The following is a 70,850-nucleotide window of genomic DNA, read 5'->3' as shown; positions in this document are numbered from 1 at the left end:
TAGGTCCAGAGGCTAATCTTCAGTTCTATTCAATATCGGCGAGCCATTTATCAAAATTGTCGGGTCGCCGTTTAGGTCCAGAGGCTAATCTTCAGTTATGTTCGATATCGGCGAACCGTTATCAAGATTGTCGGATTGCCGTTTAGGTTCAGAGGCTAATCTTTAGTTTTGTTCGATATCGGCGAGCCGTTATCAAGCTTTGTCGGTTCACCGTTTTCCACAGTAACTGCTGTAGTGAACTATTTTGCAAAATAACAGTTTGTTCCCAACACTTTATAAAACTTTTCAAAATAGATCCATTTATAGGATTTGAAACAATATTTGTTATTATCAAAATTCTCAAAGCTTTTTCAATTGAAAACTATTAACATGAAAATAACAAAAAAAAAACATTTTCATAGAATAAAAGTGAGAATGATGATTTAAAAAGTATATGAAAATTATTTTGAGCTTTTAAAAGATTAATCAACCTTAATCAAGTGTGTTATCATCAAAATCAATAATAAAGAAATATTTATGTTAACAATCTCCCCCTTTTTAATGATGACAAACTGTTCAAAAATATATTTGTGCAATTTTGCTTCCCCTAAGTATGTGCTCCCCCCAAGTATAATTTTTAAGGAATTTAACTTCCCTTAAATATGTGCCCATCAATTTTTAATCTCATAAAATAATTTTAAACAGAATAGATTGAATTGATAAATTATCTCCCCCTTCATCATAAAAAAGAAATGAGCGCAAAAGGATTAAAAAAAAATGAAGTTCAAAGTTTAACCATGTTGGAAAAATTTCGGCAGAATCTCCCCTTAAAAATCCATTCCAACAGTCAAACATATCATCAATATAAACAAGATATCATCAAAATCAACTCAAGCATAAATAAAGTCCACATATCCAACATAATCATCATAAAAGCATCACAAGCATAAACAAAAGACAAATAGCATCATAATAACTACATGAAATGAGTGATGTCTGTGCGAAAATCAGAGGGGCAGAAAACTAAGACGGGGGCTGTGAAGAAGAACTGCCTGGGTCATAACCAAAGTAACCAAGAATGCGGTGCTGGCTAGCAATTAACTCCATCTGCTAATGTAACATTTGTTGCCGAAAGGTCGCAAAGTCATATTGAAGCTGCTGCTGCTGCTGGGACAGGACATCCACTTTGTCAAAAAGTTGCTGAAAGTGATCCGCAAGAATGGTCGATGCTGCAAGAGGGACGGCGGGCTCATCATCCTGAGAAGAAGCTGCTGCTGATGCTGCTACTGGTGCTGCTACTGATGCTGCTGCTAGTGCTGCTGCTGATGCTGCTGCTAGTGCTGCTGCTGATGCTGCTGCTAGTGCTGCGAGGGACACGTGGTCTAGTCCCAAGGCGGAAATTGGGTAACTCATCCTCGGAATAGACGTCATTTAACATACGATCATCCGCTGGTGCAAGCAGAGTATCTTCATTCTTAGACGATGTTGTCTTTTCCCACTTCCCACGCTTCTTAAAAAGTCCGATTGCAGAAATAATCTCTCGACCGAGCTTACGGGTCTTGAGATAAACAGGCTCAGTGATAGGTACTCTAAAGAATTTCAAGATCCTAATAATCATGCTTCCATATGGAATGGATCGGTTGGAGACTCTAGGTGTGGACAACATATGACAAAGGATAGTGTAGGATAAACTTACATGCCGTCTACGAAAGAGGGAATCTAATAAACCAACATCAAGTCGAGTTACCTCATCAGTGTGACCCTGTCTAGGGGTGACCATGTGTTGGAGAATGATATGAAGTATTCGAACCTGGAAAGGGAGGAGTTGAGACCTAAAGGACAGAGAACAAACGTCATCGGAAAGATCCCGATGCCTACAAATGTTCCGTACACCATCCTAAATTCAAGTTCTTTCCTAGCAGTGTAAATGTCTAAGCCTCCATAAGAAATTCCAAGAAAACTACATAATTCTGACTCATCAAACGCAATACAAATTCCTCTTACGTAAGTATAAAGTTCAATTCGACGGGAAGAGGAGAGTTCCATATTAGAATAAAAGACACGGACTATATTTTCATAGATGGGCTCTTCTATACTTAAGGCTTCATTCCAATGGCTAAGCAATTGAGTAATAGTACGACCACAAATGGTAATATCCGAAAACTCCGTAATGTTAAGAGAAAATGAGGGAGTTACCAGTTTGCCCATGAATTTGTCCCGAAATCGCTAAGCAGAGGTGTCATTGGAAAAATAGAGGCTCTCGAAGTCTTGAGAGGGAGGCATGGAGGGACTAGAACGACGCGGAGCAGTGTGCTTGGTTCGAGCATGCCTCTATGGTCGTTCTGCCATTGATGAGTTTGGAGAAATTTGAATTGGGAGAAATAAAGTTTGAGTGATAAGAGAGTAATGTCAAGTTGAAATGTGATTGAAATTGGAAGAAATTTGGCTCAATTTTGGCGAGAGAAGTGCGGCTCATTCTAGGGTTTGAAACTTGGGATTTTTCAAATTTTGAATCAAAAATGAGTTTTGATCGGTTAAAAAGGTTCTAAACAAGATGAGAAAGGTTTCGAATGGTTCAATTTGGTGAGAAAGAGCAAGAAAAATGGCGGATTTGAGAGAGAGACAAAGTGACAGTCGCGGGTTGAAGAGAGAGAAAGAGAAAGAGAGCAAGAAGGAAATGAAGAAGGAGACGAAGGACTGTTCACTTATCGTACGATAACGACGAGTCGTTATAGAGATATCGGCGAGCCAACAGAGTCCAGAGAGCTCCCTAAAATTTTTTTCATCAGGACAGCGAGCCATTTATAGAGATATCGGCGAGCCGACAGAGTCCAGAGAACTCCCCAAAATTTTTCATTAGGACGGCGAGCCATTTATGTGTTATCGGCGAACCAATAGCTTTCAGAAGGCTTCCCATTGTTTCTGCCCTAAAACGGTTAATCGTTTATTGAAATAACGGCAATCCGTTTTCTACAATGTATGATTTCGCACATTTATTTTAGTATTTGGCCAACAATTAATGCATTTCAAGATTATTTCATTGATCCAAAACGATTTAAGTGCCAGTTCAATGCATAATTCATGAACTTGTATATATTTCAACAATTTATTCATACATTTTTCAAAAATACACACACTTCACATGTATATTGAGCATTCCATAGATATTAAAACATCAAATCATAAATCAATCAATTTTAATAGACTCAATAACATGAATCAAGATGTTAATGTGAAAATTTCATCATCCCAAGTTCATGCCGAATTTTTGAAAATTGTTCTTTGCAAAGTGGTTTTGTAAAAATATCGGCAAGTTGTTTTTCCGTATAAATAAACTCTAATGCAATATCTCTCTTTTGAACATGATCTCTCAAGAAATGATGTCTAATTTCTATATGCTTGGTTCTAGAGTGTTGAATGGGATTCTTTGAAAGATTTATAGCACTAGTATTATCACACTTAATAGGAATTTGTTCAAGATTAATGCCATAATCTCTAAGTGTTTGTTTCATCTAAAGTGCTTGTGCACAACAACTCCCGCCGGCGATATATTCGGCCTCGGTGGTTGAAAGTGCAACCGAATTTTGTTTCTTACTAAACCATGAAACAAGTGAGTGACCTAGAATATAGCAAGTTCCACAAGTGCTTTTCCTATCAACTTTATAACCGGCAAAGTCTGCATCTGAATAGCATGTTAAATCTATATGAGTTCCCCTAGGATACCAAAGGCCAATATCTATAGTTCGACTCAAATAACGTAAAATTCTTTTAACAACAAGCAAATGCGATTCCTTGGGACATGATTGAAATCTTGTGCACAAACATACACTAAACATGATATCGGGTCTACTTGCAGTTAAATAAAGTAAAGATCCGATCATACCTTGATACATTTTAATATACACTTCTTTGCCTTTTTCATCTTTGTCGAGCTTGGTTGTTGTGCTCATTGGAGTATTTTTGGTCTTTGAGTCATCAACGCCGAATCGTTTGAGTAGATATCTTACGTACTTGGCTTGATATCGGCGAGCCGTTTATCAAAATTGTCGGATCGCCGTTTAGGTCCAGAAGCTAATTTTCAGTTCTGTTCGATATCGGCGAGCCGTTATCAAGATTGTCGGATCGCCGTTTAGGTCCAGAGGCTAATTTTCAGTTCTGTTCGATATCGGCGAGCCGTTATCAAGCTTTGTCGGATCGTCGTTTTCCACAGTAACTGCTGTAGTGAACTATTTTGCAAAATAACAGTTTGTTCCCAACACTTTATAAAACTTGTCAAAATAGATCCATTTACAGGATTTGAAACAATATTTGTTATTATCAAAATTCTCAAAGCTTTTTCAATTGAAAACTATTAACATGAAAATAACAAAAAAAAAACATTTTCATAGAATAAAAGTGAGAATGATGATTTAAAAAGTATATGAAAATTATTTTGAGCTTTTAAAAGATTAATCAATCTTAATCAAGTTTGTTATCATCAAAATCAATAATAAAGAAATATTTATGTTAACACTATGGAAAGAAGAGCTATATGGCAAAAGATTGTTGGCCTAAAAAAAGACTGAGGGGAGTAATGCTACTACATACAATTAAAAGAAAAATAATGAAGAAGACTGGAAAGTTGAAACATCGATTGCTATTGAGGAAGAAAAGCTAACCCTTGCAATTACAATACTTAGTCGAATTAACTATGAGAGTGATTGGATCGTTGACTCAGGGTGCTCAAATCACATGACTAGTGATAAAGAGAAGTTGCAAGACTTGACTAAGTACAATGGAGGTCGCGTGGTAGTAACTGTAAATAATTCGCGACTGCCAATTTCTCACGTTGGCACTACAATTTTTACACCTTGATATGGTCCACACAAAGTGCTTCAAGATGCGTATTATCCTAGATATGAAGAAAAACTTACTCTCGATGTTTCAACTAACATCATCAAACAAGTATGTCTTGTTCAATCCTCAAGATGTCAAGGTGGGTCAAGACTTAAAGATCTTAGAGACACCTATTATGGAAGGACAAAGGTTAAAGTCAATCTATGGATAGTTAGTCGAGATTGCTTATGTAGATAAGACTCGAAAGAATAAGACAATAGATTTATGACATGCTCAATTAGGACATGTCAGCTATCATAAGTTGAAGGTTATGATGAACAAGTCAATGCTTAGAGGTCTGCCTCAACTTAATGTGAGAATAGACATGGTGTGTGCAAGGTGTCAATATGGCAAGGGTCACCAACTTCTATATGGGAGTCGAAATTCATAGCAAAAGAACTATTAGAGTTGGTACACTCTGACATGTTTAGGCATGTCAAGCAACATTCTATCAGTGGAATACGATACATGGTCGCATTTATTGATGACTATTCTAGGTATTTCTAGGTCTTCTTTATGAAAGAAAAATATGATACTTTTTCAAAGTTAAAAGAATTCAGAGACATTGCCAAAGGAAAAGTAGAAAATAAGGCTTGCTGCCTATGAATAGATAACAGAGGAGAATATATATCACGTGAGTTCTCCCAGTATCTTTGAGACTATAAGATTTTCCATCAGTTCACTTATGCCAATACACTACAACAAAATGGCATAGCAGAAAAAAAAAATTGGCATCTAGTTGAGATATGTCAAAGTATAAAACATGCAAAGAATGTACCAGGGAGGCTTTCAGTTAAAGTTATGAAGATGATGGCTCATGTGATAAACAGACTTTCTCAAGGAAAAATAGGATTCATATCACCATACGGAAAGCTATGGAATGTGAAGCCTACAGTTAGTTACTTTTCTATATTCGGCTGTGTGCACTATGTCTTTGTGCCAAACCATTTGCGAAGCAAATTTGATAAGAAGGTGATTCGTTGTATCTTATCTGGTAAGACAACCAGAGAAAATGATGGAGGTGTTATGATCCTACCAATAGACGATGCTACACAACATGAAACATAGTGTTTAAAGAAGCAATTTCGTGGTGGTCTTTAGAAAAAGAAAAGCCACCATATTCAAAAGAAATTAAAGATCAAATGAAGGAATGAATTGTCGAAATTTGCCCGAGCGAGAAAGAATCCAAAGATTCTGATGATCCAAGGGATGATTAAAGATGAAGAATCAAGTAAACTAAACCTAAGAACTCCTGATTCTCAACCTAGAAAATCCAAAAGAATGAGAAAACTAAATCTCAAGTACGCTAATGTAGTGGTTGCAAAAAAAGAAAAAAAACTAAGATGTTTGAAAAAGCAGCTCAGAATTGTCATTGCTAAATGAAAGCGATGAAAGAAAAAATTACCTCACTGAAGTAGAATCAAACTTGGGATCTAATTTCGAAACCATAAAGTGCAAAACCAATAATTTACAAATGGGTGTACAAGATTAAAAAGTGCTCAGATGGTTCGGTTGAAAGGTACAAAGCTTGGTTGATAGCTCGAAGATTCTCACAAAAATATAGACTAAACTATGACGAAGCGTTTTAGTCGGATGGCAAAACACATAACAATAAGAGTTCTACTTGCACTCATAGCTAGTAAGGAATGAAAATTGTGGTAGATAGATGTAAAAAATACCTTTTTAGACGGAGAAATTGATCAAAAGATTTACATGAACCAACTGAAAAGATTTCAAAATAAAGCTCATCCAGAGTATGTATGCAAACTGAGAAAGGCACTATACAGTTTAAAGTGTTTGCCTAAAGGGCTACACATAATGTAATTTTGATAATAACAAATATGTGTCTTAAGTGATTTAATAAATATTGTATTTCACATTTTCACTAGTTTTTTAAGGATAATATTTATGCAAGTGAAATCAAGTTCAAGACATTCAATGGACAACGGTGAAATCAAGAATAAAGTTTAGAGCTCAACAGATAAATTATTATGACAAATTCTTATAAAGTCGGTATGATTTAATTGATGCATGATTTAGCATTTGAGAAGCTAAATAGTTTTTTTTTAAATAATTATTTTTCATAAACTAAAAGGTTTTATATTTATATTTTGTGGATTTGAGTAATTTGGATTAAAATGAAAAGTTTTGTAATCTTTGAATTTAATAAGTATTATTTTGAATTTTGGAGTTGGACCTATTTGTAAACATTTGAAACATCTTGGGTCGTACTATAATTTATGAAAGTTTTAAGGACCCGAATGTAATCCAAACATTTGAAATCCAAATTTGGACAGAGAGTGAGCGGCTAACTGCCTGAGGGCTAGCAGCTAGCCGCTTGAGGAAAATCTCATATTTTCAATTTCTGAACTAAATTGAAAAGATTTGAGAACTGTGAAATTCATAGGTAGTATGTTAAATTTTGAAAAGGACCTCTTTGAAAAATATTATTATATATTGGGTCATAATAATTACAGAAAGTTTTGGGCACAAATGTAATTTCATGAACAGTTGTACTGTAGTAGAATTCAAATTTAACGGTAACATCATTGTTATAGAGCGGCTAGCCAGATAAATCAAGTGGCTAACTGCTTGAGCGCTGAAATTTGCCTATAATGGCTAGTTTTCGGATTTTAGCTATAAAAATTTAACTCCAACTTCATTTTAAAGACTAATGCAAGCATAAATAAGATCATATAACACATATTGAGCTTCCATTTCACAAATCATCATTTATTGAATCATTATTGTGCTATTATTTGCATATCCACTATTAAAGAGAGTTTTTGTTGTAATTTTCATTTCTTATCAAATTGTGAGTGTACAAATGTGAGAAACACTTGGGGTGAAGAGATTGGGGAGATAATCTTTTGATTGTAAAGGTTCATTGACATCGAGTTTTGTTGGCTTGGAGGCATAGACGTAGGCAGGGATTGCCGAACCACGTAAAAATCCTTATGTTTGTTTTCTTTTCCCTTACTTTTTTATTATTGTGCTATATTGAATTTATCTTTTTCAATTCTATTAAGGCATTAGATTGAATTGTTGCGCGAATTGTTTAGCATAAAATTTAAAATTCCAATTCACCCCCCTCTTGGGTTGCATAACTTGAATTTCATAAAACAAGCTTCAAAGGCTTGGTATGGTAGGATTGCTGAATTTCTAATTCAGAGTAGTTATTCAGTAGCACATGCAGACCCTAGCTTGTTCATAAAAGCTAGTCAAGGAAAGTTAACAATTATACTAGCGTACGTGGATTATTTGATTCTTACTGGTGATGAAGAAGAGATTCAACAAACCAAAGATAACTTATCAATTTGTTTTCATATGAAAGAGCTTAGTTAACTTAAGCACTTTTGGTCTAGAGGTTGATCGAGCAGAAGAAAAGATATTTCTTTGCCAATAGAAATATGTCAAAAACTTACTGAAGAAGTTTGGAATGTTAGAATGCAAGCCAATCTCAACTCTAATGGAAGTCAATGCAAAATAGTGCATACATGAAGGTAAAGATTTACAAGATGGAATAATGTATCGATAATTGGTAGGTAGTTTAAACTAACGTTAACTTGACTAGATATTTCATTTACAGTACCTGTAATGAGTTGGTACATGCAAAATTCGAAGGAGCCTTACTTGGAACTGGTTCGAAGAATACCAAGATATGTGAAAAGTACAATTGACTAGGGTCTATTGTACAAGAAAGGTGAAAGTTTCAAGCTGATTGACTATTGTAACGCTGACTATGCCGGAGATCTTGAGACAACCAACTATATCACTATCGACCACAGAAGCATAGTACAGAGCAGCAACGATGGCAGCTCAAGAACGCAATTGGTTGATGCAGTACTTGATGAAGGATTTACACCAACTAGTAGATTATGCAATACCATTATATTACGATAATTAATCGGCAATCAATTTGGCAGAAAATTTAGTTTTCTATGCAAGAACTAATGATGTAGAGGTCCATTATCACTTCATCAGGGAAAAGGTCCTACATGATGAAGTTGAGATGCAGTACATCAAGACAAACAATTAAGTTGCATATTTGTTTATAAAAAGTCATAGCATTAGAAAGTTTGAAAAGTTCTGCTAGCAGCTCAATATGAATCGAAGGATGAAAGTTGGTGTCGAGGGGGAGTGTTAAAAGTCCAACACTAATTTCATGTTCTAATCCAATTATGGGTGCGTTTGGGATTGAGGTTGGGCAGCTGTAGCTTAAAAGCTACAGCACTAAAGTGTTTGGTAAACACTAGCTGTTGTAGCTTTTAAGATATGTTGATATGATTTTTCACTTGTATAATATAAAATTTATTATATCTTTAATAATTTTATCAAAATTATTATTTAAAATTTATATTTACTATATATTATTAACTTTTGTTTTATAATTACAGTTTTTTTTTCACAGCACCTCAATCCCAAACACACCATATATTTGTCCAAGCCCAAGTTCAAAGTTTGATCCATGGAAGATTCAAGAATTTAGTAGAGAATGAGAGATATTTCTAAAACTAAAATATTTAAATCTAGATATTTCTTGAATATTTGGAGATATTTGTAAAATGTGGTTGTTAAATTTTTATAATTTAATATTTATATAGTTTGTATTAGTTCTAGGATTCTATAAATATCCCTAAGCTCCTTTTTGTAGACATCAAATGAGTAGTGAAAAATTAGAAGATAAACAGAAGAGTGAGTCGTGAATGTTGGGAGTGTTTTTCTTGTAAAATATCAATAGACTTCTTCAATTTAGTAAAATTCTACTATTGTCTAAATAATTTTAGTTTTTTGCAACTTAATCCTTCTTTTTTTCAACAATGGATCCATGCGATAAAAAACTGGTATCATAATCTATCCATAATTGTGCTTGCATTCGAGGATCTTTAAAAGTTCAAAGAGACACCATCCTGAAAAAGCATATCTTTTTGAGGAAATGATAATTGAAATGCCTAATGCTTCAATTGTATTAAGAAGAGACTGTGAAATTTCATTTTCTCTGATAATTTGGTCATCAATGAATGTTTCAATACTTTTTTGGCACAAAGCAAAATGAAGATGGCTAGTAAAGTTGTCACGGCTGTCTACTCATCTAAAACTAAGAAGAACATCATACTTATTTTGAGGATTAATCAAATCAGTAGATGGTTTAGAAGAAGAAGAAGAAGAAGCCATATCAGTTCAATTGAGGATAGATTTCAATGAATCAGAAAATTTGGCATGTGAATATAATTGAATCTGACTACAGAGCACATAGATTACTTATAGCTACTTCCTTGAAACCTTCACGGTCGTTGATAATTTCATCTCATTTTTTTACCATTTACTGGATAATAATTGAATTGTATGGCTTACAACTTATATATGATGTTGAACTGAGTTTTGTTTCGTACAAATACTATTGTGCAGGTACATATATAAATTAAATTTTAACTATATGCTGTTATAAATGTATGAGTGAGAGAAGATTATGAAAAAATTCAACATTGAATCCAAAAACATACATATATTATAATCAAAAGTCTACCAACACTGGGTTGTAAACCTCCTCTTACTAATATATGTGTAGGGTTATATGCCATCTAAAAATTGTTCTGAACACTTTATTACTCTGTTTACTCGTATGCTAAATTAAAAAGTTATGTTTTACTTTCTACACTATTTGAAATGCCAAAAAAGAACTCACTTAAATTAGTTAAATTAATTAACTCAAAACACTAATCAAACTATTTACCACATCCAAAATAAGTTAATAACAATTTAATATATGCAACAGTGGAATCAAATTATATTCTAAAAGAATTCTTTAACATAAGTTTTATTTATTAGTTTTTGTATGTTAAAGAATATGGTCAATCCTAGTTTTTACACCCAAAATTTTTAGCTTATTAATTAAAAAAAGATGGCCATTTGGCAATAATAAAAATAATAAAAGAAGAAAACGTCTTTTTTTTTAACATTGATATTATAATCAGACTATAACTTATATTACATGAGACAACTACTGATTTATTTACAATTAAATTATTATTGAGACTAATTTACATTAAATTTTATGATAGCACTACCTAGATTATTACCCTTATCAATATTCAAGGGATGTTTATTCCACTCACATTTCGTAAGAAAGAATAAATAAGAAAGAAGACTGCCTCCAATCAATTATTTTTGTTAATTAAAGAAGGAATTAACCCCTCTCCCCCAACGCTTTTATAAGTTGTGAGGACAGCAACCCTGACCGCTTGGCTAAAAGCTAAGTGCCAAAAAGACGACTTAAAAGGAAGAAGAAGAAGACAAAGAAGAAGGAGAAGACAACAAAAAAAACTTGTTTAAAAAAATCAAAAATAAAATTATGTTCAAAATATATTAAAAGTATCGATTCACTCCTTATTTAACTAAATACTTTTAAGAGGTTGGAAATAAAATTTCTAGGGTTCGTGGGAAGAGAATTATATATTGAATAGTGAGTGTGCTAGTACTATACAAGTGTTCATAATAATGATATTATGTTAGTTCATTAAAAAAAATGTCAGTTTATAAAAGAGAGTCATATAATGAGTATTTTGTAATAAAATAATCTATTAAAATAAAATTATTCAAAATCAAAGTAATTTTTAAAGTGCAAATAACCTTATTCCCAATATATTTTGATAAATATCCACTTCACCACATTTATGCAAAAATTCGAACTTTTTACCTTCAACTGACCGGTCGCCACTCACCACCGGCAAAGCGCCCAATGGTCCCAAGAAAAAAAACAATGGATGACAGCAGTTAAATTTTAATTCCCAAAGGGGAAAAAAGAAGAAGAAGAAGAAGAAGAAGAATTGATACCACGTCAAGATTAATTCTTACTTTTGTGCTGGATTTTTGCCGTGTTGGAATTTTTGCCGTGATTTTTAGGTTAACAATATCATGAATACGATAGTCCGAAGAAAAGAAATTCACTGTGTATATGATTTGGCTACTTCACGGATCCTTCCAAGAAGTTTTAAGCTGACTTCTATCTCTTGTGCTATATATTTCTAGGCAAAAGGATGCCGACATTCACGTGGTTTGGTGTTATAAATGATGGAACAGATTTTTTGGACACACAAACTCTTTTTTTAGACAAAATCTGAGGGTTTATTTGAGTCTGATAATTTCTTAACACAAAAAGTGGTTTATTATTTTTGAAAGGGTTGTATTCCTATTTTTAAACATAAAAATTGTCCTATGGATCTTAAAAAGAGTACGTGTAACAATTTTTGAAAATAAATGAGTCTCTACGATCATTTCCTAAGATTTTGGTATTGTTTTCTCTAACTTGTATGAAAATTTCTTTTCCTATTTTGAAGTCCATCGAATCATTTTATGCAAAGCTGCCTTCAAGGACGTTGTGTTGAAGTTAAATTAACTCTAATTAGTGATATGATAAGTATGAGATATGTGTCGCCGTTTTTTCATTAATAGAGGGAAATTAACATTATGTTTTCAACTTTTAAGGAAAGTTTAAGTAGATTAAAGTTATTTCTCTCCCTACAAGTACTAACATACGGAATCTTTTATCGTCAATTTTTCTTTTAGGGGAAATTATCAATCATTTATCTTAATTTTATCTTAATAATAAAAAAATACTACAAAAATTTAAATTTATTTAATTTTTCCACCATATGTTTTTAATTAGTACCAACCATCCACCAAAAATATATAATTATGCTTATAGAATGATAAACAAAAGCAAACAAAAATTATAGTGGTAGTTATTTTGTAAAGATTATTTTATCTTTTTGGTGGAAAATTGATATACATTTTAAAATGATTGTTGGAAAATCAAATAGATTTAAATCTTTGTTGTATTTTTATAATGGGATAAACTTAAAGTGGATAGCTGATAATTTCTCCTATTTTTAACATGCCATTATCATTTTTGACAAATGATCAAGTATATGTACTTTTAAATTACTTATAGAAAAGAAAGAAATTCTCCTTTTTAAAGATTTAGAGTTTATGGAAATTTTAAAGTTTAGGTTGTGCAAAGAAAATATTGAGATATTTAATTTATGTTAAATTTGATTTTATTACTTTAAAAAGTAATAAGTTAAAATTAGCTTCATCTATACTAAAATTTCAGTGCCGATTAATCTTAGTTCAATGATAACGTTTAATTGTGGAGAACTTAAAAAAAAAAAAAGATTAATTTCAGTATTAACAGAACAATCTTAGGGGTTAGCCATCTCCTCAATCTTATTGCAATACAAACGAAGCAAGATTTAATTAGTCAGATAATTAAATGTATATACTTAAGCATATGGAAAGGATCCATTCTGACAAACAGAAGTTCTGAAACCTATTTATGTGCTCCAAAGCTGAGTCTCCGCTTATTGACCAGTCAATTGTTTCCTATTTTGGTATAATAATAAAAAAATAGCAGTATTAAAAGCAATTAAAAAAAATATTGTAATTAAACAAGTCCTTGTACTACGATGATATCTCAAATATTTTGATTTTACTCAATTTTATTATATTAAATATTTCCGTAACCTTTTTGCTGAATGACCTCATTCACCATTATGAGGACTTTTTCCTTTTTTTTTTTTTTTTTGAGCTATGTTATGAGATTTATCAAGTAAAATTGTTATAATATAATAAAAGTTTTTTACAACTTCTAATAACCTAGATAAATTGGTCCCTTGTAGTAGAAGTAAGAGGACAATAATTTAACTCTAAGAGAATATGCTTAATATAAGATGGAGTAAGGTCGGACATGTACCAAAAATAAATAAATAAATAAAAAAGATTAAATTCTTGACGATCTTAATTTATTCTCAAAAACTTTAAATTTAAATTTTTCGAATAAATAATTTCTTAATTCTTAATAAGTTCTTTTAAAGGAGAAAAAAAGGGGAGTTTTTATCGCATTGTGGAAGTTCTCACCAGTGGAGGCGGCACGCAGAAAAAGCACCAACTACCAAAGTAACTTGTGATAAAATGTTAATGGTAAAATTAGCATTTGACTACAAATTTAATTTAAGCATCTGGTTTATACAAATAGGGAAACTATGGATCAATTTGAAATATCATAAGAAAATGGGGATCTACTTAGTAAAAATTCAATAAAATGTATTTATCTGATTAGAAGACCACTTCATTGGCTTTGAAAGTGTCAAAATCTTTCTAGGCTTTCTACATGTATTTCCTCTTTGACCCAATACTTGGTTTCATCTTTCACGTTCATATATCTAGCCCAAATATTCTTCTTCTTTAAGGAACCGATATTTTTCTTAAACTTTTGAATTCTCTCTCTCAAGCTTCTACGCATCTTTATTGTATTTGAATCGTACCATCAACTAGTCAAAATCTAATCATACAAAATCTGTTCTCAAAAACATGATAGATTTGCATCAGTTCATATGGAGCTTTTCTCTCATTTCACTCCTCCATTACTTTCTCCGTGGTCTCAAAAAGGCCATTTCCATGGCTTCTCTAACCATAATTAATTTCCCTATATATTCTTCTTCTCGTCTTCTTTCATCGGTGGGAGAGTTTTTCTTCGGACAAGAAGAAACCAGGCAAGAAATTTCACCTCCCATGGTTAGCCAAGAAGAGAAAAGTTTAATTTTGCATGAAAAAAACCCTAACGTTGTGAAGAATGAAGGATCAAATTCCTTAGAAAATACAAAAGTTGGGAATATTAATACCACGGGAGCGGCTATGAAGGTGAGGAAAAGGCCTGCAAAGCTTGTTGTGCCTGAATTTTGTGCAAGTTTGGAATTGTATGGAAATGAGAGAAAATTAGAGAGAAAAGAATTTGAGGTTGAAGGAAGAGATTTTCTTTTGGCTTGTAAGAGAGGAAGAAGAGAAGTCATGGAAGATGGCTATGGATTCATGCTCGATATTCATGGAGATCCTAAGCAGGTAAATTAATTATCATGTAATTATTAATTTGCAATGATTATTTTCTTTCTTTAATTTTCTCTATTTATCCTTGTATTTCAATATATCTTCTGCATGCATAGGCAATTACTGATAATAGACTTTCTTTCTTGCGGACGTCAAATATTTTTAAAATTTCGGACAAAGATTTTATAAAAAATGTGTCAGTTAAATTAAGAATATCCGTGCTTGAGAACCTTTTTTTTTTCTTTTTTAAATGAAATTTCTAATGCTTGTACCAGGCATTTTTCACCGTAATTGACGGGCACGGCGGCCGTGCCGCGGCGGAATATGTGGCCGGAAATTTAGGAAGAAACATTGTGAAAGAGCTTGGAAATGTCGGCGACGAGGGTATACAGTTAGAACGAGCGATGCGCGTAGGTTACCAAGTCACTGATAAAGAGTTTCTTAGCCAGGCAAGTTGTGTACATTAATTGTACAAAACATACAGCATTTGAACGTTTCAACACGTTGCGTGATCTAAAAATAAATTATTTTTGACTCGGTCTATTATTAGAATATTACTTCAACGCAGTCAACTCTGTTGGTTCTGTATAATAGATCTCTTATGATATAAGCAATCAGCATAAGGCATATACCTAAAGATAAGGACAGACGTGTTATTGGAAATTTATTAATTAAAAAAAATTGTAATAATAAAGGAATATACTGTGACGACACATGAATAATAATGTACATATATTAACATATTTTTTTAAGATTAAGCAAACCAAGATTTAAGTTTAAGATCAGAGAATTCTAACACAAAATTAGTCTAATATGTTAATTAGTTCAATGAAAGCAATAAAAAATTTTGATACGCAATGAAGTTTATGTTGTGTATATATTTATATGAAATGTGAAGTTCACTTACAGGGTGTTACCAGTGGAGCTTGTACGGCAAGTGTGCTATTGAAAGACAGCGAGTTGCATGTAGCAAATGCAGGCGATTGCAGAGTAGTTTTGAGCAGGAAAGGGGTGGCTGATTCTCTCACTAAAGATCATCGTCTCAGCAGGGAAGACGAACGTAGCCGTATTGAGAATGCTGTTAGTTCAACTTATCCTTATATTTTTGTTCATAATTAAATTTGAATTGTTAAATTTGGGGTGACATGAAATGACAAAATTTATAATCGCTAATTTTTTTTTAATACTGTGATGTAGCATAAAAAAAAAAAAGTAAATGTTCAACTCAATATCACAATAAATTAAAATATATATATCTCCAATTAATTTGAGCTCTAAAAATTAGAAATGACAATGAGAATCAACACTAGGATATGAGCATTTCGATAGTGGCTGTTAATTAATAAGTTCTTAACATCGCAGGGTGCATATGTGCATTTTTGCAATGGAGCTTGGAGAGTTCAAGGTTCACTGGCAGTTTCTAGAGCCATTGGAGACTTGCATTTGAAAGAATGGATTATTTCTGAACCAGAAACTAAAAGGCTTTCATTAACCTCAGATTGTGAATTCTTGATAATGGCTTCTGATGGATTGTGGGATAAGGTATACTCATCTGTTTGTTTATACAAAACTGGCATCCAAAAATACAAGGAAAAAAAAATTCTTAGATAATAAAATTGATGTTAAAGTTATGCCTTTTTTGGTTTACATTTAAGTTCTTTGTAGTGTGCTTTAGATCAGCAAAAGGTGATAATTTTGTGTGAAATAATCAGGTAAACGCACAGGAGGCAGTTGATGTGGTTTCAAGAAACAAGAGTTCCATGGAATCATGCAAAAAGCTTATAGATATATCTTCTAGCAGAGGCAACATGGATGATATCACTGTTATGGTAATCAACCTTGACAAATTTGTGCCAAAAAGTCATTAATGGCAGAGGATTGGCACAGTGAAAACAAGAAGTAAATTCATCATTTTCGTCCCCATCGATCTCCCTTATGATGAGTAGAAATGCACATCAAATGATTAGTTATGACAGAACAGTTTTGTATGATATTCTAGAATGCAGTAGATCAAAAAAGTCATCTGATTTTCAGGTGGGTATTTCTTACTTTTCGTTTTATTTTCCTCCAGTGGAAATGTGAATAGAAATCGAGTTTAGTACAATGCCTAAATTTTAAGCCTTGTTTTGCTCGCTCACTATTTTTCAGTAATTGGTAGAGCCATTTAGTATAATCATATTGAAGACTTCCAAAAGATTAATTTGAGATAATTTCTACTCTAATTGATTTTCGGACTGAGGTAAAGCTTTGGATCTCGAAAGAACCTAACAATCATTTCGGCTTTCTCAGCTGAAAGGTCTGTGTTCTCCAGAATGTATGTCTTGGATGCTTTGGCAATTGCTTCGATTGAACCAATGGCTTGGTTAAGCTGAAAGAGATGGATGAGAAGAAGTTATCTTATTGAAAAAGAATTAATCTTCGAACCTATATGATCATCAAATCATAAATGGAAGAATCATATTATCAGTATGAAGACCTGGCAGCTAGAAACTCACAACTGTAAAAATCTAGGATTCAAAATTAAACTCCCCGATGAGAAGTAATCAGATTTCCGCAACATTTTGACAGATAAGAGTAGTCATCCACGATATTTTTAATATTCATAAACAATCAGCATACTAGCAGACTATAAATAGGAAAAGACACAAATTACAATTCTAAACTTCAAAACGCAAAACCAAACAAATATACAGGTAGTTTATAAGCCAAACTTATTAGAGAATATAGAAAGCTCAATTTGCTGGAATATCAAGACTTCTAACAGAGGAATGCATGATGAATGCAATAGAGGACTTTTGTGAAACAAAGAGTACATAGTAAACAAAATAGTTTGCATTAAGGTGTAGTAAATTACCGCATTTGCATCATGATTATCAATCAATGGTATGGATGTGACCACTCTGAGGAAAACATCCATTGTCTGTACTGCTCGCCTCCTCTTCACATACAAGAAAAAAGATATGTTAATCTCCTAAAACAAATGTTATTAGATGAAATGATATAACGAGGGAAAAGTTTCCACCAACCTCAGCCTTCAATTTTGATATAGCATCCTGGCGCTTGCAGACTGCAGATTTTACGTAATATTTAATTTAGTACTTGAACAGAATGATTGAAGTGAGCTTCAGAGTATAAGAACTTACCCCCACGAGAGTGAGCTATTTTAATAATCTTCTCAAACCCCATCTCCCTATCTTGAACTGGCACAAATGTTGGCCTACCAAGCTCCATTCCATATCTTCAAAAACATCCAGAAAAGGATTCCATATCTTTAAAAAAAGAATCCAAATTCAAAAGAGATCAGCATGGACAATATTTCCAAGTCACTCACTTGAAGTATGAGCGAACAAAAGAATCATTTTGCTCCCTTGTAGGAAGGGCAAGGACCACATAGAAATGAGCAAACTGCTCCTTCAATTTCTTAATTCTACAACAAGTCCATCGATTCAGTCAAAAAAAGTTCATTTAAATATGCTTGAATGGGAAAATTAATAGAATACCTGCTGAACACCACGGCAGTATTGTGGCAGTCCCAATTTGTTATAAAAACAAATGAAATTGACATGCCTCCACAGTTGAAAATAAAATCCTGCAGAAAAAAGCCCTAAGAATTGAGCCGGTCACCGAAATATAAATTAACAAATACATAAATAATAAGAGAAATAAGAAGGTAATTACTGGGGCAACGAGAACAAAATTAAGACGAAAAGAATTTGCACTGAGAAACGAGGAGATGAAATTGATGAATGATGGATGTTGTTCATCTCTCCACTTGCTGCTCATCATACAAACCCCAGCACAACCTTCAATCATCAAATAATATATTGACTCGATTCCAACATTTCAAGAGTACATAAATCAAAGTAAATTTGTCAGAAATTTAAACTTAGCAAATAAAATTTGCTCATTAACAAAATTGAACAATTGCAAGAAGCTTTTGCACACTATTGACTCACTTCCATCACTTGAGGAGTGCATAAATCAAAATAATATTTTTCAAAAACTTAAGCTCATCAAACAAAATTGCACAATTATACGCAGCAGCTTCTGCAAATTATTTTACAGTTAGAATTCTTAATTTTCATCTGATTTTAAGCAAACAAATGATCTTTGAGTACTAGTAATGATCTATTAATATTTAATACATTCTAGGTTTTGACTGTTGTGACAAGAAAATTTTATTTTATTTTTGTTTATTTTTATCTCGAGGTTTCTCAGCAACCAAACGGATCAATGTGTAATTCGTAATCTGTTTTCTCGGCAACCAAACAATCAAATGGAGCGAAAACATTTAAGATTTTGAGATAATCAGCGGAAATATTACCAGAACTTGCGAAATTTGATGGATTTTGAGCCGTTGGATCGCTGTAGCTTGATCTGCAATTCGCCATTTGCAAAGCCTTTTTAGAAACTGAAGTTTGTTTGAGAGGGAGATTTTGAGAAAGAAGCGGGAAATTGACGTTTTATAGCCGTAGCCGCAAAACTTCTGACCCTCAGTTCATTTTATTTACGAAAAAAAACCTGCTTTCAGAATTCAATTCTCTTTTCCAATAAGACAATGAACTTTGATGATAATTTGAATTTGAAGATCTACTATAGAATTATATGAGATCAATTGAAAAAAATATTTAAAAAGTTAATTTTTAAATAAAAAATACATGTTAGAATATATAAAAAGCATATTATTTCAGATTATGACATAACTATTAATTCTAAATGATAGCTGAGATAAATTAGTATATAAAAAACAAAAAAAAATTCATTTTTGCACACCATTCACACTTATAATTTGGAGCTCTGATTTTTAAACGTTAATGTAACTTTTAGGTTCCATTATATCTATCAACAATTAAAAAAGCTTGTAATAAATTCAATTGATATTAAATAGTTACACTTTTTATTTTAATATAAATCAATTACAAATTATTTTCCATTACAATTCAAGAGAAGTAACATTATACTTATTAAGTCTTTATCAGAGATATATTAATAATTTATTATTAATAAATTACAAAAGAATCAATATATCATTCTAATATTATTGGAGTCAGATAAAAAACAACCCTAATTATTTATACCATTGCCCTCGGTAAAGGTTGTGCTCGTGTGCTTGCTTTAGTGGTAAGGGTGTAATCAGTTTAATAGTGAGGTGCCTATAGTAATACTTCATTTGTGAAGCCCAAACTTCTGTAAAGTAATAAAGTCCACTAAATTTGACATTGGGCCCCAGTTAGCTCTTTATCCTTCTTTAGTTCTTTATTTCTTAATTTTGGACACGGCCAGAAACAGGAAGGCGAACGCAATGGAGATCATAGAGTCGACCTCGAACAGCTCCAAAACGTCCATACCAGCACTCTCTTCTCCCTCTAAAGTATCCTCCAAACGCCTCTTATTTGACCGCCGTTACGGCTGGGTGTAAGTTTTTATTTTTTTTCCTTTTCTTTCTAATGTAAATTTGATATAACAAAATAATAATAATGTAACATGATTTTAATTTCTTTGGATTTTATTTATTATGCAGATTCGATGAATGGAAGGACCCATCTGAAGAAGCTCTAGCTGGCGGCCGTGGAATGTAAGTTTTTTTTTTTCTTTTTTCCCTTTTTCTTGAATTGGGACAAAATATTAGTGAGAATTATGATTTATAAGTGAATTTGATTTTGTTTTGTTGTTAATTAATTTGCAATTTTGCTTTTTCGGGTATTTTGAAAAGGTTTTGCATAGTGCCTCTAGCAAAAGCTTGCTTAAAGACGGCTTCGGAGTCGGTAAGCTGAATTTTGTTTAATTGTATATACATGACACGTGTACATTTTTGTTCTTTAGAACATTATCACATTTGTAATACTTTGATGCATCTGATTCTTTTCTGAGGAGCTTTACTTCACTGTGTTGTCCATTAGTGAGTTGTTAAAGAGAATCGTCAAGAGAATTTTATTTTGGTTCTGGTTGAGCTGTTTTTTAATTAGCTTCCTTATTTGTGTTTTGTTTATTTAAATTATTTGATTACGGCAGGGCTTGTTTATGTGATTGTGCTTTTTCAGCAATGGGACTTTTGTAATCATCCATTGTTTAACAGTTTTTCTGTACTAGATTAGCTTGTCGAGAAAAGCCTTGGTTAAGTATCTTCAAATCATGTACTAATTTCTTTCTTGTTAACTATCATATTCTCAGACAAGCTTTATATGCAGTGACTTCATGCAGTTTGATAATTGTCTAGACCTCTTGCTTTGATTCTTAGAGTTGTTGGAGGGAGATTGTCTAGATTACTTACCTGGTGTTTACTGAGAATTTTGTGAAGTCAATCCAATTAAATTTCTGATCCGATTCACTTAATATATCTTTTTTCTCAATTTTGGGTGACTACTTTTTGATCTTTATCAAGAATTAGGAGTGTAGAGTATGCTACTGGGTTTAGGTTTTAAGTCTCAAGCTGAACAAAGTTGATGGTGTTTTCAGAAGATGGAAAGTGAAAATATCAACTACGATAACGTCAACTATAAAACATTTTTCTGTTGAGACTGACGTACAAGAGTTTAGAAGCACACTGTGACTTGATTCATGGATTTGGCCATGATGTTTAACCTGAGGTCAGACTATTAAATCGCAAAGAGTTGAAACTTTTCTTGGAATTTTTTCATTATTGTTGAGTTTTCTTTGATCTGCTAGGTAGTCCCTTAATGAAGAAATTGCTTTAATATTTTTAAGGTTGGTTTTTGCCAAAATCTGCTTCAAATTGAATTTCCAATGCCTATGCACTGTCCGTATTTCGATGTAATAAGCCTAATACACTTGCTACGTATTCAAGTTAATAATACCAGCATTCATTATTAACAAATATAATTCTATTCTTGCCTCTTCTTGTCATATAGCTCTTTGCATAAATGCATCTGTAGTTTGTTTACTTTTTTGTTCATATGATATGATGACTGCATTTTTGAAACATGCCAATGTGGCATTTAACAATTTTCCAAGTAGCTAACGGTTTACACATTTGTTTTCTTTTTGTTTTTCCTCATTTACATATCTTACTCTCATTTCAAGGCAAATATCTTCTGCAAGAACTGAGTGCATATCCACACATCTTATGATTTCTAATTAATCCTCAACGGTAATTTGCTGTTTGAGCTTTTTGGAAGCTAACTTTATATTTTACTTGTGTTCCCCGCATTTTATACAGATAAATGTTGCAGCAAGCTTGGCTGCCAGAGTTTATGAAAGGACAGACCTCTCCTGTCCTCAGTCATTGCACGCTTGTCTTAATGACCAGCTTCACAAATGCACATCTATCATACAGAAACCATAATTGAACTTGTTTGCCCTAAAAGGAAATTCTCCATTGGATTCTACCCATTGCTCTTCACATCCAGACATCGGAAACAAAGAACCACAAATATCTTGATGTTCTAAAACTTTTACCAATATTATTCATCTATACCTATCATTTCTGGGCATATGCAGGCTGGTAAATTCATTTTCTTGCCCTGAAACAACAGAACACGTACCTTGCAGCAACGTTGTTGGATCAGTACATAATGTTGGTTATAGACTTATAGTGTTATTTGTTACTATTATTATCATTTTTTTAAATCTAGCATTACTTTCTTTTTTATGTATTTCCGAATAATCATAGTTGAAAGTGTCATCTTAACAGGCAACTTATGCCAAACACGTTGATTATTTTGTTTTCATTCTCCTTTCCACTTGATTCCTGTAGTTTCAATTCACTGCTCTCTTTTGGAGTCCACTGAATGATGCTTACGCTGAATTGAGTTATCTTATATATTTTTACTCGACCAAAAATAAAATAGAAAAAAGTAATGTGTTAATATGTCTAATATGATCGTTATATAGGAGTAACATTACTTTAATAAAATTTGCCACTATAAAGGCTACTTTTGAAATTCGCACGCTTAACAACATAGTTTACCAAATTTATAGCTACTTATTTGAGCAATTGATTTCTATAATTGTTAGCGAAGTAAAAGCATATTATTTGAGGATGGGTTATTTTAAGTTAAATTATTGAATTAAAATTCTGACATAAAATTTAAACAATTGATTTTCAAGCTGTGCAATTGTGGATAAATAACTATCATTAAATCTTATTTTAACTTTCAATTCTATCATGAGATTACTTAAAAATTAATAATTCAAAGTTTATGCTAAAATTTTAAATAAAAAAATTAAGTTAAAATAGTCTGACCATTATTTTATAAGCCACAATAATTTTATACCAGTCCTTAATTTGTATTTTGTCATTAAGGTGTTTTTCTAAATCTCATCTAAAACGTATAATTTTAAATTTTTGGTCTTGGTTGAACCAATGGTAAGCCATCTACTCATACATAGATTCCATAGTCCCTTGGCGGAGGCCCGGAGGCCGGAGAGGATCCGAACAGAAGAAAATTACAAACTGTGTCCTTATCTGTGATTTCTTAAAAATCTAGCCATCCAAATGTAATTATGATAAAATAAAATATTCTTTCCTTACATTCATTGAGTCACGGTCCAGTGAGGTACATTTGCCTTGGTTCGTATGGAAGCTTCAGCGTAAAAGAGGACGCTAGAACACAAAAGGAAACACTTTGACGTGAACCAAAATAGCCATCACTTCAATCAAATCCACTATAAATGAAAATCAATTTTCTCTTTTAATAAATCCTAGATCTACGCTTTTTAATTTCATAATTTTTTTCTCAAACCGCCGCAGTCAACGCACGCCGCGACAGGTAACCAGTTTGCCGAGTTACCGGCCACTCGCAGCCGTTGGCGGTAACTTCTTCACCGGCCGCCGCCAGCTGACTGAAGCACAGGCTGACATCTCCAACCGTTGGAACTCGCCGGTCACTGGGAAAATCGAATAGCACAGAAGGTAATTTATTCTATTGTTTTTTTTATTATTATTATTTGGTTTTTATTAAGTTTTTTATTTAAATTGTGTTGAAGAAAATCAATTATAATATTAAGGAGTTTGCTTGTGATTTCTAATCGAAGATGAGTTATATTAAAAAGTAGCCTCAGATCTTTAAAAAAATCATTATGACTATTATTTATTAATTTTTTATCTTAAAAAGCTTGAAAAGAATCTAGGAGTTCATTTGCTGCGGTTTTCATGTCTCTATTTCTTGTCCTGATCAATGAGGAAAATTGCAACCTGATCACAAAAAAGTTTTCTTGCTGGAAATTATTAATGGTTGAAGTAATCAGTATTTGCTAGTGATTATAATCACGATTAATGATTACAAGATCATCCAGACTAAAAGAAGAACAAACTTTAAGATCTGATGTCTGGTTTTGAACTATAATATTTGATGAAATTGAGATTTTCAGTGTTAAAAAAATACAGTTTAAAAGGATATCTCTTGACAAAAAAATAAAATAAAATAAAATAAAAATTCTGTATCTAGAAAGTTGGAGGCGAAAGAGAGAAAATTGGAAAGAAATTGTAGCTGTTTTGTGGAGAATGACAATGAAATGTATCACTATGCACTTAGACTTTAAATTATATTATTAAATTTATCTGTCTTCATTTTTCATTTCACCTTCTAGAATTAATTTTTTTTTTCTATGTCCTCTGTGAATTCATTTTTTATTAATTTTATGGGGGGGTGGTGTTTGACTTTTGTTGATTGTGTTATGGGAGATGGGCCCAGTAATAACCCAATCCAAGTTTCTCTCTTCTTTTGTTGGTAATCTTCTTCAATTATTTTCAATTTTGCTTAGAGGCCCGGGTCCAGATATTTTTCTATGTAAAGGAAAAATATAGATGCATTTTCGAATGTCCGCTTGAGCATTTTTGAAATGTTGGGAGTTTACTGGTACACTAGCCCCAAAAAAGGGGTCTAGATGTCTCCCTTAAATGGTGAAAAAAATTAAAGGCTTTCTGTTTGTAAACTATATAGCTTGTTTCCATCTGAGGAAAGTCAAACTTTTGAGGAAAGTCAATCTTTCTAATCCTACATGGGATAAGCCAGGGCATACCTAAATAGACAATTTGAGTCTTTGACCTCCTTAAATGTTGAAGTTAAATAGATCAATTCCTTGTAAAAGATAAAAAAAATTTAGTGCATATTTAATAGATAAAATAAAAGAGTTGTTTCTCATATTTATAAATTTCCAATAGGCATACAGATTTGAGCTTCAGTAATTTACATAAAAAGATTTTTTTTTTTAATTTAAAAATACATTGATTAAAAATAATTAAAAATCGATCCTAATAAATTTCATGTAGAGAATTTGACGCTCGATTTATATTTTCTACTACATACATTTTTTCCCCCTCTGTTGTCTTAAAAGAAAATGGTAAGATATTATGATGAATAACCAAGCTACCAAAGTAAAACTAAAATAATAGAAAGAGACCCCCCCCCCCCAAAAAAAAAGGCTTGGAATGGGCTATGTGTTAGTCAAATCCCATCAAAAAGTCAAACAACGTCCACTTTGAAATTAAAAAAAAATAATTGACTGAAAAAATAGAAGTGGGAATAGAATGATTCTAGAAAGTGTTAGAAAATGAGAAAAATAAAAAAATAAGGCAACTGCTATAAGATAAAGACAGTAACTTCTGGTCTAAATGGAAATGAATTCATTGTCATCCTTCACTAAACAATTAAGGTTTATTTTTAATTTTCTGTCTTCATTTCCAACTTAGGTACACAATTGCTTATTTATTTATTTTTTGTTAAAATATATTGTTCTGAACTTTATTTGAACACTTTGAAAATCTCTATTTCAAAATTTTCAAATATTTTAGATCAAGAATTGATCTTGAACTTGAAGTTTGTTCTTTGTGTTAATCATTAATGCTTGTGAATTCTGATTTGCTTATATCATTTATAATTAGATTTGATGAGAATCATTATACATTTGAGTATCTTTGTGTTTGATGTTAATTATTATTCTTTAATTTAACCTCACAGTGAAGTTTGGTTTTTGTTTTGTTAATTGAAGGCTTTTAATTGCTGGTGCATTTTACAGGTTAACGATTGAAAGCTATGGGGTGGTTTCGAGCTGGTTCAAGTGTGGCAAAGCTAGCCATTAAGAGGACTTTATCTCAGGGTTGTTCATATACCACAAGGACACACATTGTTCCGTCGCAAACCCGGCATTTTCATAGCACTGTCTTCAAATCAAAGGCGCAATCTGCTCCTGTGCCTCGGCCTGTACCCTTATCAAAGTTGACTGATAGCTTCTTAGATGGGACTAGTAGTGTCTATTTAGAGGAGCTTCAGAGAGCTTGGGAAGCTGATCCAAATAGCGTTGATGAGTCATGGGATAATTTCTTTAGAAATTTTGTCGGACAGGCTGCTACTTCTCCTGGAATTTCGGGGCAAACTATTCAGGAGAGTATGCGCTTGTTGTTGCTTGTGAGAGCTTACCAAGTTAATGGTCATATGAAAGCAAGGTTGGACCCATTGGGATTGGAAGAAAGAGAAATCCCTGAAGATTTGGACCCTGCTCTTTATGGGTTCACGGAAGCTGATCTCGATAGAGAATTCTTTATAGGTGTGTGGAGGATGGCTGGGTTTTTGTCTGAAAATCGTCCTGTGCAGACCCTTAGATCCATATTGACCCGGCTTGAGCAGGCTTATTGTGGGAGTATTGGGTATGAGTACATGCATATTGCAGATCGTGATCAATGTAATTGGTTGAGAGATAAGATTGAAACCCCAACACCAATGCAATACAATAGACAACGCCGTGAGGTTATTCTTGATAGGCTCATATGGAGTACACAATTTGAGAACTTCTTGGCAACTAAGTGGACAACAGCAAAGAGGTTTGGGCTTGAAGGTGGGGAAACTTTAATCCCTGGCATGAAAGAGATGTTTGACAGGGCAGCTGATCTTGGGGTCGAGAGCATAGTTATTGGAATGCCCCACAGAGGACGACTTAATGTGCTAGGTAATGTTGTTCGGAAACCACTTCGTCAAATATTTAGTGAGTTTAGTGGTGGTACGAAGCCTGTAGATGAAGATGGGCTCTACACTGGTACTGGTGATGTTAAGTATCACCTGGGAACTTCATATGATCGACCAACTAGAGGTGGTAAGAGAATTCATTTATCTTTGGTTGCCAACCCAAGTCACTTGGAAGCTGTAGACCCAGTTGTTGTTGGAAAAACTAGAGCGAAGCAGTATTACTCCCATGATGTGGACAGGACCAAGAATATGGGTGTTTTGATTCATGGTGATGGTAGCTTTGCTGGTCAAGGTGTAGTCTATGAAACTCTACATCTGAGTGCACTTCCAAACTACACAACTGGCGGCACTATACACATTGTTGTGAACAACCAAGTGGCCTTCACCACTGATCCAAGGGCAGGCAGATCCTCTCAGTACTGTACTGACGTTGCCAAAGCCTTGAATGCCCCCATTTTCCATGTAAACGGGGATGACATCGAGGCGGTTGTTCATGTATGTGAGCTTGCAGCAGAATGGCGGCAGAAATTCCATTCTGATGTGGTGGTTGATTTAGTTTGTTACCGGAGATTTGGGCACAATGAGATTGATGAGCCATCTTTCACCCAGCCCAAAATGTACCAGGTTATTCCTGCTATAATCACCCATGGGATTATTGTTAGACTTGAAGCTATCTTGCAACATGTGTTGCAACTTCAATCTATTATTTTATTTTGTTCCTTTGTTGTTTCATAGATCCTCGTATCATGTATTTCAAGTTTCTTATTAGGGTCTAGTCACATGAATCAGCCAATCTCATATTTCTGATTAAATGGATGCTAACAGGTCATCCGGAGTCATCCATCAGCTTTTGAGATCTACCAAAAGAAACTATTAGAATCTGCTCAGGTGACTCAAGAAGACATTAATAGGATACAGGAGAAGGTCAATACAATCCTCAATGAGGAATTCATGGCCAGCAAAGATTATGTTCCAAAACGAAGGGATTGGCTGTCAGCTTATTGGGCTGGGTTCAAGTCACCTGAACAGGTTTCACGTATTAGAAACACTGGGTATGTTGATGGTTTCTTTAGTTATGTATTTTCTGTGCTGTCTCCAGCATCTTTAATTTATTTTGATGTTTACAGAGTAAAACCAGAGATCTTGAAGAATGTTGGCAAAGCCATAACCAACCTTCCAGAAAATTTTAAGCCTCACCGGGGGGTTAAGAAGGTGTACGAGCAGCGTGCACAAATGATTGAAACTGGGGAAGGCATTGATTGGGCAGTTGGGGAGGCCCTCGCATTCGCTACATTGCTGGTAGAGGGTAACCATGTGCGATTGAGTGGCCAGGATGTTGAGAGAGGAACATTCAGTCACCGGCATTCTGTGCTACATGATCAAGAAACTGGGGAGAAGTATTGCCCACTAGACCATGTTATGATGAACCAAGATGAGGAGATGTTCACTGTGAGCAATAGGTAATTGACACCACTTTTCCATGTGTTCTCTTTTGTCTAGTGTGCTAGCTCTCTCTCTCTCTCATTTTCATTAGAAAATGCTCTGTTGTGATGTCTATTTTAAAACAAAGTTCCGCAAAACTTCACTGGTCTCAACCATATGTGGACGCTGTGTTGCCTTTTCAATAAGGCCAGTGCTTATGCTTTCCTGATTAATAATGGAGTGGAGTAATTTTTGTTGGAAAATATTCTCTCTGTTTGTTGGTGGTTAAAAAGTGATCTTCATTTCTTTACCCCTGATAATTTTTAACAAAGTGTTGCATGCTAATTTTTGTTACTTACATATGAACCTTTTGTTTTCTGCACAGCTCTCTCTCAGAGTTTGGTGTTCTTGGATTTGAACTGGGTTACTCTATGGAAAATCCAAACTCATTAGTATTGTGGGAAGCTCAATTTGGGGACTTCGCTAATGGAGCACAAGTAATTTTTGACCAGTTTCTCAGCAGTGGTGAGTCCAAGTGGTTGCGTCAAACTGGACTTGTTGTGCTGCTCCCACATGGTTATGATGGTCAGGGCCCTGAACATTCAAGTGCACGATTGGAGCGTTTCCTTCAGGTATTCCCCATTAGAGCATTTGTATCGTCGTTTATTTGCTATTCGGCTGTGGTTTTCATATCTTTTCTATTGGAATGTTGATGAAATGATTTGCTCTGTTGCCAACTAATAGATTTGTTTATTGTGGTAGATGAGTGATGACAATCCATTTGTTATACCTGAGATGGATCCAACTCTTCGGAAACAAATTCAAGAATGTAACTGGCAGATTGTGAATGTTACAACTCCTGCTAATTATTTCCATGTTTTGCGGCGTCAGGTGAGTGGAACTTGTTTAATGATTAGTCAATTTCCACCATTTCATGACTGTTCATAAGTTCATTTTCTTATGCTTTCCTGTTATGCCTTGTAGATACACAGGGGATTCCGTAAGCCTCTCATCGTGATGTCACCCAAAAACCTGTTGCGTCACAAGGACTGCAAATCAAATCTTTCCGAGTTTGATGATGTCCAAGGTCACCCTGGTTTTGACAAACAAGGGACCAGATTTAAGCGGCTTATTAAGGATCAGAATGGGCACTCTGATCTTGAGGAGGGTATCAGACGTCTGGTTCTTTGTTCTGGAAAGGTGTGTAATGCTCTTTGTGCTGCTCTAACGACACAGTTGCAACATCACAATAATTTTAGTGCTGCCTTTTAGGCATCCTAATTAAATAATCTGAAGCCATCAAGGAAAAATGGTACAAGGTTGGCTAGATTAAGCTTTTCTAGTGATTGCTATTGACAAAATTCTATGCCTTCTTTGCTTGCAGGTTTATTACGAGCTTGATGAAGAGCGGAAGAAGCGCAGTGCAAGTGATGTTGCAATTTGCAGGGTGGAACAGCTTTGTCCTTTCCCATATGACCTGGTTCAGCGTGAGCTTAAACGATATCCAAGTATGTTTTCTGAACTTATTGCCTGGGTGATTGTGCAGTATTTATAATAATGAAGCTGTTATCTTTACCCTTTTTTCTTATGAGGCTGACTTATCTTCTGACTTTGATTCTTTTAGATGCCGAGATCGTTTGGTGCCAGGAAGAGCCAATGAACATGGGTGCGTACACCTACATTTCACCCCGACTTGCCACTGCCATGAAAGCAGTGGGCAGAGGAACCATAGAGGACATCAAATACGTTGGCCGCGCTCCGTCTGCTGCCACAGCTACTGGCTTCTATCAGGCTCATGTTAAAGAACAAACTGAGCTCGTGCAGAAATCCATTCATCCGGAACCAATCAAGGCCCCTGCTGAAATCTGTTAAAACCCTATTATTGTTTGTTTTGATGTTTCGATAATTCTTTTCCTTTCTGCGGCACCATGGTGATCAGTTCACAAATCAAGCTGAATTTCCATATCAATTTTCTACTCTGCTGTTGTAATAATGTTAGGCTGTTACCAGCTATATTTTGTTGCGAGGTGAATAAACTGGCAATACATTTTTGTCTATTGAGGTAGCCTGTGAATGGATGGCAAGATTGTAAAGGAATTCAATTTTTTTTTTTTTTTCCCGTTGCTCTTTTATTGTCAGAAGCGTTAAGAGGCCCAAGTGCTGAACGTGACGAGTATTGAACACCTGAGTGTCATTTCCGTTAATTCTAGTACCCATCACAATTTAAGACCACGTGGCGCAATTGGGTGAACATAGCACCAAAGCTCCATGCAACTGGAAGTGAGAATACCATCCATTCTCTTATCAACCTCTTGGCAGTACCCTGACCACCAGTGAAATCCGAAGTCTGTAGAAATTTCAAGGCAAAACAAATCAAGCAATTTACATGGCACAAAGTCCTCACAGCAGAAACTCACAGAAGCCACAATGCGGACGCTCGTCTTGCGCCCACAATACCATTGCCATCAGCCACCCTCATGCTTCCTCACATCTTCCAATTCATTCATCCACAGCTTCAAGCCTCACAGGCGCTTCCATTTCGTCAAACCATGCTCATCTTTGAAGCAGACCAAGAAGCAAAACACCCTTAAGAAGAGCACCACCAATGCTCCCCGGAGCTTGGGCTGGTTCTTTAACCCCAAGGGCGATGATGATGATAATAACAATAGGATTCAGGGAAATGGGATGGATGCTGAGAGTGAGGGATTAGAGGGGGACACTGCTGTTAAAGGCTCCATCTTGGCAGGTGTTTTGCTTTTGGTTGTTGTTGGTGGGTTTGGTACCATGGGGTATGTTTATAAGGATCAGATTAATGCGTTTTTGACCCAGTTTTCTGGGTTTATTGAAGGTAATTTCTTGAAAGTTTTATCCCCTTTTTTGGGATTTTTCTTGTTCATCTGATTTGGATTTTGTTTGTTGGTAGGGAAATTTAATTTCTTTTTTCTAGTAATATTGTGAGAGACTGAAGTGGACTTTGTTGAGAACTTGAGATAGTGAGCAAGAAATGAGAGGTTTATATGATCTTTGCAAATTTGATTTTAGCTTGATTGAAATGGCTCTGACGTAAATGATGAGTGTTGTGAATTAGACTTCGGTTCTCTATCTAATATTTTTCGTGTGATAGCTAATTGGTATATTTAGTAACTTTTACTATTAAACATAATGCTTTAAATCCTCTTTATTAATACATGTTTGAGTTTCATAAAAAAATAATAATAATAATGCTCTATGATCAAATGACATAATATTTTTGCTTGCAATGTCAGTGGATTGGCCAAGAGCTTTAAGAACAAGAAAATTAATGTTTTTCGCGGGTTGGAGATGGCTATTAATCCGAGTGAATTGTTGTGAAGTGTGTGATACATGCACCTTGGAATATCTCTGAATGATGACACGTAGATACCGATAGGCTTGACTTGATCCTTCTGGAGCAGCTGATTGCTGTAGGATGCTGTCTTGATTCTATTGTCACCTATAATTCTTACTTTACAATAGAGAAAAAAGTGAAACCTATAATTCTATTCTAAATCTGTACTACAACATCAAATGATGCAGTTCAGGATTTCGGTACCTTGTAAGGCCATTATTGCATCATTCTGTTATTCCTGTACATCATCTTCATCATAGCCCTAAGTGGAAGCATTTTTTACGCAGAAATGTATTTTTGGCATTTGTGGCCTTTTGCTTATTTTCTTTGAAGAAGAATTTTGATTGTTAATGTTCATGCTATAACACATTATTCAATGAACAGGTTATGGCCCAGCTGGATATGCTTTATTTGTGGCAGTTTATGCTGGATTGGAGGTATCCATCTGAACTCTTCTAATCTTTGGTATTCAGGGTTGTTTGATTATTGTTTGTATAGTCCTTCATTTGGTTTACTTCTAATTTGAGATGTTTGGTACATTTGACTTTAGGCATTTAGATTAACCACCAAACATTAGAAAATAAATGTTATTTAGTAGTTTCTCTTTCTTACTATGTATTAAACATGGCATAGCCTTCAGATTATCTTTTTCATTGAAATTCCTATATAAGGGCGGAGAATTTATCATGCTCTTTGTGGGCTAGTCACTCCGACCCACTGCTTCATTCCTAGTTTACATGCCTGTTTTAATGTTTCTCGTGTTTAGAATCAGTACAAATTTGTTTTTATTGCCAAACTGACTTTGTATAATGAATAATCTACTAGATTCTTGCGATTCCTGCAATTCCATTGACCATGTCAGCTGGACTTCTATTTGGTTCTGTAACTGGCACCATCATAGTATCCATCAGTGGAACTGTGAGTTGACTTCTTTGTTCCTGTGTTAAAACAGAATAATGATCATGTTTTCTAATTTTGATTCTAATAGTCTCTTCTGCTTATAGGTGGCAGCAAGTGTTGCATTTTTGATTGCCCGATATTTCGCTCGTGAGCGCATCCTCAAACTAGTCGAAGGAAACAAAAAGTTTCTTGCAATTGACAAAGCAATTGGAGAAAATGGCTTCAGGGTTGTTACACTTCTTCGTTTGAGTCCTTTGCTTCCATTTTCTCTGGGGAATTATTTGTATGGATTGACATCTGTAAAGTTTGTACCATATGTTCTGGGAAGGTATGATTACTACCCATCTTATTACAGCATTTAGTCTTATTGTGACTTACTTCCACTATATCTCTGAGGATTACTCAAAGGCATGTCCAAGTATGATAAAATTCAATTTAAATGTCATTGTTTGATGCTGGCTACATCATTTCACTATAAAGAAGACTAAGTGCAATGTTTTATTACTCTGTCGGTATCTGTAGTCTAATATAATTTCCTTTCCCCCTTTACTATTAATTTCTGCACTTTTCCTCAGAATGTGGAGATGGCACTGTAGCTATATTATTTTCGCGGAAAAGAAACGATGTCCCTGCAAATTTTAGTATCTGTGGCCTCATTTATATCTAAAGATTAGAAAGAAAAATCCACACTATTTGATTAAGCAATCATTCTGACTCAATTTCAACTAATAAATGTCATGCAGTTGGTTGGGGATGCTTCCAGGAACGTGGGCTTATGTGAGTGCTGGAGCTTTTGGGCGAGCAATTATTGTGAGTTTTTCCCCCCCTTCTTCTTTTTGGTTGATACTCCCTATAATATGATTGCCCAACTTATTCATATGATTTTACTATAATTTTTTTCCTAATATTCCAGCAAGAAGAGTCCGAGGTTGGCTTACCTGGAGGAAATGGTCAGCTTTTGACTCTTGGGCTGGGATTATTGTTCACAGCCTTGGCTGCTGCATACGTAACACGGCTGGCAAAGGTAATTTCTATATTTTTCTTAAATTTTCTTGATGACCAAAATTGTGTTTCCATGATCGATGAACTTTCCTATGTGCTTTTTCATTGATTGTTATTTGGGACACTGAGCCCTGAATATATTCGCATGTATGTTTGCATTTGTTGAGGGATTGAGCAATTTGATTTTTAACATATCTATTCTGTGTGATGAATCCATGAATTGGACTATGTTTTTTACATTTTCCTTGTAATTCTAATTCTGACACATCTTTAAACTCTCCTCGAGTGATATTTTTGCTTTATTTGAATTATTTATCTGATCTATTATGTTATCCATTTCCATAAGTATTGAGTGTGAGGCTTTTGACGGTGCAGGATGCTGTAAAGGATATTGAATAGACACGATCGAATTAAGTGCGAAGCAATGTAGTTGAAATTGTAAAATGGACAGTTAGCTCTCCCATCATGTAAATTGACAAGTAGTATAATTGAACCCAAGAAAAGAATGCTAATTTTTTTTTCCCGGTTATGTTTTAATTGTACCATCTTTCATTTGCACCTGAATGGAGAAGCATTTAGTCATATGGTATAAATTTCCTATGAAGGAGCATAAAATAAATGATAGATCTCGCAGAAGTTTCACATTTCAATGTTATTTACACCAATAACGCATTAAAGAATCATTAATATACATTTTAAAGATTTGCATTCATGATTTTCTTCACATCATTTTGTTAAATTTTTTAATTTTAAAAACTGTTGTAGCTTAAATGTACAGTACGTACAAATTATTTTTTTCAAATTTAAGAAGTTTTTTTAGAAAGAAAACTATAAGCAAAAGCATTGAAATGATAAGAGGAAATTAAATTGTGAAGTGTCGTCTTTATTAATATTAATATTAGACGGTATTGTATAAATATGTTGTGGGAGCGAGGGTGTTGTGTAATGAATTGTATCAAGTAGAAAGACATGCATCAAACAGAAAAACATGCGAGCAAGGAAATTTAGAAACATATCAAGAAAGCGAGAAGATTAAGTACATAATTTAAGGTGGTTCGGTCAGACAGAGTAACCAAATTAAACTTTCATATATTCTCATATCCCATAATCTCAAATCCCCTAGCTATTCAGTTTTAGTTGTTGGAGCCGAACAAAGATTCCATGGAAGAAGCTTTGTCATAGGAGAAGGGACAGTGTCATATGTATTTGGGACGGTGAAGAAGCATCACAGGAGGAGCTACGCCCTCATTGTTAGAATTTGTGGGTGGGGCTCCAAAGTCCAAATGGTGTTGCTTCTTCCACAAACTGAATCTACTCGTGTTAATCATCACAATAAAGGAATCTTCGTCCTCCTTCTCCGCCTCTCACGGATGCCAACCACCTCATTGTTCTGAAGGGATGCCAGTTACCTCATGCCAATCACCTCATTATTCTCAGTGTCTGTTGATGCGAGATTCTGGTTGCCTTCTCTACCAAGACCAGGACCTCTGCTCAACCAACTCTACCACGACCAGGATTTCTCCTCGTAAGGTTTCTTCTCCAAAAGTTCCTGCGTACACAGAAGCAGGTCAGAGTACGCCGGTTGTTTTCCCGGCGTAAACCCTCCGACGCTCAAGTCAGATATGAAGGTTCTGGGAATGTTTGCCACAAATCATATGGCTTCTCTTTAGTTTCAGTTCTTAAAGCTCTCTTTTCTTAGTTGGAATCTCAAAAAATCTAACCATTTTACCTTCGCTGGCTACCTTTTTATAGGCTTCCTCTGAATCCCGGTCTTCCGTAGTCCACGTCCATTATTCTCCCCACCCTCGGATGTGGATGCCCCATTGTCGTCATTGTAGGCGAATGGAGATGGGTTTCGTGCCTTGATTCTCGGATAGGAATGCACGTCTTGCCAACTGTCGTTGACCGGGTCTCCTCGCCTCGACCCCTAGCAGGAATGGCCTTATGCCTCTAACAGGAGTTCGTCCTCGTGAATAGCATATTCGTGGACGAGCAGAATATTCCTGCTCCTGTTCCCCTGCTACCAGACTTTTACAGGACACACCTGTTCGCAGAACTCTGCCACCAAATATCTGCTCATCACGTCTGGTCTCGTCGAAGTATTTCCCTCAAACAGTGTCCATTATCAAAAATCACAAATTCAATAAGGTTACAGTAATGTGAAAGAGACTACCAAAAATTTGTCACTCAGAAAACCTTATTTGATTTTGACACAGGATGACTTAAGAGACTTGCAGGCATGCTTAACTTTTGACTTTTGAGTATCTCGCATTGTTTGATTATAAATAGGTTTGGCGGAATATCAATTGTCCGCGTGTTGCTTTCGGATTGGCTGCAAATGCTTCTTATTCAATTGGAATAAAGATTCGGGCTGGATCTATGACTTGGGTTCTTGTGGTTTGCAAACCCACCACATATACATCCAAGTATTGATATGTCTCAAATATACCCATGTTGAACTATTGCTAACTTAATTAGTAGTGAATCTTGGGCCTGAGTAATAATAGCACCTACTGTGATTAGTGGTGTACTAGTGAAATGCACCAGTGAATAATAAAAAACTAGAGGTTTTAAAGTACTGTCGCAGGAGTGATATGGCGGGAACTCTGAGAAAAAATCCTAATGTAGTCTAAGGCTTAAAGATCGAACTCGAGGATGATGAAAACTCAGAAAGTGTGATTAAGGAGCGTCTGAGATCATTCTAGGGCTGGTTTGCAGAATAGAAAAGGTTAGTTGGTAAAATCAATAATAATGCAGTAACGATTTCTTCAGACTTAAGGCAAGCGTCTTAGGATTTCAATTGTCCGGATGTTGCTTTTGGATTGGCTGCAAATGCTCCTTATTCAATTGGAATAAAGATTCGGGCTACATATGTGATTTGGGCTTCTTGTGGTCAACAAACCAGCCATATTCTGTTCGGTGATTTGGGGAGTAAGTTCCACAAATGTAAGTATTGATATGGCTTAGATATACTCATGTTAAAGCTTTGACTACCGCTAACTTTAATAATAGCAAATCTTTAGCCTAAATAGTAATGGAACTTATTGTGATTGGCGCTGTAGTAGAGAAGTGTACTAGTGAATAATGGAAAACCAAAGGTTTTATAAAGTATTGTCGCGGGAGGTGATATGATAGTAACTCAAGAGAAAAAGCCCTAATGTAGTCAAAGGCTTAAAGTGTGACCGTGGAGCGTCCGAGATGATTCTAGTGTTGGTTTGCAGAATAAAAAGGGTTTAATTGGTAAAATCAATAATACTGCATTAACGATTTCTTAAGACTTCAGGCAAGTGTTTTAGGAATTTTCTAGGGTGAGAATCTGGGTGAGGATTTATTTATTCGATCCAATTTGATGTGAATTAAATGGATTTGAGTTTGAAAAAATTTATTCATTTAATATATAGGTGAATTCAATTTGATTCGCTAATTAAAAAAATCAAATCCGGTTTTTGAGGACATTGATTCGTTTACTCATTTAGGATTCGTTTAATAAATGGGTCATAAACGAATCAATACGATCCATTTGTTTATTATTCGTTTAATTAAATTATTTATTTATCCTTAAATATGTATGAAAAAATCTTAAATTTTGAAGGCTAATATAGTTATTATAAATGATAATAAAACAAAATATATAAATTAAAATTCATTTATTATTCATTATAGGATAAAATATAGTAAAAGAATTCAAATTCAATTTCATTCGTTTATTAACTCTACTAAATGTCTTAGATGAATTAAAATTGAATATTCCTTTAATAAACGAATTGAAGCCAAATCAGCAAAATTTTGACCCAATTCATTTATGATTCAATTCAAATTTAATTTTTTTTATTCGTTTTGCCTCCCCTAGGATTTTTATATGTCAAACTAAGGACAGTGGGCTTATTCTTAGTTGAGTTGGGCATCTTAATGGAGATAGGATGGTAATGGCGGCTAGTTTCAAGTTTCTTAAGGTGGAAGAGACTGAAACTAGGGCATTTATTTTTTCTTTTAATCAAGAAGAAGGACGTTTCTTGAACAAGGATGAAGAATAGTTGTAGAGGAGATGCTAGAAAATGCCAAGTTGCTGGTGACAGGTTACTGATGCTTATGGACGGTTATGGCTGGGTGAACAATGCAAGGGGTTCTCTAATTATATGATTTAGAAAAGAATTCTAGTTAAATAAGTCAAGGAATCTTAGTCCTAGAAGGTGGCACGAACCCTAGTGCCATAAAGTAGGGTTCTTCTTCTTAGGTAGAGGAAGAGTTGCTTTCCTCTATGGAGTGAGATTTTAGGATTTGTATTTTATTTACCTCGCAGGAATAGGAAAGCAGTTAGGCTAAATTCAAGGCTTTAGGATAGGTTTCTTAAAGGTCCTTTAGACCTGGTGTCAATTTTTAGGTATTGACATGCATAATGTCTAGTAGATGGTTTTGTTGGCTCAGAGTCATTTTGTGTGTTACTGTTAAGTGTCATCTCATCAGTCTCATTAGCATTCCCAAAATGATTCAATTGTTGTTTGAGGAGAGTTTTGGAGTCTTACATTGTAATTCCTCAAATCCAATATCATCACTAGATTCAGCCTTCCGGGAATCCTGGTTTCCAACAATGGAAAGTAATTTCAAAATTTTGATATGGAAAAATTTTGTCAAAAGAAAGGAATAGAGCACAAATTTTCATCCCACAGCCATCCACAGGGAAATAGACAAGCAGAAATTACCAACTGAACCATTTTTGACAATCTAAAAAAGAAGCTGGAATGTCGGAAGGGGCGATGGTTGAAGGAGCTTCCGAATGTCCTGTGAGCTTATAGAACATCAGAAAGGCGACCAACAAGAAACTCTCTTTATTCCCTTGTATATAGCGTAGAAGCTATACTCCCAATGGAAGCTACTTTCCCAACCTTGCCGTCTAAACTCGCCAGCTTACTGAAAAAAATGCCTCTCTAGCACTAGACAAAGACATAGTTGATGAAGCTCAAGACGTTGCTGCAGTACACATGGTTGCTTATAAGCAACAAACTGAAATGCTATATAAAAAGCATGTCAAGTTTCGAGAATTCAAGAAGTGAGAACTCGTCCTCAGAGTAGCAATGGATATCAGGAAAGAGGCCAATGCTGGAAAGATGGTAGAAAAGTGGGAAGGACCATACCAAATCAAGAAGGCACTTGGCAAAGGAGCCTACAAGCTTCAAAAGCTTGATGGGAACAAGGTCCCCACTCCTTGGAATGTCATTCACTTGAAGAAGTTCTACATCTAGGAAAGAAATTTGCTTGGCACCTTATTGTCTCATTTAATTCCTATTATCAGTCCACTAGTTTATTTGTTTGTCTTTTATTTTAAGTGTCATTTTCATTTCCCTAAAAGCTATGCCAATGCAAAGTTCTTGATCCTTTTTTTAGGCGCATCTGCGACTTCCCTTAAATGTCTCAAGCGAGGAGGACTTTGGTGCTATTAAAGCATGGTTCTTTATTCATTCGTTGGTTGACACGTGAGTGTATATATATATTATCATGATTGTTGACGTCGAAATTTGGACTAGTCGGCTACTGATTGGATACCAAATCTTTGCATCAGCATTAAATTTATTTATTGAGGAAGCGGCTTACGATCACTAGCAGATAACTCGCAAACACCTGAAATCACAAAGAACAGTAAGAGGCGCCGGAAGTATTTCCGGCATGAACCCTCCGAGGCTTGAGTCAGTAATCGGGCCTTTTCGGAAAAAACAAAATAAAAAATAAATTCTGACATTTTTTAATGAAGAAATAATCTCAGATAACTATAATAAAAGAATCAAAATTGAGAAAGAGAGTTTTTTTTCTCCCTTTGGCATGATTTTCTTGGTGTTTTTATAAACACCCCACCCACGACCTTAGATCATAGCAATAAATAACCATTAATGAATTAAATTTGTACCCTGATTTTTGGAGGAGATTTGTGGCGGTTATTTTGACTGAGTCCTGCTTCTTGGTAACTTGGTCCGACATCTCCTCAAACCCATCTGCTCATGGTCACTAGAATTACTTTCTGGTCAAGGTGATCTGCTCATGATCTTAAGACTTATCACATGGTCGAGGTTGTCTGCTCATAGTCTCAAAATTACCACCTGGTCAAGGTGGTACGCTCATGATCTCAAGACTTATCACCTAGTCGAGGTGGTCTACTCATAGTCTCAAAATTACCATTTGGTCAAGATGGTCTGCTCATGATCTCAAGAATTACCACCTGGTCGAGGTGTTCTACTCATAATCATCAGGGTTATCACCTGGTCGAGGTGATATACTCAAGGTTACAAAATTACCACCTGGTGGAGGTCATCAAAATTATCACCTGGTTGAGGTAGTCTGCTCAAAGTAACCAAAATTTCTCCTAGTAGCCTATCAACTATTTGCTCACTCTCTACTTTGAGGAGATCGTGGTCATCTTATTTTATTCCCCAAACAATGATTGATTAAAGTATATGTTGATAAGAAATTAATGGGTAAACAAGAGTGCTCTAGGAGTATCTAGGATTTTTTTTTAGAGCATCGAAAACTATTTTGTACAAAACAAGGAAAGAAATGAAGAAACCCTATCTCTCCTAAGATTTTTCTTGTAAAACCACTCGACCAAGCCCTAGACAATTAGCTAATAGCTATATTGATAAACATAGCATCACTCTTATATAGCTAATGTCCCTCAATCAACTTTTTATGGGAACAAATTAACTATGGAGATTACTAGTTTTCTCACTGAAATTAATATGCAGTGCTTACCTCTACTTTTTTTTTTTTATAATACCCAATTAAAAAATTTTAAATACTCAAAATAAGAGATATAGGTTTTGGTGTGAATAAAATAAATTGCTAATAAGATCTTTTCATGTATTTTTTTTGTTATTTCTAAATATTTTTCTTATAATAAATATATACTTTATATTTCCAAGATCAGATATTAAGCAAATGATCCTTTTATCCTCTTTTTCTTTACATTTTTAATGCCTGAAAAATTATTAGACATTATAAAAAGTAATAAGAGATAAATGATGTATATTAATTTCATTAAGAGAAACGGACAATCTCCCAAATTTATTCTAAAGTCTTGATTGATAATTTCAAGTCTCTGATCGATGACCAGTCTCGCATAAAACGTGAGGATACAACAATTACAATGACAAGGTTGTTTCATTTTGAATTGATTTTAAACTTGAAAGCAGATGCAAAAGTAAGAGCAACACGTGTAGAAGTAATTATAATTTTTAACCATTAATCATGAACACGCAATACACATTCGAGATTGTTTTTCTCGTTTTCTGACCTTAAAAGTTAAAAGTCTCAGGTTAGTTGCCGAAGATCATGTTTTCTTCCGAATGAGTCACTCTTCGTACGTACACATGGTTATGGTTTAGGTTTATATATCTGTCAATGGTAGAACTTAAACTAGTGGACCCAATCTTATTAGAAACATGAAAAATGTGATACTGGAATGCACCTACCAGCCAGCGACAAGATATAGTATCACAGTACGAGGAAGACCATTATACTAACGTCGGGAAATCCCTGATTTCTAGATCTCCCCAAAAAAATATAAAAATAAAGGACTGTTTTTTGTCACGTTATTATTGTTGTTATTATTATATTATCGAGTTGCTGTTAAGGAGACATGCATTTTTCTACCTATATATATATATATAACGATTTAGATTGCGACATATACCAACGAGTAACGTGGAGATTGGATTTCCACGCAAATTGTCAAGAATAAAGTGTGGAAGCACAATATCAAATTGGTAAACGATAAATGCAAACGTGTGAGGTGATCTATAGATGCTAGAGTTTTTTTATTACTTATAACAGTTTTCATCCTTACAAAATATGAGTGAAGTAGACGTTTTTCGAATATTGTGAAGGTAAAAATTTAAGTAGTATTTTATAAGATTTAATGTAAACTAATCCTAACAATTAATAGTTTGATTGTAAATATCAATATATAGTCTGATGTATTAGTAATAGTCTGATTACAATATTAGTATAAAAAAAGGAAAAATTATATGCATATATATAATTTACTACTACTAGTGCTGTAACTTGAGGGAATTGGCATGCAACTAAAAAAAAGAACTGATTTAAGCTCAACTAAGAGTTCCACTATTCTTATTGGCCAGCACAGTACCGCACACGTCTATTCTCTTCAAAAAATTAATGATTTTTTGCCTTGTGGCCAAACATTGATTGGAGACTTAGTACAAAATATCATTATTAATTATAAGAAGATGATCCAGTGAGTACCAATATCCACCAAATATGAGCACCTAAGCTAAATTTTGTGATTTCCTATGAATATATAGTATTTAAATCATGAACTAATCAAACAGTACCATGTGATACTATCTCTCACCATAAGGTGAGCACCATCGCCCATTATATCATTACTCATTAATTATATCCACATGATTTAGCAGGACATCTAATTCCTTACACTGGTCCACTTGATATATAAGAGCCAAAGTATTGATTGTTGTATCCTCGTCCTATAAATAGAGCGTAATCACATACACATTCTCATTCTCAATTCTTGATTGGCGGTACAGCTGAGAAATAGAGAGAACATTAAAAGGGAAAAAAATATGGAAGTAATGAAAGTACTACACATGAATAAAGGAGATGGTGAAACCAGCTATGCAAATAATTCCGCCGTTCAGGTTTGTTAATTCCATGTTACCAAATTGCATTTCAGTGCTCACTGACTTGTTCTTAATTAATTTCTTCATGGATATACAGCTGATTCAGTTAATTATATATGTAGGGCAAGATTATAACAACAGCGAAACCGGTGATTGAAGAAGCTATACTAGGAATCTTATGTGAAACATTCCCAGAGAGCATTGGCATTGCGGACTTGGGCTGTTCATCTGGACCCAACTCCTTGCTTGTGATCTCTGAGATAATCGACATTATACATGCAAAATGTCGCAATCTGGGTCGTCCATCGCCGGAGTTTAGGGTTTCTTTGAATGATCTTCCTGGCAATGACTTCAACTCCATATTTGAGTCATTGCCAGCGTTCTTCAAGAAGCAAAAACAAGAAAAGGGTATTGGATTCGGACGTTGCTACATATCGGGCGTGGCTGGTTCCTTTTATGACAGACTGTTTCCTGACAAGAGTCTCCACTTTGTGCATTCTTCTTCAAGCCTCCACTGGCTCTCCCAGGTTAGTATTTATTGACTGTATCCACTGGCTCGCCCGGGTCATTATTTCTTGACTGTAGTATGTATAGTGAAGGGACATATACTACAGATGTGTGTCTGCGATTCCTTAAACAGTTTTTATATTTCCAAGTCAAAGCACACACAAACCGCTCCTGGCGGAGAGTAATTTTCACTCAACTTGCATCTACTGCATGCTTAATGACTCTGAAACCTTGAACATAGGCATATTTTATTTATATATATCCAATTTTTGGAACTCCTTTGGAAAGGTCATGCTGATCAGTTGCTCAAGTATTTCTTATCTTATGTTGGTACCAAAACAGAAATCTTCCGTAAAGAATGGATAACGTATGAAACGCGTCCTGCTCAAAGCATTTATTTGTTTTTTTAATAAATATTTTAGGATATTATCATTTTACCACATAATTTTTTCTAACAAATTATTCTATTACCAAAGTTTTCTAATAATTACATTTTCTTATTTATTATTTTAATTTTTATCATTTTACCACCAAACAATTGACTCAATTAAGAAATTGCTAACGTCACGTGAGTAATTTAGAAACTTTAATACATTAAGCTGAAAGTATTATAATACTTACAATTTTATCGCTTAATTATTTTAAATTTACAAGATAATCAATTCATAAAAGTACTATCTCTTTTACTATAATTAATTTTTTATTTTTTTATTTTATTTGTACTTATGCAGATTAGGGTAAAATAAATTTTTATCATAATTTTTTTGTTAAAAATTACATTATTTTTAAAAGCTTGGTAATAAAATAATAATAAACGAAATGTGAGGTGAGAAAAAATAATTGTTAAGAAAGAGCTTCAGTGCATGGTAGGCGAAAACTGTGGCTACGAAAAAGCTGAAAGAAAAACTAGTTAGATTTTGTGGTGAAATCAAGATTCGAAAAGTATGTAAGAACTAGATTGTACTTTTATCTGAACGATTAATGAAAGTAATCTGAAGGAAAAAATATGTACAGGTACCACCTGCTCTGGAGAGCAATGCTACCCCAGCGGCTTTGAATAAGGGAAAAATCTACATATCAAAGAGTAGCCCACAGTGCGTGTTGGATGCATACTCGTTGCAATTCCAAAATAATTTTTTGATATTTCTGAAATCACGAGCAGCAGAAATGATTGCTGGAGGCCGCATGGTCTTATCGTTAATGGGCAGGAGATCTATTGATCCTACCACTGAAGAAAGTTGCTACCAGTGGGAGCTCTTAGCGCAAGCACTAATGAGCTTGGTTACTGAGGTACTAACAATAATTAATTTGTTCCAAGTGTTTATCTCCTGCGCCCCCCCGTCCTCTCTCTCTCTCTCTCTCTCTCTCTCTCTCTCTCTCTCTCTCTCTCTCTCTATATATATATATATATATATATATATGCTCCTAATTAATTAAAATGTCCAAAATTTCATTGTACAAAATACAAATAATATTTGGCATGCAGCGTTTGATTGAAGAGGAAAAGCTTGATTCATTCAATGCTCCTTATTACGCTCCATGTCCGGAAGAACTAAAGATGGCGATACAAAAGGAAGGCTCATTCATCATTGATCGCCTCGGCCATTTTGAAATTGATTGGGATGGGGGTGTTGAAGAGCTCACTAATACAACGTTACTGCCATTGTCAAGAGGACAGCGAGTGGCTAAGACGGTAAGAGCCGTAGTGGAATCAATGTTTGAACTTCATTTCGGAAAGGGCATAATGGACCTTTTATTTGCAAGATATGCTGAGATGGTCGACGATTACCTGTCCAAGAACAGAGCCAAGTACATTAATTTGGTCATTTCGATTATCAAAAAGGATAACTAATCTAATTATAAATAAAGAGCTAGATGACGAAGCGTAAATTATTGTGTACTACTTCAGCTGTAATCTGGGTGCAAGTTCGCGTGTTCCTGCCTCTGTTGTTCCTAATTTGTTGAAGAATGAAGCCCAAATCTGTAATTATAGACAAATATGACAAGTTAGTTATATTTACAGGAAAAGTATGATATACTAGCCAAAACAGTATGTCATGTCAATTAAAGATGGCAAATTGCAAACTTGCGCTCTTTTAAGCCTAAGCCGAAGCTCATGTTCTTGGTAACAGCCTTAGGGCCAGTTTGGGAATACTGTAATTTTTAAAATAATAATTATTAATTGTGCTGTAGAATCAGTTTGGGAATGCTATAGTTTTTAAAGTAATTGCTATTAGCTGTATTGTAAAAATAATCAATTTTAAAGAGAATTAGTTAAGTATTTGATAAATTTTATTTTCAGAAGTATTGTGAGTTTTGAAAACAATTATGAGCACTTGATAAATTTGATTGTTAAACTGTAGCGAGAAAATAAATCACTAAAATGTATTTAATATACAATAAAATTTACTTATAAAAATATGCACATATAATATTTTTAATAAAAATTATTAAAGATGGCTTTCTGCATTCTGCACACAGCATAAATACCAGTCGAAAAGAGATGAGACCCTTCTCTTGCAGACTGATTTGTCCAAAGCAAACATGGTCATTCCAAAACCAATCCAATGGAAAGATGTCAATCTTCCAGAAGAATGGATTCTTGAAGGAGCCGCTCCACCAGCGATTCCAAAACAACTTGAGCCAAATACAGAGTTACAAAATGTGACTCAGTATTCTGATGGTAAAGTCAAACTATCATTCAGAAGATCAAACTCATCCAGATTCTCTGATAAAGCTTCGTGCTCAAGTATTCCTTCATTGGAAAGGAAATTCACAAAAGTCCCTTCTGTTATAAATCTCCCTTTTCAAAGTCAACCTAGGTTTTCAACTTCAGATATACCTAGTACCTCCATTAGATCAGTTGATTACACCACTAGTGTTCCACATCCAATCTACACTAGCAATCAACATGTTCAAAGTCAGGAGGAGAAGGTTATTAAAAATAAAATTAAAAATATATTGATTTTATTTTTTATTTTTTATTTTTTATCTTTAAACAATTGATAATTAAAGTTATAATTTAGTGAAACAAATTTAATAATAATTCGACCAAAAAATTGATATTAATAAATTTATATTGATGAATCAAAATAAAATTTTATTAAAATATTGAGTTTGTTTCCAATTTGAATAAGGATAATTTTGGGTTTAGGTAGTAATTTTAAGGATATTTATAGAATTGTATTAAATGATAAAATTAATTTTCAAAATCAGAATTTAAAAGATACTCTTTCCCTACTTTTCAAAATCAGCTGTGGGAGGAGCTGATTTGACAAAAGTAATTTTGATTTGTTTTTTTTTTTACCAAACACTAAAATTACCTTTAGATTTACAAAATCATTTTTAAACCTCCTAAAAGAAATCCTCAAACGGGCCCTTAGTTTCCCTAAAAATCCGTCTAAAGGCTTGCAAGCCTAGATAAGCCTAGGCGGGGATTAAAATTTTAAGTAAATTTTTAATAAAACTAAAAGTAATTAAAAAAAAGGATAACTAAACTAATTATAAATAAAGAGCCAGATGAGGCATAAATTTTTGTGTGCCACTTCAGCTGTAATATGGGTGCAGGTTCATGTGTTGCTGCCTCTGTTTTCCTTATGTAGTTGGAGAATGAAGGTCAAATCTGTCATTATAGCAGAGTGTGACAAGTGTCAAGTCGAGGGAAAGTACGATTTGTCATCCATAACAGTATGGCATGTCGGTTCAGTGTTCTGATAGCTGTACGACCCTTTTTTAAATGTCGGTTGATATAATAAGTAGTACACGTGATGTATCACGTGTATTACTTACTTCCATGGCATTATTAATTGCCGTTTTGCCTAACGGAATCAACCGAAGCCCTTCACGTGTCCCTTGGTTTGTTCTATTGGCTGTTAAAGCCGTTACACGCGCGCGAAGATTATGGGTGTTGCTAACAAAACCCAAAAATTGCTGCTGACAGTTGCGGGATCTTTCAATATTGTTTTCTAAATGTATATTAAGCCATCGGATCTGATCTTTGACTAATTCTGTTCATTTACAGTTTATCTTCAATATTGTATCTTGTAAAGACAAAAGTAGGGAAAGCTCTCTTTGATCTTCACCGTGGATATAGGTTAGTTTATGGCCGAACCATTATAAGCCTTTTATGTCAAGTGTGTGTGATTTCTTTGCTTAGATTGATTAGTTATTCTTTTTGCACAGATCAAAATCATCAACCATAGTTTCTTTAGTAGCCATTTAAAGGTCATTAGACTTAAGAGTTAAGAGTAGTTCTTGGGGAACAGGAATCAGTTCTTGCTGATTTGAAGTTTAACAATACTACATTCGGATTATTTCAAATTCTACTAATTTTCTTTTTTGTTCCAAAATGATTTGATCAACAAGACACTTTGTTCAACAATTCATAGATCCACCAAACATTAATTTAGAAATCTAATTGCACAAATATATGGGAAATATCTATTCCTATAAAATTTGGAGAAATCAAGCCCTCATAGAAGGCTTGAATTTGAATCCACACCCTCAACCTAACTTGAGAGATACGGGAGACAAGGGCTAGTGCTCGCATTAGATAATTAATTTCTTAAGAAGTTTGTTTCATATTCATATTTACATCACGATTATTGATTTGTTATATTTAATTATAAAATAAGAGTGGTGGATAATACTTAGAACTCATTGCCTGCGATAAAATGAAATAAATTTAAAAAAGAAAAAGGCAAAAAAAAAAAAAAACACTAGAAGTTTCAATTTTTGTTACAAGTTTTAAGTTGGTTTACAGAAACTCAAATTACCAGGTAGGCAGTTGTAGTGGAAACTCCGTGAAATATTTTTAGATCCTATATTACAAAGTCTATGAAGCGGGAAAAGACAAAGGCAGGAAATCCAGATTTATGAATTAATATGTACGCCAGAGAACCCTTTATTTCAAGAATCTGGCAAAAACTATCTTTATCATTCAATTATGCACACAATTTTAATGAAAGCATTAGACAGATTTATAAGTTACTTGTACTTGTTAAATAATTCTGTCTCTAGTGTCATCACCACTTACTGACAAATGAACTTGGTAATAAAATTGGGTCCAGCTATATTACCCATGGTGTTTGGTACCCCATTTTTTGTCTTTTTCAAATCCACCTTTAGATTCAACCCAAAAGTTATACAACGGCTTAGATGCATTTGTTAGGTTATTAACCTTAACAATATTATAATTGTTGTTGTTGTTATTATTATTATTATTAAAAATATTATTAACAATAATTAATAATAACTAAAATAATAAAGTTAATAAAATTTAATAATAATAATAGTAATGGGGGCAGTATTGATCCGTTATTTAGTCAGGTTTCTTTATCGGGGTTCTTTAGTAGTTTTTTAGTTCATTTTTTTTCTTTTTTAAAAGTATTTTTATGCTTTTTCTTTCTTTGATTTAGTATGATATTGTTGGTATGCGCTAATACTTCTAATAAATTAATAAATTTCTAATTTTATTAATTAGAAATTAGAGTCGCATTTTCTAATTTTACAGTTAATTTCGTAGCACAGAAAAAAGGCAATAGAAATAATAATAATATTATTAAATTTTATTAACTTTATTATTTTAGTTATTATTAATTACTGTTAATATTATTTTTATTAATATTATCATTATTAACATTTATTATTATTATTAAATTTTATTAACTTTATTTTTTAGTTATTATTAATTATTGTTAATATTATTTTTATTAATATTATCATTATTAACATTTATTATTATTATTTTATTTTATTTATTTTATTTTTTTAGTTATTATTAATTACTGTTAATATTATTTTTATTAATATTATCATTATTAACATTTAGTATTATTATTATTATTATTTAATTCATATCATTTTTATAATAATATTTATACATGTATCTAGATAATGAAAATTACATTATTATTAAATTTTATTAACTTTATTATTTTAGTTATTATTAATTATTGTTATTATTATTGTTATTATTTTAGTTATTAATAATAATAATAATAACAACAACAACAACAACAATAATGATAATATTGTTAATAATGATAAATTAATTATTTTTATTAATTATTATTTTTATCATTATTTTTATTGTTAATAATGATAATATTAATAAAAATAATAATAACAATAATTAATAATAACTAAAATAATAAAGTTAATAAAAGTTAATAAAAGTTAATAATAATAATAATAATAATTATTATTATTAATGACATTTAAAATAATAAATTATTTGTGATTTGAACAAATGTAATTTAGGAAATATGAAAAAATTAGAAGGATAGAAAAGTAAATATATGTTTCATTCACATTCCCACATTTTCATTCATAAACCTCTCATGGGAATGAGATTTCCATTCCTTATTCTCAAATTGTGTGGGACCCACACATTTTATTCCCATTCCCAAATTACAATTTGCCAAGTAAACATAGGTTTCATTCTTATTCCTTTATTCTCATTCTCCAAACCCACAAGTAAACACACCATTAGAGAGTTGCTATCTGCCTTCAACAATAATATAACAATATGATGATCCGCCTCCTAAAATTACACTTATTTTTTACACTTCTTTTGAACCTTTAAATTAAGCATGAATGAATGTTTAAAATTAAATGATATGAATGTCAAATGAGTAGAGTTATTACTAATTCTCTCTCCTCTAATTTCTTTCCTTTTCTCTTCATTCTAACTATTGTATAATCAAAATAATAATTCTTTTTTCCTTAGTTGTGAAAATAAACCTGATAATAATGAAGCAGGAAATGATACCAAACCTCTGCATCCGGAGAACCTAAGTAACTCATTTGAATCTGCGACAAGAGGATGGTAGTTGACTAATGGTTGATATATTTGCTTCGATGTACCTCAAAACTTTTAAATTGCCAATATTATTTTGCAAATTTTCTAGTTTAGAGCAACTCTCTAAGCACAACCTTTCAAGCCATACTAGATTTTCGAATGCAGATGGCGGTTCTGTGATTGTTATCCGTCTTAAAATGATGTATCTTAAATGTTACATTTTCTCCAAGATTTCTGGGAAACTCTCAGTCATCGCGATGAAGCCCGAGCAGAGATTTCAATTTACAAATGCTAGTTGATTCCGTCTTTAGCCTTGTGCAATTAACTGAATTTCAACACTTTAAGACCAATTAAGCACTCTATTGATGAGGGAACTTCTTCTATTGCAGTTTTTCATAAGTCTAGGTCTGTTAAGTTTCTAAAAAATTATGGAAACTCTGTAAGATTAATCGAGTTGCAGAAATCAATAGTTATCGGAGAAACAAAATGAATGCTTCTTAGAAAAGATCTAAGACGTGTGTAGCCCTCGAAACACAATATATATACTAGATGGCTGAAATTCTGGATGGATGAGGGAGCGCAAGCCAATTAAGTTTGTACAATTTAAAAGATTTGTTCCCTCTCATGACTTATGGTTTGTGATAGGTCTGGCATCATAGTGAAGTAGGGAGTGATGGAGGTCAACAGATTTTAACTTGAATGTTTTCTATTAAAAGGACAAACAAAGAATACAGTAAATTAGGATCAACCAATTTTACAACTAAATGCGTATATTTTAAAGAATAAAAAACTTACTGCTCTGGTACTGGTATACCATATCTTTTTTGCTTCTCAAACTTTTTCAAATTTATTGTAAAGCAATTTGAGGTCAATAAGGTTCTTCAACTTAAAACTTGATAATAATGTTCTCAATGGAAACCCATGTCTTTAAAGATATCACAATTTTTCTATAAGGTATTTCAAACCTTGGTCAACATGCACGTCAGAGCTTGTAATTGAAACACCAAAACACTCTGATACATAAAATTTAAGCAATCTAAGATTTCACATATATATTTGCACAGGCTTGAGAACATATATGCTTGTTTTTTATTTTTGACAAGTCAAGGAATATGCCTTCAATAATAGCATAGGGCCTTAGAGATCTATATCACATAACTTTAATAAAATCTAAAACTTGATTATGTAAAAATATTTGCTAACACATTTATTTTAATATAAAAATTCTTACCAAGAAATGCTTGCTAACAATAGCAAATAAATAAATAAATAAATAAATAATTATCATTATTATTATTCATATCCATTGATATATTTGCAAACTTTCTTATAATTATATTTTATAATCTTATTTCAGTTGAAAGCAATCCACAATTTTGTAGTTTTATGTAAAATAAGTAGGGATGACAATAGTACCCGCAAACCCGCTTAAATCCACCCACCAAAACCCGCCTGTTACGGGTAATTTTGTGGGTTGCGGGTGGGTATGGCATTATAAATTGACACCCATAGTAGGTTGCGGATGGGTTTAGTATTAGACAAATATCCGACGAATACCCGCATGGGTATCTGTCAACCCACATCTTTTTTTATTATTTTTTAATTTAATTTTGATTAAAAAAATATTTAAATATAAAAATATACTTATACACTTATTATAATTTTGGTTGAATTTTCTTTAACTTAATGCATGGATTATTTCATTATTATAATTTTGTTCTTCGGATTAGTGTTTAAAAATTAACATTCTTTAGAAAATATTAATTTTAAGTATTATTATAGGAATCATGTTGGATGGGTGCTAATGGTGGTGAATAAAATGAAAATTTTCGATCGGAGCTTGTGTTGAATGACAATATGAAATGATAATTGTTATTTTTAAATACTAGTTAGTAGCTTTTTTATGGATTTATGTATTTTATACTTAAATTTGAGAATTTGTTTGAATTAATGTTGAAAATTTAATTTTTCATTTACATTGGTTAAATTTAAAATTGAGTATGTTTTTTGGAATTTTAGGTTATTACTACAAATTTACATATTGAACATCTATGATTTTAAATATTGAACATCTATCATTACAGATTTGTTAATTGTCAACACACACAGAGAATGAATTTTCTTTAAAAGATAAAAATCTGCAATTTAAAATTCATGAGCGTTAATGACAAATCCGTTGTGTGGTAATGACAAATCCGATACGGACAGTGCCCATTACCATACCTAAAAACAAGGAAAATTTTCTTAAAAAAGATCTTGCGGGCCTAATTTTATGGCCTATAGGGCTAAGTCTCAGAGCTCATTCATATCTGAGCAACAAACCCCTATTACCATTTGAACGAAATTACTGGAAAGGGCAGGCATAACAGTTTTCCTGCACTTCTTTCATAGCTATGGAGCTGATATTTCTTGGATGAGCAACAATAATTACAGCACGTTCTAAACATTTATACTGTATATGTTGAAATTTTTTAATTACATAATTCAAGATGATATGGATTAATATTTTACCATGTTACCAGATTGTAGATTCATGTTTAAGTGCAAATTATACAATCTTATTTACTTGGTTTTGGTTGAATTGAATGTATCCGACCTTACAAATTTCCTTTCATATAATATTTATATTCTTCTTATATCCATGTTTTATTGAGAAAAGGATATATACACTATATTCTACATCCACGGAAGGAATTATGCGAATTCTGATATTACAAAAGAAACAGAGATTGTTGAGAGTAGATGTACGATTGAAAAGGTGTGAAGTAACTGTATTGAAGTTGAATGCTTGGAGCTTTCTGTCGGTTTTCCTAGAAATACCTTGGAGCTCTCCTAATACTTATTTTCTGACATAGAAAAAGCGATATGCGTTCTCGTAGACAAGCACTACGGGATAGGAGAGATCCTTCTTTGCTATCCCACTAGGAGAAGACCCATTCTTTCTATGTTGTTTAGGTGCGCGATTGCTATTGGTTGAAGGCTGCCCCTTTCCTTGTATCCCGGTTCTTTGTTGCAGTCGGATGGCACCCGTGACGAAGGTTTCCGCTGATGATTTTATCATTCTCTTACTTTATGTGGATGACATATTGATTGTAGGCCATGATGCTACTAAAATTGAGAAGTTGAAGAGAGAGCTTCCATCACTTAGGCCGTTAGTGACAATAGTGACCTGAGGAGTGGAGATGCATTCCCTGATCCATTGCACTACCCTCTCCGGAAAGCCCAGGATGTTCAGGACTACGCCTACAAAGTCCCATCTAACTGTGTCAAAGTTGAAAGAAAAACATGTAAAAGTTTTTGGTGGCCCAGCAAAGAGTTACTAACATTATCATGAAATGATCCTAAATTAACAATCTCCTAAACTCTGTGAGATATAAGCCTTAATGTGATGTAGTTGACCAATGTTTCTAGCATGAATGGAATCCTAACCTGCTACATGAACTCAATTCTACTGCTACATGAACCTGAACAAATGCTAGGAGGTGCCGGACGCAGCCTTCTATTCAACTCATCTGTTGATATGTAAACACACACAGAACACACACACACATATATAGTAGTCTTCTCATCCGAAATTTTAAAGTACAAAAAAAGTATGAGAACTGTGGGGTTTAAAAGGCCTAAAACTTAAAGTATTTAAACCGCACGGTTTATGCGTTTTCTCGAACTTTTTTATACTTTAAAATTCTAAATTAGAACATTTTTATAGCGCTTAAACCGCACGGTTTATGTATTTTTCTAAATTTTCCCACACTTTAAAATTATACACACACACACACACATACATATATATGTATATATATTATAATTTCTCAAATCCAGGATCTTAGATCTAATTGATTAATTGTTTAAACTTTTTCTTCATTATAAATTTTAAAAAATAATTTGAAGTCTAGCAAAAACATTTTTTAAATGGGGTGGATTTACGTAAGCTGTTATCGGTTATCCCCACCTACCAAAATATTATGTGGAACAGTGAAATCATATACGTACTCAAAATAATAATTTTTTAAATCCTAAAGGAATGTAAAAAGCCTCTTATATTTCTTTACATTTAAAAGAGCTCTTAAGGAAAGAATAAAATATAGACCATAAATAATTTTGGCAGATTTTTTCCCCTTAAAATTCAAAGAGAAAAATTTTAATTGCACATGGATATTATAGTGGGAGACCTAGCTTTAAAGAACATAATAAAGTAAGGCATGATTTTTCTTTTTTGTCATTATGGCCCTTAGTAGAGTGCAATCAGTGTAGTATTGTTGTCCAACTGTTTTAGTGTGGGATAAATTTCATTGTGTTCCCCTACTAGAGTGATTATCTTCAAAATACCCCCCAAGGATAAGAAAACACCACTCTACCCCACAATTGTCATTCTAGGTGAAGCACGACGAAGTGTTATTGATCTAGGAATGCTATATCTAATCATTCATATCTCAAGGGACATTTCATCTAATCCACATTTAATCGTCTTCATCTGCCATGGATAGGTATCTTCAACTACAGGCTCATCCTCATCCTCCGAATTTTCTAAGTTAATCACCTCTCTTCTTTTTATAATTTCATCTACATATCCACTGTTATCCTCATCTATCTCCTCTTTCAACTCACAACTACCTACATCACTCGTAGTAGCATGAATGGTAGTCAAAGGAATAACATCCACCACAATATTTTTGGTCATTTTGATACTAGGTCTTGTTGAACTAAGAAAAACCTACAAAGTGAAAATGACTATGATTACTCTCCTAAGGATAGCAATAAATAATAAAAAGCAATGAATAAATAAATACTCACAAAAAGACGTCGGAAAGTCGCAGGAAAATCACTAGAGAGTCGACAAAAGGCCGCCAAAAATTCGTCGCCAGCTACTATGAACACCACCGTCGGGCACCTTGAGAAATTTTTCTCTCTTGTTAAGTTTGAGGATGAAGCTGAACTTGGATCAGCTCACTTGGGAGTGCCAGCTGGAGCTTACTTGATTACCAAGAATGATGCTCACACAAGTAAGGTGATGCAACACACACGTGAAGAAGAAAGATATCCAAGTTGGCAGAACAATTACACAGAGATTCCTCAACCATTATGTGTGTAACAATCTAGTTATAGATGAGCGGCTGAGATTTAAATAGATAACACACGTATTATTTGTTTTTAGTAATTGTAAATATGAGTTGCTGAGCTGTATGATAAATCTGATCAGCTATATAAGTCAGTAGCATTGTACATTGCATAATAAATAAAACAGTTACAAATTCATTACTCAAAATTCTCACATGGTATCAGAGCTCTGAGAAGCAACAATGGCGAGTAATGAAAATCAGATCAACAGTAATGGAGCTTCGAGCTCAACCATAAACACTAATCATCTTTCAAACGTTAGCACCTCTGTTCTTAACTCACTTGTCTTCAACACGCCAATAAAGCTTACCAATAACAATTACTTGTTGTGGCGATCTCAAGTGATAGCTACGATCAATGCAAATGATCTGGAGGATCTGATCGATAGCTCAAAGAGTCCACCTAGTCGAGTTGCGATCAACATTGACAGTGATCAAACTGTGATCACAACTCCAAATCCACAGTTCCAGATCTGGAGAAGAAATGATCAGCAGCTGATGAGCTGGTTACTCTCAACTTTAAGTGAAGAAGTTCTTAGTGCTGTAGTTGGAGCAAGGTCTTCTCTGGAGGTGTGGCAAGTTCTTGCAGCTCAGTTTAGAGCTAGATCCAGAGCCAGAGTTCTGCATTTGAGAACTCAAATTCAGACCACGAGGAAATGATCTACCTCTATTCATGAGTACTACACAAAGATGAAAACAAATCTTGATGCTCTGAGAGCTGCTGGAAATAATATGACTGATGAAGATTTTGTGCTGTGCTTGCTTGCTGGCCTTGGATCTGAATATGATTCAATTGTTACAACTATTAATGCACAACCTGAAGGCACATCTCCCTCTGATGTGTATGGCATGCTGCTGAGTCATGAACATAGAATCGAATATCAACACTCTGTCAGTCATATGGATTATCAAGCTAACTTAGCTTATCACAGAGGAAATCAAAGGAGGAACTGGCAGCCGAACAACAACTATGGTGGAAGGCCAGCTAGAAGCTCAAATGGAAAACAACCTGGTGGATACAATTTCAATCAGAATATGAATTCACCAGACAAGTTCAAAGGCAAGAATCCTGCTGATGAAGAAGAACATAAGGGACCATGCCAGATCTGTTTCAGGAAAAATCACACTGCTACCAACTGCTCGTACAGGTTTAAGAAGAATTATGTACCTAATCAAGCACCTAACAGGAGGAGTGCATTTATTGCTGAAAATGGAAGTCACAGGGATGGAGCCTGGTATCTTGACAGTGGTGCAACCAACCACATCTCAAATGACTTCAACAATCTCAACATCAACTCTGAGTACAAGGGAAGTGATCAGCTGGCAGTAGGTAATGGTACTAAACTCAAAATAGTTTTTGTTGGTCACTCACTGCTCAACACACTTGATTCACACACATCAACTCATATCAAACTTAACCACATTCTTTATGTTCCAGAAATAACCAAAAAGTTGATTAGTATTTCACAATTATTGCATGATAATGATGTCTCTATTGAATTCCATAAAACTTGCTGTGTTGTCAAGGACAAGAGAAGGGGGAGTGTTCTTTTGAAAGGAATAGCTAAAGGTGGATTGTACAAACTGCTGAGTTTGCCTCATGATTCCAGTCAATTCAAATCCATTCTATTGTCTTCAATTACTACTCCTAGTCTACTTACAGTAAATAAAACATCTTGTCCTGAGTCTATGTTGTCTGTCAGTTGTAATGACAATTATACAAGCAACAAAGTGCTTGATCTTTGGCATATGAGATTAGGCCATCCTAGTGTCAGTGCTCTTGTGAAAACTTTATCTGCTTGTAATATTCAATTTGGAAATAAAACATCTGGTTTATCATTCTGCAAAGCCTGTCAGTATGGAAAACACACAGATTATCTTTCAAACATAGTGAAACAAAAACCTCAAAAGCCCTTGAGATCATCCATAGTGATCTTTGGGGTCCTGCACCCACTGAATCCAATCAAAGTTTCAGATATTATATATCCTTCATTGATGATAAAACCAGATACACATGGATTTATGGATTAACTCACAAGTCTCAAGCACTCACAACATTCATATCTTTCAAAAATCAAGTTGAGAAAAGTCTTGAACTGAAAATTAAAACCTTACAGTGTGACATGGGGGGGGGGGGGGAATACAAAATCTTTGAACCATACCTGAAACATGAAGGTATTTCTTTGAGATACTCATGCCCATACACTCATCATCAAAATGGGAAAGCTGAAAGGAAACACAGACACTTGGTAGAAACTGGATTGACTCTTCTTGCTCAATCTGGATTACCCTTGAAATTCTGGTGGGAAGCCTTCTCAAATGCCACATTTCTCATAAACAGAACCAGCACACCTACCTTAAATGACAAGACTCCTTTTGAATTCCTTTACTCAAAGAAACCAGATTACTCTCTCATCAAAACATTTGGCTGTGAGTGCTATCCTTTCATGAGACCTTACAATAAACATAAACTTGATTTTCATACCTCCACTTGTGTAAATTTAGGATTCAGCCAATATCACAAAGGTTATATGTGTCTAAGTTCAACTTGAAGAATATACATAGCAGCACATGTAAACTTCAATGAGAATTCTTTTCCTCTCAAAACAGATCCAAAATTCATAAAGTCAAACCAGAACAAACCATCTGAGTCTTTAAATTCCTTTAGCAAATTCATCACAGTGACTTTTCCTTCTGACAGTCACAATCATGAGGCACCAGCAGTAAGTACAAGTTCATCTGAAAAAGAAATTCATGATCTCACTCTCCCTAATGATCAAAATTCTAACAACAATCACAACCAAATTCTTCCAGAGCAAAATATTTCTTCAAACCTACACACAGAAATTCAAGATACCCCAGAGTGTTCTTGTGCCCCTGAACACAATGAAGCTCAAAACCAAAACACTGAAATAACTCAAACCACTTCTAAAATTAACCCTTCACATCCCATGATTACTAGAGCCAAAGCTGGCATCTTTAAGCCTAAAGCTTACAACACTGAAAAAGCTTTGTCCCTGGAAACACCATCAAGTGTTGCTGAAGCTTTAAGTGATAACAACTGGAAACTAGCTATGCAGGATGAGTTCAGTGCCTTGGTTAGAAATTAGACCTGGTGTTTGGTTCCACCAGAACAACATATGAAACTTGTGGGAAACAAGTGGATATTTAGAGTAAAACAAAACTCAGATGGAACAATAAACAGATACAAAGCCAGATTAGTTGCAAAAGGTTTCCTACAAACTGAAGGTGTAGATTATCAGGAGACTTTCAGCCCTGTGGTGAAAGCAGCCACAATAAGAATTGTTCTAAGCATGGCTGTGATCAATAATTGGAAGTTGAGACAAGTTGACATTAATAATGCCTTTCTAAATGGGGAGTTAACTGAAACTGTTTATATGCCTCAGCCTGAAGGCTTTGTGGATACAGATCACCCAAGATATGTTTGTAAGCTAAAGAAGGCCCTCTATGGTTTGAAACAGGCACCAAGAGCCTGGTTTGATAAGTTAAGATCAGTACTTGAATCATGGAATTTCTGTCGAGCAAAATCAGACACTTCATTGTTCTTCAAACAAAATGAAAATGAGCTGATCATCCTACTAGTTTATGTGGATGATATCATAATCACTGGAAGCAATAATGTTGAAATAGAGTAGCTTATTTGTAATCTGGGAAATGCTTTTGCTCTAAAAGATTTGGGTCAGCTTAACTTCTTTCTAGGCATTGAAGTCACAAGGAATGAAGATACTCTGTTTTTGTCACAATCAAAATATTTGAAGGAACTACTTACTAAGTTTGATTTAAAGAACTGTAATGGCTCAGACACTCCACTAGCAACTACAGAGAAGTTGAGCAAAAATATGGGGGAAATACATGCTGACTCAACTCAATACAGGAGAGCCATTGGAGGACTGCAGTATGCTGTATTAACCAGGCCTGAAATTGATTATGCAGTCAACAAGTTAAGTCAATTTATGTCCAATCCTCTGCAGCCACATTGGTCAGCTTGCAAACGAGTACTCAGGTATCTAAAGGAAACAATTGACTATGGCTTGACATTCAAGAAGTCTGACTCCTTTGATCTTGTAGCATATTCAGATGCTGATTGGGGAAGTGACCCTGATGATAGAAGGTCCACCAATGGGTATTGTGTTTTCTTGAGTGACAATTTGATTAGCTGGAGTTCTAAGAAGCAAAGTGTGGTATCTAAGTCCTCAGCTGAATCTGAATACAGAGCCATGGCATTAGCTAGTGCAGAAGTAACTTGGATATGTTCATTACTGCAAGAATTGGGATTAAAACTCAACTGTACTCCTCTGTTGTTAAGTGACAGTACAAGTGCAGCTGCAATTGCTACAAATCCAGTTCTCCATTCTAAGACTAAACACATAGAGATAGATATTCATTTTATCAGAGACAAAGTTGAGAAGAAAGAGATCGAAATTGCTTTTGTGCCCAGCAATGATCAAACTGCAGATATGTTAACTAAACCACTCACTTATTCCAAGTTTAGCTTCTTTAGAAACAAACTTAAAGTCTCTCCTAGAGACTTAAGTTTGAGAAGGGATGTTAAGTTTGAGGATGAAGCTAAACTTGGATCAGCTCACTTGGGAGTGCCAGCTGGAGCTTACTTGATTACCAAGAATGATGCTCACACAAGTAAGGTGATGCAACACACACGTGAAGAAGAAAGATATCCAAGTTGGCAGAACAATTACACAGAGATTCCTCAACCATTATGTGTGTAACAATCTAGTTATAGATGAGCGGCTGAGATTTAAATAGATAACACACGCATTACTTGTTTTTAGTAATTGTAAATCTGAGTTGCTGAGCTGTATGATAAATCTGATCAGCTATATAAGTCAGCTGCATTGTACATTGCATAATAAATAAAACAGTTACAAATTCATTACTCAAAATTCTCACATCTCTAACCTCTTCTCTTTTCTCTTGTAAACTATTGCATGAGATAATGAGAAATGAGGCATTATATAGGAGAGAGAGATGATCTTAGCCAATTAAAGAGGATTTGCAATTAAGACAATTAATGATAGAAATAAAATATTCTTAGGAAGGAATCAAATCCTCCTAACATAGCTTGAATCTCCAAAAATCATCCTAGGATGGAAATAAATTTTTCAAGTATGGAAAGAATCATCCTGAGATGGAAATTTGAATCATCAATAAATCATCCTAGGATGGAAATAAGTTATCCAAGTATGGAAAGAATCATCCTAGGATGGAAATTTGAATCATCAATAAATCATCCTAGGATGGAAATAAATTATCCAAGTATGGAAAGAATCATCCTAGGATGGAAATTTGAATCATCAATAAATCATCCTAGGATGGAAATAAAATTTTCCAATGATGAAAGGAATCCTCCTAGGATGGAAATTGAATCATCAATAAATCATCCTAGGATGGAAATAAATTATCCAAGTATGGAAAGAATCATCCTAGGATGGAAATTTGAATCATCAATAAATCATCCTAGGATGGAAATAAAATTTTCCAATGATGAAAGGAATCCTCCTAGGATGGAAATTGAATCATCAATAAATCATCCTAGGATGGAAATAAATTATCAAAGTATGGAAAGAATCATCCTAGGATGGAAATTTGAATCATCAATAAATCATCCTAGTATGGAAATAAATTATCCAAGTATGGAAAAAGTCATCCTAGGATGAAATCCTCTTAAGGATAAAATCTAAGGAAACTTTCCTTAAAGAAAATCATCCTAGGATGAAATCCTCCTAAGGATAAAATATAAGGAAAATTTCCTTAAAGAAAATCATCCTAGGATGAAATCATCTTAAGGATAAAATTTAAGGAAAGTCATCCTACGATGAAGGAAAATTTCCTTAAAGAAAATCATCCTAGGATGAAATCATCCTAAGGATAAAATTTAAGGAAAGTCATCTTAGGATGAAATCCTCCTAAGGATAAAATCTAAGGAAACTTTCCTTAAAGAAAACCATCCTAAGATGAAATCCTCCTAAGGATAAAATCTAAGGAAAATTTTCTTAAAAAAAAAAATCGTCCTAGGATGAAATCCTTCTAAGGATAAAATATAAGGAAATTTTCCTTAAAGAAAATCATCCTATGATGAAATCCTCCTAAGGATAAAATATAAAGAAAATTTCCTTAAAGAAAATCATCCTAGGATGAAATCCTCCTAAGGATAAAATTTAAGGAAAATTCCTCCTAAGGATGAAATTCTTGGAGAAAATCCTCCTAAAGATATTAAAAAATAATAATAAGAAAGTCTAAATTTTTTATTTATTTAAAAATTTTAGACTGGGGGGGCAACTGTTGGATCAAAAATAAAATAAGTCTAATAAGACCCATCTAATAGATTTCCTCTCAATTAAGCCCACGAAGTGGTGGACAAATGACCTAGAATGATCCTCCTAAGTAACAAGGTTTCAAAGCCCAAAAGGAGCCAAAATCCTAGATTCCTATCCTAAGACAAATCACCTAGGATAAATCAACTAGGTGACAAGGATGTAAAGTCCAAAACGTGCTGAGGTTCTAGGCTCTTACCCTAGGACAAACCTCCTAAGTTTGAAGGCTCTTATGATCCCAAGGTCTTAGTAAAAATAACCTAAGGATAAAATATTCCTTCCTCTAATTTGTAGACAAGTTTGTATATCCATGTGTCAATCCACATGGGCACTAGAGGACAAGTGTTGCCAAATGTCACAAGAACAATGACATTTGTCATCAAAATAACTAGGACCCAAGTCAAATCAGTTTGGTCGATAAATATGTCTTTCATTCACATCAAAAGGTAAGACAAAAAAAGAGACTCAAAAGGGGAAAATGCTAACTTTCTCCCTCTAATCTTTCTCTTTCTAAATTCATATTTCCAAAAGTCCGATGACTGACTTGACCGTCGGAGGGTTTACGCTGGCAAAGCCGGCCCTTTGATAATTTTCTTGTGTTTGTAGAGTATCACAGGACAAGGACCTTCTGATTGCCTAAGGAAGTGGACTCAGAAGAGTATATACAAAGGCCCATAAAGATCAGCCCAAAGAATGAACTCACCATCATAAGTTGGGACAAAATTTGCACCAACAAGTACCATGTGATACTATCTCACCATAAAGTGAGCACCATCGCCCATTATATCATTACTCATTAATTATATCCACAAGATTTAGCAGGATATCTAATTCCTTACACTGGGCCACTTGATATATAAGAGCCAAAGTATTGATTGTTGTATCCTCGTACTATAAATAGAGCGTAATCACATACACATTCTCATTCTCAATTCTTGATTGGCGGTACAGCTGAGAAATAGAGAGAACATTAAAAGGGAAAAAAATATGGAAGTAATGAAAGTACTACACATGAATAAAGGAGATGGTGAAACCAGCTATGCAAATAATTCCGCCGTTCAGGTTTGTTAATTCCATGTTACCAAATTTCATTTCAGTGCTTACTGTATTGTTCTTAATTAATTTCTTCATGGATATACAGCTGATTCAGTTAATTATATATGTAGGGCAAGATTATAACAACAGCGAAACCGGTGATTGAAGAAGCTATACTAGGAATCTTATGTGAAACATTCCCAGAGAGCATTGGCATTGCGGACTTGGGCTGTTCATCTGGACCCAACTCCTTGCTTGTGATCTCTGAGATAATCGACATCATACATGCAAAATGTCGCAATCTGGGTCGTCCATCGCCGGAGTTTAGGGTTTCTTTGAATGATCTTCCTGGCAATGACTTCAACTCCATATTTGAGTCATTGCCAGCGTTCTTCAAGAAGCAAAAACAAGAAAAGGGTATTGGATTCGGACGTTGCTACATATCGGGCGTGGCTGGTTCCTTTTATGACAGACTGTTTCCTGACAAGAGTCTCCACTTTGTGCATTCTTCTTCAAGCCTCCACTGGCTCTCCCAGGTTAGTATTTATTGACTGTATCCACTGGCTCGCCCGGGTCATTATTTCTTGACTGTAGTATGTATAGTGAAGGGACATATACTACAGATGTGTGTCTGCGATTCCTTAAACAGTTTTTATATTTCCAAGTCAAAGCACACACAAACCGCTCCTGGCGGAGAGTAATTTTCACTCAACTTGCATCTACTGCATGCTTAATGACTCTGAAACCTTGAACATAGGCATATTTTATTTATATATATCCAATTTTTGGAACTCCTTTGGAAAGGTCATGCTGATCAGTTGCTCAAGTATTTCTTATCTTATGTTGGTACCAAAACAGAAATCTTCCGTAAAGAATGGATAACGTATGAAACGCGTCCTGCTCAAAGCATTTATTTGTTTTTTTAATAAATATTTTAGGATATTATCATTTTACCACATAATTTTTTCTAACAAATTATTCTATTACCAAAGTTTTCTAATAATTACATTTTCTTATTTATTATTTTAATTTTTATCATTTTACCACCAAACAATTGACTCAATTAAGAAATTGCTAACGTCACGTGAGTAATTTAGAAACTTTAATACATTAAGCTGAAAGTATTATAATACTTACAATTTTATCGCTTAATTATTTTAAATTTACAAGATAATCAATTCATAAAAGTACTATCTCTTTTACTATAATTAATTTTTTATTTTTTTATTTTATTTGTACTTATACAGATTAGGGTAAAATAAATTTTTATCATAATTTTTTTGTTAAAAATTACATTATTTTTAAAAGCTTGGTAATAAAATAATAATAAACGAAATGTGAGGTGAGAAAAAATAATTGTTAAGAAAGAGCTTCAGTGCATGGTAGGCGAAAACTGTGGCTACGAAAAAGCTGAAAGAAAAACTAGTTAGATTTTGTGGTGAAATCAAGATTCGAAAAGTATGTAAGAACTAGATTGTACTTTTATCTGAACGATTAATGAAAGTAATCTGAAGGAAAAAATATGTACAGGTACCACCTGCTCTGGAGAGCAATGCTACCCCAGCGGCTTTGAATAAGGGAAAAATCTACATATCAAAGAGTAGCCCACAGTGCGTGTTGGATGCATACTCGTTGCAATTCCAAAATAATTTTTTGATATTTCTGAAATCACGAGCAGCAGAAATGATTGCTGGAGGCCGCATGGTCTTATCGTTAATGGGCAGGAGATCTATTGATCCTACCACTGAAGAAAGTTGCTACCAGTGGGAGCTCTTAGCGCAAGCACTAATGAGCTTGGTTACTGAGGTACTAACAATAATTAATTTGTTCCAAGTGTTTATCTCCTGCGCCCCCCCGCCCTCTCTCTCTCTCTCTCTCTCTCTCTCTCTCTCTCTCTCTCTCTATATATATATATATATATATATATATATATGCTCCTAATTAATTAAAATGTCCAAAATTTCATTGTACAAAATACAAATAATATTTGGCATGCAGCGTTTGATTGAAGAGGAAAAGCTTGATTCATTCAATGCTCCTTATTACGCTCCATGTCCGGAAGAACTAAAGATGGCGATACAAAAGGAAGGCTCATTCATCATTGATCGCCTCGGCCATTTTGAAATTGATTGGGATGGGGGTGTTGAAGAGCTCACTAATACAACGTTACTGCCATTGTCAAGAGGACAGCGAGTGGCTAAGACGGTAAGAGCCGTAGTGGAATCAATGTTTGAACTTCATTTCGGAAAGGGCATAATGGACCTTTTATTTGCAAGATATGCTGAGATGGTCGACGATTACCTGTCCAAGAACAGAGCCAAGTACATTAATTTGGTCATTTCGATTATCAAAAAGGATAACTAATCTAATTATAAATAAAGAGCTAGATGACGAAGCGTAAATTATTGTGTACTACTTCAGCTGTAATCTGGGTGCAAGTTCGCGTGTTCCTGCCTCTGTTGTTCCTAATTTGTTGAAGAATGAAGCCCAAATCTGTAATTATAGACAAATATGACAAGTTAGTTATATTTACAGGAAAAGTATGATATACTAGCCAAAACAGTATGTCATGTCAATTAAAGATGGCAAATTGCAAACTTGCGCTCTTTTAAGCCTAAGCCGAAGCTCATGTTCTTGGTAACAGCCTTAGGGCCAGTTTGGGAATACTGTAATTTTTAAAATAATAATTATTAATTGTGCTGTAGAATCAGTTTGGGAATGCTATAGTTTTTAAAGTAATTGCTATTAGCTGTATTGTAAAAATAATCAATTTTAAAGAGAATTAGTTAAGTATTTGATAAATTTTATTTTCAGAAGTATTGTGAGTTTTGAAAACAATTATGAGCACTTGATAAATTTGATTGTTAAACTGTAGCGAGAAAATAAATCACTAAAATGTATTTAATATACAATAAAATTTACTTATAAAAATATGCACATATAATATTTTTAATTGTGTATTATAATAATTTTTATTAAAAATAAAATTAAAAATATATTGATTTTATTTTTTATTTTTTATTTTTTATCTTTAAACAATTGATAATTAAAGTTATAATTTAGTGAAACAAATTTAATAATAATTCGACCAAAAAATTGATATTAATAAATTTATATTGATGAATCAAAATAAAATTTTATTAAAATATTGAGTTTGTTTCCAATTTGAATAAGGATAATTTTGGGTTTAGGTAGTAATTTTAAGGATATTTATAGAATTGTATTAAAGGATAAAATTAATTTTCAAAATCAGAATTTAAAAGATACTCTTTCCCTACTTTTCAAAATCAGCTGTGGGAGGAGCTGATTTGACAAAAGTAATTTTGATTTGTTTTTTTTTTTACCAAACACTAAAATTACCTTTAGATTTACAAAATCATTTTTAAACCTCCTAAAAGAAATCCTCAAACGGGCCCTTAGTTTCCCTAAAAATCCGTCTAAAGGCTTGCAAGCCTAGATAAGCCTAGGCGGGGATTAAAATTTTAAGTAAATTTTTAATAAAACTAAAAGTAATTAAAAAAAAGGATAACTAAACTAATTATAAATAAAGAGCCAGATGAGGCATAAATTTTTGTGTGCCACTTCAGCTGTAATATGGGTGCAGGTTCATGTGTTGCTGCCTCTGTTTTCCTTATGTAGTTGGAGAATGAAGGTCAAATCTGTCATTATAGCAGAGTGTGACAAGTGTCAAGTCGAGGGAAAGTACGATTTGTCATCCATAACAGTATGGCATGTCGGTTCAGTGTTCTGATAGCTGTACGACCCTTTTTTAAATGTCGGTTGATATAATAAGTAGTACACGTGATGTATCACGTGTATTACTTACTTCTATGGCATTATTAATTGCCGTTTTGCCTAACGGAATCAACCGAAGCCCTTCACGTGTCCCTTGGTTTGTTCTATTGGCTGTTAAAGCCGTTACACGCGCGCGAAGATTATGGGTGTTGCTAACAAAACCCAAAAATTGCTGCTGACAGTTGCGGGATCTTTCAATATTGTTTTCTAAATGTATATTAAGCCATCGGATCTGATCTTTGACTAATTCTGTTCATTTACAGTTTATCTTCAATATTGTATCTTGTAAAGACAAAAGTAGGGAAAGCTCTCTTTGATCTTCACCGTGGATATAGGTTAGTTTATGGCCGAACCATTATAAGCCTTTTATGTCAAGTGTGTGTGATTTCTTTGCTTAGATTGATTAGTTATTCTTTTTGCACAGATCAAAATCATCAACCATAGTTTCTTTAGTAGCCATTTAAAGGTCATTAGACTTAAGAGTTAAGAGTAGTTCTTGGGGAACAGGAATCAGTTCTTGCTGATTTGAAGTTTAACAATACTACATTCGGATTATTTCAAATTCTACTAATTTTCTTTTTTGTTCCAAAATGATTTGATCAACAAGACACTTTGTTCAACAATTCATAGATCCACCAAACATTAATTTAGAAATCTAATTGCACAAATATATGGGAAATATCTATTCCTATAAAATTTGGAGAAATCAAGCCCTCATAGAAGGCTTGAATTTGAATCCACACCCTCAACCTAACTTGAGAGATACGGGAGACAAGGGCTAGTGCTCGCATTAGATAATTAATTTCTTAAGAAGTTTGTTTCATATTCATATTTACATCACGATTATTGATTTGTTATATTTAATTATAAAATAAGAGTGGTGGATAATACTTAGAACCCATTGCCTGCGATAAAATGAAATAAATTTAAAAAAGAAAAAGGCAAAAAAAAAAAACACTAGAAGTTTCAATTTTTGATACAAGTTTTAAGTTGGTTTACAGAAACTCAAATTACCAGGTAGGCAGTTGTAGTGGAAACTCCGTGAAATATTTTTAGATCCTATATTACAAAGTCTATGAAGCGGGAAAAGACAAAGGCAGGAAATCCAGATTTATGAATTAATATGTACGCCAGAGAACCCTTTATTTCAAGAATCTGGCAAAAACTATCTTTACCATTCAATTATGCACACAATTTTAATGAAAGCATTAGACAGATTTATAAGTTACTTGTACTTGTTAAATAATTCTGTCTCTAGTGTCATCACCACTTACTGACAAATGAACTTGGTAATAAAATTGGGTCCAGCTATATTACCCATGGTGTTTGGTACCCCATTTTTTGTCTTTTTCAAATCCACCTTTAGATTCAACCCAAAAGTTATATAACGGCTTAGATGCATTTGTTAGGTTATTAACATTAAATGTCCCTATTGTTTATACAAAATACGAAAAATTAAAAGTTGTTATATTTTAACATGTAAGTCCATAATATTTTAAATTCTTTTTAGATTATTGAACTAGGTTTTCAATTAAATAACTTATTCTTACATTTGTTAATATTTATTTAAATTAATAATTCTCTTATTAATTAATAAACTAATTAATTTAATATATAGCTAAACATTGTATTTTTTTTACTAACATAATTGACAATAAATATATATACGATTTTTTTTAATTTAACAAAATGGCAGCCAATTTCCTCCCATGTGAGAGATATTATACCTTTTTTTTCTCTAACGCAAGAGATTTTACTATCTCAAATGGATGAAATGCACAAAATATGAAGATGAATTTAATTTCATATTATATATAATTAATGTTTTATTATTTTCTTGTAATAATAAAACATAAATTTTGTATAAACAATAGGGACATTTAATGTTAATAACCTAACAATGCATCTAAGCCATTGTATAACTTTTGGATTGAATCTAAAGGTGGATTTGAAAAAGACAAAAAATGGGGTACCAAACACCATGGGTAATATAGCTGGACCCTTATTTAACATACTATCAATTATTTGATTCTGTAGAAAAATATATTAATTTACTAACAATAATAATAATAATAAAGTGTTAGTTTATCAATTCGTAAAATCATGAGTTTATCAATTTATGAAATCATTTTTGTTCATTTGAACAAGGATTTTGTATTTTTGGTTGAATTTTTGTCCTTAAATAAAAAGAGTAAATTTAATTACACACTTAACTAAATTGAGTTTTTTTATTCCACCCCAACATTTTAAATAGTCATTAGCACTCATTTAAAATATTACATTAACTTAATTAAAGAAGGGTAAAAAAATAAATCTAAGCAATTACTCTATTTGAAAATAATTTAAATATTTCTTTATTAATTTTTTGTAATTAAAAAGAAGAGTAATAATTTTATTTTATTATTTTGTTTCTATATTGTAAATAATTTTAGTTATCTTTTAATATTAATCATTTTAGGAAAAGTAAATAAAAAATAAGAATTTTTTATGTAAAACACATTAATCAATTTTTCATATTATAAAATGCATAATGATTTATAATAAAAATTAAATGCGCATGTTTACCCATGTGGCAACGTAGTTTCGGCCAATAAAATTTTAATAATAAACTACTTGGACTTGGTAATAATCAAAGGCTTAACACTTTCAGATCATGGAAAAACTAATGATAATCTCTGTACAATCATATCGAGTTCTGACCATTTACTAAAGTGCAGAGTTAATAATCAAGCACAACAAGTATATTAAGTTTTGTCAGAAAAATTTATTCTTTTTCCTTTTTATTTTTTATGCAAAGGGGCTCTCAATCAAGAGCCAAAAAGGAATTAAACGGGTAAGCTACCCCATACATATCATGAGCAAGTAAAGGTTTAACACTTTTAGGAGGACTCAAAAACAAGTGGAGACTCAGCGAAAGAGAAATAGCGAGATTAACCATGTGGTCCGTAGCGTAATTGGCCTCACGGTATATATAATTGATGCAAATATACCAATCACCCTTTAGAAGCTCTTTTATAGACCAAATGAGCGGAGAAAATTCATTGTTTAACTAACAAAAATTGGAAACCATCTGAGAACTTACATACAAATGAAATAGTTTGAGCAGACAATGAACGTATATATTTCATATACTTTTTTTGCTACGTGAATGGAGAAGCTTTATTTAGTCAAATGGTACTCCCTATTGTGGATTATAAAGTAAATGAAAATCTCTCACAAGTTCCAGATTTTTATGAGTCTTATATCTGTAATGCATGAAAGAATAATTAATAAATATTTCAAACTTTTGTATTTCATAATTTTTCTTTCCATCAAAAAGCATTTTTAGCTTGAAAAGGGTATAATATGAAGATTCAATTTAATGTTATTTAAAATATATATATATGCATATAAGATAAATATTTTAAAAGATTGCACATCATGCAAACTAAATGTCAAGAAGGTTGAGAGAAAGATAAGATAAAGATGTGTTTCTATTAATTTTTTAATTTTTTAAATATTTAAAGGCTGAGAGATAGTGGGAGACAAACGGCAGCATCTCTCTTATTTTCTCTCAGCTTTCTCTATATTTAACTGTGCTCTCATGCAAAATTGGTTCTCTTCTATCAAAAAATAGAATGACAAAAAAGTAGCCAACTTTTACCGTTCATATTCAACTGGACCGTTAACAGGATTGTTTTCAATTGAATTTTGGGTAAAAAAAACTGTTAACAAGATTGTTTTCAGTTTAATTATAGGTACAGACATTGTTGGTGCGCTTCTTTTCGAATCACATTTTTAACTTTTAATTTATCTTTCAATCACATGTTTTTCGTAATTTATCTTTGCGCTTCTTTTTGAATCACTATTTTTATCTTTTAATCACATGTTTTTCCGGTGACAACTCGTTAGGGTAATCTTAAGTTTTTAATTTCGTAATCATTTTTCCAATCAATATTCTCAAGGCTTTAGTTTTATAATGCTTTTCATATTATTATTAACACTGCTTTTTACTATTAGAGCTGGACCTTAGCTTCCTTGTTATTGATTTTATATGCACACGCAGATTAATATAAAAGTCAGAAATTTGAGGCGACATATTCAACTCTTATATTAAATTGAAAGGATGGCATAAACTTTAGATAGAATGTGTTTCATTGCTTCTTGTTAATTTCTTTTTAAAATGTTCTTTGGAACTCCCTTGGAGTCCCACGTACAGCTGGGTGAAGTGTAAGATAAAGCTTCTGCCAAGGATTTCCATTGCTTAGATACCTTCAGGGAGAATAATAATGCTACATATTGTCTTGTTAATCTAGGTCTTAATCATGATGAGCTTTTTTGGCGGAATGATCCTCCCGTGAGATTCAATAGTTCTTGTCACAAGATGCTAATGACTTTCCGAAGTATCGTTTCTTTTTATGTACTTGTGTTTTGAGTTTCTTTTTTTTCCCCCTAGATTTTTCTTCTATGTTGTTCTCAATGCTATGGGTTGTATTAGGGATAAGGGCCATTATATACCCCTTAAATAGATGTATCAGTTATTTTTATTGTTAATAATAACAATAATTTTAAAATTATTATTATTATTATTAACAAAAATGACTAGAATAAGAACAATAACAACAATGGGCTAGATTAGCAGCTCTCTAAAAGTATATTTAGTTTTATATTCATTAATATTTATTGAATTTGAGATGAATCAATGGATAAGATTTATTAAAAATTTAAAATTTTTTAATATTGTCTCTTTCTATTTGGATCCCACTTCAAATCTTTCTCCTCTAATATTTTCTCTCTCCATTTGCCATACTCTCTCTCTCTCTCACTCTCTCTTCTTTTTCTCTTATCTTTTTTAATCTCTTACTTAATAATAAGTTTCCCCATATACTTTTGACTTCTTTTCATCTGCTGGGTCACCAATACCCATCATGGCTTTCATATTTTCAAGTTACGTACATTGCTGGAAATGAGCCAGTAAAATTGTTGTTCTAGGCATCAAAGATTCGCAACTTACAGGAAAAATAATCAGCCTTATAATCCTTTAAAGGAACATAAAATTTATTCGAATGTAGAACAAGAATCTGAAGCTTCCGAAGAGTTCCCAGCCAATGTGGGATTTAATGTATCCTTTATCTTGTTGTTTCCGAAATCAAGAACTTGAAGAGAGATTTGAAAAATAAGAGAAAAGAAGAGAGAGGGAGAGAAAGAGAGAGCGTGGCAAAAGGGAGAGAGAAAATATTGGAGCAGAAAGATTTGGAGTAGGGTTCAC

General features: G+C 33.5%; 7 protein-coding genes across 7 annotated transcripts; 6 read left to right on the top strand and 1 right to left on the bottom strand.

Moving 5' to 3' along the window:
* Positions 1-14,106: 14,106 nt before the first annotated feature.
* On the top strand, positions 14,107-16,817 carry LOC18048458 (probable protein phosphatase 2C 2). Its single transcript, XM_006441605.2, has 5 exons — positions 14,107-14,751; positions 15,012-15,185; positions 15,646-15,816; positions 16,099-16,278; positions 16,449-16,817. Exons 1-5 carry the CDS (start codon positions 14,224-14,226, stop codon positions 16,602-16,604), a joined length of 1,209 nt encoding a protein of 402 aa, XP_006441668.1. The 5' UTR covers positions 14,107-14,223; the 3' UTR covers positions 16,605-16,817.
* A 75-nt stretch (positions 16,818-16,892) lies between these two features.
* On the bottom strand, positions 16,893-19,197 carry LOC18048457 (protein PARTING DANCERS). The gene is made up of 8 exons (XM_006441604.2): positions 19,061-19,197; positions 18,415-18,539; positions 18,237-18,325; positions 18,068-18,163; positions 17,880-17,974; positions 17,763-17,803; positions 17,591-17,674; positions 16,893-17,104 (listed from the first exon to the last, which is right to left on the bottom strand). Exons 1-8 carry the CDS (start codon positions 19,125-19,127, stop codon positions 16,955-16,957), a joined length of 747 nt encoding a protein of 248 aa, XP_006441667.2. The 5' UTR covers positions 19,128-19,197; the 3' UTR covers positions 16,893-16,954.
* Positions 19,198-19,993: 796 nt separating this feature from the next.
* LOC18048456 lies at positions 19,994-22,524 on the top strand. The gene is made up of 4 exons (XM_006441601.2): positions 19,994-20,151; positions 20,258-20,311; positions 20,450-20,501; positions 21,914-22,524. The coding sequence occupies exons 1-4, from the start codon at positions 20,039-20,041 to the stop codon at positions 22,037-22,039; spliced, it is 345 nt and encodes a 114-aa protein (XP_006441664.1). The 5' UTR covers positions 19,994-20,038; the 3' UTR covers positions 22,040-22,524.
* A 708-nt stretch (positions 22,525-23,232) lies between these two features.
* On the top strand, positions 23,233-30,176 carry LOC18048455 (2-oxoglutarate dehydrogenase, mitochondrial). The gene is made up of 9 exons (XM_006441600.2): positions 23,233-23,608; positions 25,714-27,281; positions 27,483-27,709; positions 27,785-28,117; positions 28,465-28,711; positions 28,842-28,970; positions 29,064-29,279; positions 29,464-29,587; positions 29,704-30,176. Exons 2-9 carry the CDS (start codon positions 25,731-25,733, stop codon positions 29,949-29,951), a joined length of 3,075 nt encoding a protein of 1,024 aa, XP_006441663.1. The 5' UTR covers positions 23,233-23,608; positions 25,714-25,730; the 3' UTR covers positions 29,952-30,176.
* A 72-nt stretch (positions 30,177-30,248) lies between these two features.
* LOC18046856 (TVP38/TMEM64 family membrane protein slr0305) lies at positions 30,249-33,893 on the top strand. The gene is made up of 7 exons (XM_006441599.2): positions 30,249-30,927; positions 31,831-31,883; positions 32,272-32,364; positions 32,451-32,674; positions 33,090-33,156; positions 33,260-33,370; positions 33,724-33,893. The coding sequence occupies exons 1-7, from the start codon at positions 30,507-30,509 to the stop codon at positions 33,745-33,747; spliced, it is 993 nt and encodes a 330-aa protein (XP_006441662.1). The 5' UTR covers positions 30,249-30,506; the 3' UTR covers positions 33,748-33,893.
* Positions 33,894-41,936: 8,043 nt separating this feature from the next.
* On the top strand, positions 41,937-44,352 carry LOC112099683 (jasmonate O-methyltransferase-like). Its single transcript, XM_024187108.1, has 4 exons — positions 41,937-42,011; positions 42,116-42,520; positions 43,515-43,790; positions 43,987-44,352. Exons 1-4 carry the CDS (start codon positions 41,937-41,939, stop codon positions 44,350-44,352), a joined length of 1,122 nt encoding a protein of 373 aa, XP_024042876.1.
* Positions 44,353-61,759: 17,407 nt separating this feature from the next.
* LOC112099682 (jasmonate O-methyltransferase-like) lies at positions 61,760-64,171 on the top strand. The gene is made up of 4 exons (XM_024187107.1): positions 61,760-61,834; positions 61,939-62,343; positions 63,338-63,613; positions 63,806-64,171. The coding sequence occupies exons 1-4, from the start codon at positions 61,760-61,762 to the stop codon at positions 64,169-64,171; spliced, it is 1,122 nt and encodes a 373-aa protein (XP_024042875.1).
* Positions 64,172-70,850: the final 6,679 nt, after the last annotated feature.

This window comes from Citrus clementina, unplaced genomic scaffold (assembly GCF_000493195.1).
Source record: "Citrus clementina cultivar Clemenules unplaced genomic scaffold, Citrus_clementina_v1.0 scaffold_3, whole genome shotgun sequence".
Classification (NCBI taxonomy): Eukaryota; Viridiplantae; Streptophyta; class Magnoliopsida; order Sapindales; family Rutaceae; genus Citrus; species Citrus x clementina.
The sequence above is the reverse complement of the archived record's forward strand: the minus strand, read 5'-3'. Positions and strand labels throughout refer to the sequence as shown.

What these genes read in the sequence shown, in the direction of transcription:
- LOC18048457 (XM_006441604.2), bottom strand. Translation starts at nt 19,127, where the DNA reads ATGGCGAATTGCAGATCAAGCTACAGCGATCCAACGGCTCAAAATCCA. An exon ending in TATCAAAATTGAAGGCTGAG is followed by an intron (nt 17,675 to 17,762) that starts GTTGGTGGAAAC and finishes TTGTATGTGAAG; the next exon opens with AGGAGGCGAGCAGTACAGAC. An exon ending in ATAATCATGATGCAAATGCG is followed by an intron (nt 17,105 to 17,590) that starts GTAATTTACTAC and finishes CATCTCTTTCAG; the next exon opens with CTTAACCAAGCCATTGGTTC.
- LOC18046856 (XM_006441599.2), top strand. Translation starts at nt 30,507, where the DNA reads ATGCGGACGCTCGTCTTGCGCCCACAATACCATTGCCATCAGCCACCC. An exon ending in GTTTTCTGGGTTTATTGAAG is followed by an intron (nt 30,928 to 31,830) that starts GTAATTTCTTGA and finishes TTCAATGAACAG; the next exon opens with GTTATGGCCCAGCTGGATAT. An exon ending in GTACCATATGTTCTGGGAAG is followed by an intron (nt 32,675 to 33,089) that starts GTATGATTACTA and finishes AATGTCATGCAG; the next exon opens with TTGGTTGGGGATGCTTCCAG.
- LOC18048458 (XM_006441605.2), top strand. Translation starts at nt 14,224, where the DNA reads ATGATAGATTTGCATCAGTTCATATGGAGCTTTTCTCTCATTTCACTC. An exon ending in ATAAAGAGTTTCTTAGCCAG is followed by an intron (nt 15,186 to 15,645) that starts GCAAGTTGTGTA and finishes GTTCACTTACAG; the next exon opens with GGTGTTACCAGTGGAGCTTG. An exon ending in CTGATGGATTGTGGGATAAG is followed by an intron (nt 16,279 to 16,448) that starts GTATACTCATCT and finishes TGAAATAATCAG; the next exon opens with GTAAACGCACAGGAGGCAGT.
- LOC18048455 (XM_006441600.2), top strand. Translation starts at nt 25,731, where the DNA reads ATGGGGTGGTTTCGAGCTGGTTCAAGTGTGGCAAAGCTAGCCATTAAG. An exon ending in GATTGGAGCGTTTCCTTCAG is followed by an intron (nt 28,712 to 28,841) that starts GTATTCCCCATT and finishes TTATTGTGGTAG; the next exon opens with ATGAGTGATGACAATCCATT. An exon ending in TGGTTCTTTGTTCTGGAAAG is followed by an intron (nt 29,280 to 29,463) that starts GTGTGTAATGCT and finishes CTTTGCTTGCAG; the next exon opens with GTTTATTACGAGCTTGATGA.
- LOC112099682 (XM_024187107.1), top strand. Translation starts at nt 61,760, where the DNA reads ATGGAAGTAATGAAAGTACTACACATGAATAAAGGAGATGGTGAAACC. An exon ending in CAAATAATTCCGCCGTTCAG is followed by an intron (nt 61,835 to 61,938) that starts GTTTGTTAATTC and finishes TTATATATGTAG; the next exon opens with GGCAAGATTATAACAACAGC. An exon ending in TAATGAGCTTGGTTACTGAG is followed by an intron (nt 63,614 to 63,805) that starts GTACTAACAATA and finishes TTTGGCATGCAG; the next exon opens with CGTTTGATTGAAGAGGAAAA.
- LOC112099683 (XM_024187108.1), top strand. Translation starts at nt 41,937, where the DNA reads ATGGAAGTAATGAAAGTACTACACATGAATAAAGGAGATGGTGAAACC. An exon ending in GCCTCCACTGGCTCTCCCAG is followed by an intron (nt 42,521 to 43,514) that starts GTTAGTATTTAT and finishes AAATATGTACAG; the next exon opens with GTACCACCTGCTCTGGAGAG. An exon ending in TAATGAGCTTGGTTACTGAG is followed by an intron (nt 43,791 to 43,986) that starts GTACTAACAATA and finishes TTTGGCATGCAG; the next exon opens with CGTTTGATTGAAGAGGAAAA.
- LOC18048456 (XM_006441601.2), top strand. Translation starts at nt 20,039, where the DNA reads ATGGAGATCATAGAGTCGACCTCGAACAGCTCCAAAACGTCCATACCA. An exon ending in GACCGCCGTTACGGCTGGGT is followed by an intron (nt 20,152 to 20,257) that starts GTAAGTTTTTAT and finishes TTTATTATGCAG; the next exon opens with ATTCGATGAATGGAAGGACC. An exon ending in TAAAGACGGCTTCGGAGTCG is followed by an intron (nt 20,502 to 21,913) that starts GTAAGCTGAATT and finishes CATTTTATACAG; the next exon opens with ATAAATGTTGCAGCAAGCTT.